Genomic DNA, 72089 nt, shown 5'->3' with positions numbered 1-72089 from the left:
AAACACCAATCGACATATTGACAAGCACATAAAGGAGGGAGAAGTTACAAAGGGGATCAACAAACTCAAGTGAGATGAAAAGAGACTGTAGCATGGTCAAATAAAGACGACAGCAGTATACCGGTGTTAAAAAGTCATAAATAGATTGAGAGAAATCAAATTCTGGTTGATAGCTCAAACCGAGGGAAACTATGAGAAGAAAACAAAGGAACAACATGGAACTCTGACATAATGCTAAAACAAACGCCAACATTCATAGACTCGAAATATTGATAACAACTGCCGTATTCCTGACTTGAAACAGGACAGTTGAAGAATTATGGTAGGTCGTACCTGGTTAAATATTTTAGCCAAACCTCTCACTTCATGTCAAAGTAAAAAAAAACATCGCTAAATTGACAACCCTCCGTGTCAGAAATACAGCACAGACACTAACAAGAACCTGCATCACAGACAAACGCATAAATAAATGATATAACAGTCGACACCACATGCAAACAAAAGAAAGACAACGAACAAGTTCCATCAACGCAACCATACAGAATGTATATCACAAATATTGACGCGCCTACGGATCTAAAAAGTGATTTTTTGAAATTTTTTTGTGAAAGGTTGGGATAAATTCAACTCCTCCTAAAGGGTAAATAGATCATCGTATATTAGAAGTATCCGGGACGTTACTCATTCGAGGAATGTTCAAAACGGAAAGTCCCTAATCAAAGCTGAAACATATCAAACGAATAGTTTATAATTGTCATATTTCAGATTAAACCTGGTTTTATAGCTAGCTACACCTCTCATCAGTCTCAGCAAGTCATATTAAATTCGATTAAATTGACTATGTTTAGATTATTAGATTATAAGTTAAAATTAGTTGTTTAAATGTATGAATAAAACAAACAGGCATAATAGGTATAAATGTCAAAATAGGGGGTACAGCAGTCATAATAGTGTTATAATCATAATAACTTTACGTTACGGCCATCCGCCTAAAACCAGTGAAATGTACAGGACGAATACGACATTAATGCTGAAAGTATTTATGGTGTATTGCAGTTTTCCAAGATATCTCGAAATCTTAATTTTAACGTTTTTAAAGGACTTGTACGTTTTATAAATGAATATATGACTGTTAAAATAATTCTTATTATCAGTCCTTCTTTGACCTGTAAAGGTTTTTATTTTACAAATTGTGACTTGGGTGGAGAGTTGGTTGGTTGGCACTCATAACACATCTTCTTATATATACCTCGAAGACTTCTACATTGTAGATATGAAATGCAAACTCTCGAATACCGTATACACAGGGTTATAAATACTCAGACGCATGAGCTGCTAAAATCTTGTTGCATGAAAATAGTGAGTTCACAATTGGAAAGCTAGATTCATCTGATTTGCGGATAAATTTTGTTTTGGTAACTCGTTTGTAGAAAGTACTGTAAACCAACTAAATTTCGCGAGCGATTTATTTTCGCGACTTTCGCGAGTAGAAAAATAACGCGAAATTAAATCGTCGCGAAAAGGAATAACTTGGATATTTCCCTATCAAACTACATTAAGTAAATAAGAAAATCGCGAAATTAAATTGCCGCGAAGTTGACTCGCTGGGTATAAACGCGAAATAAAGTATCCGCGAAAATAAGTTGGTTTACAGTATACGAATTCCACAAGTGTTTTTTACACTGTGAGTTTCTTTCTTTCATACTCACCATGGTGTTCAATTAATAACCTTTTAAACTAAAAGTTAATTCGGAGGTTAAAGCATGGACTGTACATCCTTTTACGAAATCTAAACACCGTAAAATAAGGATGTAATGTCCTGTTTTGTTTTTAAAAAATCGTTCTTACTTTGGAATAATTGTTCTTCTATTTATATGTTTAAAATTGGTAGAGAAGTTCTTGTTAGTTAAAAATATCTTTTAACTATGTTCGTGAAATCCTTTGACGATTTTAAGGGAGGTGTGTCGTTGTACTAGCAAGTTACTACAATTATATTGAAATAACGTTTTAAAATGAACATATACATGTGTTTATAAAATGGACCGAAATTATTTAAACAGCAATACATTGAACAGAACAGTTATCATCATTCGTATGACAGCAGATATATATATATAAACTGATATGGTGTCGGTTCATCGATAGCTCACAGTAATTACGACAACCAATTCGTCTTTTATTGTCATATATTTATACATAGATTATATAAGTTTGATTTCAGCTAATAGAAATGTATTTCACAATTTGTCAAATGAAAATGGCAATTTGAATATTATTATGAAAATGGTGCTTGAATTGTGATATAAAACTTTGATTGCCAGAAAAAGCTGTTACGAGCGAGCAACAAATCTAAATGTAGATTTGAATCTCAATTTAACAAAGAATTTTAGTAACGAAATGAACTATATTCGGACCAGCATGAGAAAACAAAACAAATTTCCGAAGCAAAACCATTTTACTTATTTTGTTGGTATGACAGCATTAAGGAAGGTTTTACAAATGTGTCGTAATGAAATACAAGGATTTGTATAGTGAGACTATCTAATCCTATACAAATCCGTGCGAAATCCTTGACTTAATAATTTACCAGTTATCTAGATTGGTTCGTTTTATAGTGCTTTAGTTTATTATAACACAATGTTGACTTCTGTACCCAAATGTTTGACATGTTACCTGTCTGTTTGCTTAGATCACACATGGTTGTAAATATGATGGAATTGTATGCGATAGTCATATAAGTGAGCGATAAAACCATGATTTATCTATTATTTTCTTCATATTAATATATTTGAGTTCGAACATATACGCACCGTTAAACTGAGGGGTTAAGGAACATCACAGTTCAAAAAAAAGGAAAAGTGTTACAGTAAAAGAAAAAGAAATGTCTTTCGTAGTTTGTTTTTCATGAAAAGTAACATAACATCCTGTATATCGAAATAAAACACACTTATTAAATTCACCAATCGAAGAAATCAATCAATTTTGTATGAATTCAAGTTTTAAAGATACTGTTTCGGGTAAGAAAACTGCTTATAAAAATCAAGTAATATTGCTTAATTCAGATTAATGAAACGTATATTAATCATTGCTAACGTAGGATATGTATAAAGAATCAGCTTGTATGACGGATGTCTAGTAATATGCTAGATGTACATGCATTTCAAGTGAATCTCAAATCGTATGAGTCACACTGGTACATTGCTTGTGTCCTGTCTTAGTTGTAAGTGTTTCCTTTGTTGTTTGTTTGTCCATACACCTGGCTAGCTGATTTACCTTTTTTATGTGCTTGCAACTGGTTTCGTATATATTTTCCTCATATTCATGATTAACAAAATAACAATTATTTTCTTCCAGTTTCAATTGATATAAATCTTTAAAACGAACTCTCAATATGTAATTATAATAAGATCTACGGCGATTAATTATATTATATGCTGCTTTTTTAATATATATATAAATAAACTCATCAAAGATATCAGGATTGATTTTTTTTATTTACTCCAGACGCTCGTTTCGTCTACAAAAGACTCATCAGTGACGCATAAAAAAAGTTAAAATAACAAATAAAGTAAAATATATATAAATTCCTAGCCTTTATCACGGTCAATCCACTGTAGAAATAACCTATACAAACTATAACAAAAATGGTCACGTCTTAAAAATGTCGTTTGTTGATGTGCTACATATTTTTGTTTTGTTATTTTTTTAATGGCATTTGCGACTTAAAGAAAACAAACAGCAATCAATCAATTAAACACTCAAACTTCTTTTTCTCTGCTTCATACGTTTCCCTTTACTATTTGGAATCTTTAATTTCCAAAACTCGTTTCTTAATTTGGTTCTTTTGATAAAACAATTTGTCCTCAGCGATTTTGACCAGTATACAAATTAGGCCGTTAGTTTTCCCGTGTGAATTGTTTCAACTTGTCATAATCGGAGCCTTTTATAGCTGATTATGCGGTATGGGCTTTGCTCATTGTTGAAGGCCGTACGGTAATCTATAGTTGTTAATGTCTGTGTTATGTTGGTCTCTTGTGGAGAGTTATCTCATTTGCAATCATACCACATCTTCTTTTTTATATCTCCAAAAAGCGTATGAACTTCAAATTAAGAAAATTAAAACAGTTATAGATCTGCTTTATATCTTGATATTTTTCTCGAAATAACTATTGATGGACAAAATCAAAAAAGAAATCAGGAAAAAATTTCAACTTTCCAATTGTCAACGTCCCATTTCTCAGCAGAAATATATCCTCTGCTCCATTGCAAGTTATTATATTGCTCATCAATAGAGTTATGAGAATTAAAAAAAAAAAAAAAGACTGAAAACATTATTACATACAGTATCGTTTACCATCGTCACTTGGTTGACCGATATAATAAGTCTTGGTGTCAATTTGCATGTTTGTTTTGCAGTCATAAATCTTTTGCTAAAAGTATAGTCGTTTGATGTATAATTTTAGAGATTGTGTCCTATTCCAGATGTAACAGTTAGACTTAGTGTGCATTCGCGTGGCGGGATCAACTTATATATAAAAAAAGAAGATGTGGCATGTTTGCCAAATGGACAGCTCTCTACAATAGCCCAAATAACACAGAAATTAACAGTTATAGGTCACCATACGGCATTCAACAATGAACAAAGCCCATTCTGCAGAGTAAATTTTTAATGGCCCCGAAATGACAAATGTAAAACAATGCAAAATAGTAAAAAACTATCGGGTTAATTTATGTACAAAAAAATAGCGAAATACAAATATGTAATACATTGACAAACGACAACCTCTGAATTAAAGCCTCCTACTTCGGACAGACACATACATCCAGAATGTGGCGGAGTTTTTAGTGCGATCGCAATCCTCCTCCTAACATGGGACAGTTGAAAAAAGCTTAACTCATCAGATGGAAACAAATAGAAATACATCTAACAAAAACACAGAGTGGACGTGTCTATGCACGTGTCTTAGTATCCGATCTCGCTACTTCGTCTTAATTCTATGATTCTCCAACTTTTTTGTCACCTTTAGTCTCTGCTAAATCGAATAACGAGATTTGAACATTTTGTTTACTAATGTTGCCTTAATTTACCAATAGTACTTGCCAAAGACCGCCTTTCTCATAGTCATTTAACAAATATATGTTTATATATATCGGACAATATCTTCTTAATAGATTTCTGAAATTTGTATAAACGTAAAGTAAGGATGTGTCATATTTAACAAAGTTCTACAGTATAAATCAAAGTAGCTTTTTTGTGCTGTATTTTTCTAGTTTGTTTTTTGAGAAAGTAGTGCAACAGACAATCCTATATACTGAAATGTTTAGAGAAAAAAAAACACTATATAGTTTTTCTTTTCATATTTTGGCTACAAATAATGAAGTTCGGTCAGAGTATTTAACATTTAAAGAACGCTGTCAGTATCGTACTAACATTGTGCAGACCAATTACCATCGCATTACGCTCCTACAGTGTCAGTGACGAGTAAAAAGCTCATAAGCAATGTAATTAAAAGAATGAATAAATCAGATTTCGAAAAAAGAACTCTTGGGGTACAACTCGTTGAATATTTATAAATACATGTATTTTATTCTACGATTAATTAACCTTTCAATATAACACTATTAACATCTGCAAACCAATCCAGAAAATAGCATTACAAGACTGCTCTTCAACATCTCAAAGATGAAAATATGAATATATACACTTGATACAAAATTAATGGAAAAGAGAATGCAGTCTTAACACTGAACCAGGAAAGATAATCTCAATCTTTTTGAGAAATGTTATCCAGTGACTTCATACAGCATTACATGCGTATAGGAGGCAAGTATTATATTTAGTGTATTGAAAACCTTTTATTAATCTTTAAGTGTAATTTATGCATCAAACATTTTAACAAATCAATGAATATATGATCGCTTTGTATATATAAACTAAAAAAAACATGTCATCATTCATTAAATATATATTTATATCAATAGACATTATAAATGCGCTATCATCTCTGTTGAAAGACTTGCATATCGTATATTAATTAGTTTCCGCCATGATTTTTTTGATTGATTAAAGATTTTACAAACGTTCAAAACAGAGGCTTCGATGAAAATTAACAATGACCCGATTTTAACTTTTATTTTAAATCTTTTTATTAAGAAATGCTAATAATGTATTACATAAATGAAAAGAGAGACAAATACTACTGATTTTACTTAACGTCCACTTGCAAATAGTTTCAAAATGATTAAAAGAAATAAGATACATAAAGGCAAACATATATGTATAAACAATCATTTAAAGACAAAATGTTTGTGATTGTACGCTAACATGCTCAACCCCGCCACATTAGTTATGTATGTGCGTGTCCCAATTCAGGAGCCTGTAATTCGATGGTTGTCGTTTTTTTATGTGTTACATATTTTTTTTCCATTCCAATTTTTATATATATATATATAAGGTCGTTAGATTTCTAGTTTGAATTTTTTACATTGTCATATCAGGGCCTGTTATAGCTGAATATGCGGTATGGGCTTTGCTCATTGTAAAAGGCTGTACGATGACCTGTAGTTGTTAATGTCTGTGTCATTTTGGTCTCTTGTGGATAGTTGTCTCATTGGCAATCATACCACATCTTCTTTTTTATATAGTCAGATGTAGTATGATTGCCCAAAGTGACAGATGACAACCAAAGACATAATGACAAGGCTTTTAAGTAAGAACGTGAAGTCAACGTACGACCTCCAGCGGTGATCAAAACGTGCATGTGTATAGTATGTAATAAAAGGACGTAGATAACAAAATCTATAATATAAATCATAGAACTGACATCTTAGTGTCTAATTAAGGTGAAAACCAATAAGCCAATGAATTTACACAAAGACAAATGGTCACCAATGAAAACAACTAGACGACCGAATCTTGTCTCATAAAAATACACTAAAACTGTGGAGGGGTTATCCGGCTTTATCATGGTTCAAAACAAAAAGTATAGTCAATGGTGTAACGAGACATAATTAGAAAACGCTCTAAAGATTTGTTGGAAAGGACTATTATTCTGAGGTCAGTAAGAAGTACAACAACAACCAGCAAAAAAAAATATCGCAAGGTACAATTACATTATACTACCAATTATTGTAAGCTATTTGAAAGTTAAATTTCTAAACCTAACATTTCAGCTAGTAGACATGCACCAGGTTTGTTGTTAAGACGAAATATGTTGTCCGAAAAGGCATTATATTTTACATAACCAAAGTATACGAATCGACATGACGTAGGACAATAAGTGTTAGAAAACACAAGTACTTTACACATGCCTGGATATCATATGTATTTAATTTTTAGTTTTTTACCAAATTATTAGTTATAGTAAAATCAATGTTAATACATAATTAAAACAACATACCTCTTGCACATTTTCACAGAGCTATCAACTACTTACACTCTGGTATAGATGGTATGTAACTGACGAGAAATAGGAAATTGACACTCGAATGGCTGAAATGGAGGTCCGTCATATATTCTAGTTTTATCTCGTCAGTCTGGTTCAATATTTAGGAAAACATGGTTCTATTGAGCAGACCTTCTTCTTTCGATAGTTTCCTGAGTTTCAAGATCAATGTAAAGCATGATATACAAGCATTCACTGAAATGTGGGTTATTTATAGAGCGACATGATTTCATCCATTTAAAAATACTATATTTAAAGATCTTACTATCATGTTACATTGACATCCTTTTATGATATATATATTTTGATTGCCATTGACTATTGAATACATTGCAGACGAAACACGAGTATGTATCGTATTAAATGAGTGCCCGTTTCGGAGATGCATGCATATTTAGATCCAAGTGCAAAATACTTGCGCTGGTAAATTATGAACGAAATTCATCTGATGAAAAGAAAAGACATACATCGACTAGCACATATAAAAAAAAATTACATTCGTTTTAATTCATTTTTACATTATATTTATGCTACATCAGAAATTTTGACAAAATAATTACACCTGCAATGTTGTGAAAACAACGAATACTTCAATCAGCGAAATGAATTGATGTCCTTTGTTATTTGCATAGCCAGGTTGGCTGAAAGGTTAAAAGCAGTGGAGATGGATATGATTTCTTAAAGTCTTGGTTTAAAACCTCGTTGATGAAACTATAAATGTTCAGAATTGCAACTTTAATATTATTGATAATATGAGGAAGGCGCTACCTTAAATGCCAGCTTTACAATGTCCTAGATATTGATTGGTTGTTGGTTGTTTAACGTTCAGTGGCAAATATTTCATGCATGTTCAGAACGAATGTCCAAGGCTACAGTAACGTTTTGTTTATGTCTAAAATAAAATTATAAGTTCAGATGGAAAATGCTATTTTTCTTGAAAAAAAATTATTCTGATTCCTAAATTGATGAATAAAAAAGCATAGGACAAAAAAATATTTTGAATCCAGATCTTTGCCAAAAATGATTTTATCTTTCAGATATGTAAATTAAATTTAACTTTTATATTATCTAAAAACATAAAAACTTCCCAAACCGCACATGTCAGTCTGTACACGTTATTTTTTAGGTGATAATAAGACTGTATTTGCCAATTTGTTATGATAAACCTTAATACTAGTGTTAAATTTTGACTAAAAAATTTTAAATGATAGTGCTGAATGGCTTCGGTAAAAAAAAATCTGACTCGAATAAAAACATTTGTATTTCTGATCATCTTCAGTTTGTGAGTTCTACATCAATATCTGACATGTACTATTAAATTCAGAGTCAGTTTTATGTCATTTCTTGCATATATTTTTTTTGTTACATGTACATAATGTAGCTTACTTTTCAAGTTCTTATATGATAGCAAAAAAAAATTGAGAATGGAAATGGGAAATACAAGCATGTTAAAAAAAACACATTTGGTTTCAGACAATAACTTGAGTTAAGTAAATGGATTTCCATGAAATTTTACCAGGAGGTTCATACACAAAACTCAAAAGGAAGATAAGAATTGATTTTGGGGTTATAGTACATTATTGGGGGTATTTTTATTTTTTTATTTTGGGTTTTTCTTCCAAAAATTACCTTATTTACATCAATTATACTCATCTAGTAGAGATTTGGCAGGAGATGCACTCAAAATATGGTGTTTTAAACATTTTATCTGTAGTCTGTGCATTTTTCCTATGATGTACATGTACTTCTTGATAATGTTGATGTGAGTATCATGATAAAGAAAATATATTTGGTAACCGTAAGTATATATTCACAATTGACATGCACCAGAGCGAGAAAAGGATCTTCTTTCCCTTTAATTCCAAAAATTGCACATGATTTTTTTTTTCTCACAGAAACACATGAGTTATTTGGTAAATAAAACATTTCTCAATGTTTGAAACTTTCAGTAATAAAAATTCAGTTTAGCTTGTTTGAATGTTTCACTGATTGTGTGAAAATTTTAACAGCAATGTACAAAACACTTGAATGAATTGCATTATCTGCAGAATTATTGATAACTTTCCTCACAATAAATTCACAAGGACATAGAACTAACACATTGTCCATGCATTTCTGATCTGAGTTTTATACATACATATACTGGCATGGCTGTGCTGTTTCAAGTTGTCTTCTTTTTCTGTTTCCTAAGAAGTATTTGTTTAACCTGTTCAGTCACTATAAAGTGTTACAATTCTTATTTAGATGCAACACATAAATGGTGACCAAAAAGGTTCTGCTTTCACACAAGAGGAGCTAGAAAAAAATTAAATGTACACATTTTCAATAGTTAGTAGGACTTACTATCAAATGGAATTAAGGAGATATGTACATGTAGTTTTAGACTTCTGCTGAATAGAAATATGTGGGTCTACCTGTGCCTGTTTTCAAATTAGTCCATATTGAAGTTTAAAGGATCCAAAATTAAAAATATGTTTGATTTCAACTGACATTAAAAAATTTGGTGTTATTTATATGCTCAATATACATCTGCGGTCGTATCAGGCTGTGCATGGCAAAGCATTTTATTGCCTTTAGGTTTGTACTTTTTTTTTTTGGGGTCATGAAAATAAATTTGCTAACATGAAAATACCCTAATTTTACCTAAATTGTCAGTTTTTTTTACCAAACTTTTTTTTATGTACCAGACAAAAGTTTATTCTGTGCTTATTTTGTAGACTTCCCTTGTTTACAATAGAGTAATACCAATTTAATTTTGAGTCCATGTAGAGTCATTGAAAAATTAGTTTGAAATAACATCCAAACAATCCATGATCCTGTAATGAGACCAGTACCCAAATTCCATACATCTTTACATGTATGGTTAATTTCAAATCCTTTAAACTGGGATATAAAAAGAGATTTTGTTTTATTTCATGCTGTAACTATTATTTTTGAAAGAAAAGGATGTTCATGGTAACACATTTAATTTGCTCATTTTATTGGAACCCAATTGAACCTTTCCATAGATTTACCTGATAGTTACCTGTCCATTTAAACTGTTTGCAGTTCTATTGTCCCATTGAACAAATACAACAGGTATTGTTCTCTGTATAGTTTATAGTCACTCAGACCTTTAAATTTCTTCTAAGAGAAATCTATCACTTATTAATTAATGTACCAGAGTAAAAAGATGATAATAAGATAATTTCACATGGTGAAACAAAACTTGTAAGTTTTTTGCAGGTATTTTTTGTTGAATAGGTGCAATTTGGTTACTGAGTACAATTTTTGTACTGTGATGTTATATCATAAGTGTGTATATCATAGGTTGAAATGTGAACCTGATAGTGATATAGTGATAAAATACTTGGTAGAGTGAAAATGTTTTGATCAGGGATAAACTGATGCATAAAATATGCAGGCGACTGCTGCAGCTTGAATTTTAAAGGATGTAGCCCACATGCTTCCAAGTAACATGCCCTATAAACACATCATGGTTTATTCTCATGGGTTATCATAATAACTCCATCTTCCCATAAAATCCAATTTTGGACAATATTGAAGCATACAATATATACAGTAGTCAGTTCTAAATGTACTACTTAGACTCAAGTCTCCTTTTATGATTCAACTTAGAGAGAGAAAACAAAACAGTTTCCATTTCCTGGGACTGTATAAGGTGTGACATAATCAATGAAAAGATGTCTTGAGAGTTTGCCATTTTAATAGAAAGTACAGAATAAGAAGATTGTGAATTATTTGAATGTTTTAACTTTTGTTAAGTTTTGAATTAGTCTGTGGTCTACCAAAGGATCCAGAGGGAGACCCTTTTCTTGTGGGGAAAAATGATGATTATATAGGGAATAACTGAATCATGACTGGAGCGCCCCGTCAGCCCCCCCCCCCCTTTTATGAAAAATGCTGGATTCGCCATTGACTACATGAATAACCGTGATCACATTCAACTGTATAATTATGACTGTTCCTTGGTGTGGGGAATAATGATATGTGGCAGATGAACATAAGGAGTCATGGTCAACCAGTGCACCGGAGTTTACCCCGCATGTCCGACATGGTCAATTTGTAAAAAGAAATGCGAAATATATTGCTTGCAGAGTTTTTTTTCTGTGTTCCCATGGCTGGACGGAACTTTTACGCTAAATATGTTATCGTTAACTATGATTTTGTGACTTTTGAATGAAGTACCTGTGATTATTTAGGACATTTGCTTTGACCTAACTGATAAATAAATGGAATGTTGAAGCAGACGAAACATGGCGTCGGATGTTGTTGTCATAACTTCGGTAATTTCCGTGGTACAATAAAATTTAAATAAGCTACACAAGTAGCCAACATTTCTGAATTCTTGTTTTTGCAAACAAATAAAAATTCATGTCGTATTTAACATCGAATTTGTTCCGTTCTGCCTGTTTTTACAAGATCGCGATTAAACGAGAATTTTGGAGCCATTAATAAAAAATAATCGTACGAGATTTAACGAGAGTGACGAAACTTTTCAGATGGGTCGTCTAGCAAGAGTTATCGTTCTTTGTCCCAAAACGATGCTTCTACCATAAGTGCCAGCATAGCTGGCATATTATTACTTTAAATATTTGTGATATGATTTACCTCTTCCAACAAAAAAAATAGCGCCAAACGAATAACCATTGTTTGTTTTTTCTTATCCTGAACTCTTATTAACTTTTGCCTCTGTATATAGATCATGCCATACAGAGCTTGTTTTCGACATTTTGAATTGCAAATAAATTTACATAAACATGCTGAAAGCACATATAATTGAATTTGTACAGCTAGAAAAGTAAAAAAATCCTTTCATTTCAACTTTGATATTTTGTTTTCTACTTGTTGAAGAGTCAATAACAAATTGTTAAATAAACTTGTTCAATATCTTTGGAGTCAATAAGCATATGATGAGATACTGCACTTTGTATACAATGACTACCAATCATACAAAATACTTTGGTTGATATAGACATTACAATTAATAACCCTTTAGCACACATCCGTAGGGACAGCATTGACAAGATATTAGGACTAACACAAACAACAGTGCTTGACAAGATATTTACTGTCATGTCAATTAATAATCCAATATCAAATTAAAGTTTATTCTTTCAAAAATATATTTTTGATAGACTTATTCAATTATTATATTTTTATGTGGTCGTCCATACCTCATTATCAACTGATATGATATTATGACGAAAAGACTAATTACACATGCAACCAACTGATGTTTGTTATTTGTATTACATGTATGTTTTGATATGTATACTATATATAAAAGGGGAATAACTTTGGTGAAAAAATGTTAAAATCTAATTTGTTGCAATGCCATTATGACTGATATCAGACATGTACGTGTTATGATGAAAATACCAGATGCATTCATGTATAAATTTTTATGGGCAAAAAGAGGAAGTGACACGAAAATAACAAGAAATTGTTTATTATTATAATACAAAAATATGCTGAAATTTTCAGAATGATAAACTTATCTAAGAGTTAAAGATTTTAACATTATTTGTAAGGAAATATTGTCAGTTTTATCCTATATCCACGAAGTTGACTGTCACTTTTTTTTATCTCACACCACCGGTCGTAATTACCAATCATAACGTGGTGCTCTTGCCATTGGTTTTGGTCTATTTCTCTCTTTCAGTGGCTTCACTTTTCTCTTCTTGCCTTTTTTACATCTTCAATATAGAAATAATAACAACATGATTTTGGCATTTACCCAAGGGTTTAACAAGCCTCTAATTTAACACACTTTCATTTCAATCTATAAACTCGGCAATTGATCAAAATTACTAGATTTGGTGACTAGGTTGAATACAGCTACCCATCGAACTTCCGATAAGGATAGATACAAAAGATACACTTAAACATCTTCGGATTTCAAATGTTTGGCTTTGTGCGTTCCTGATGAAGGTAAATCCAGAAAAGCGCTTCGGACGCATGAAATTATTAAACGTGTTGTTTTCAATTTTTTAAATCTGCTTCATCACTTAACTAAAATCTATAAATTCACAATGACGGTTAGCTGGAAAAAAACGACTTTACTAAAAAAGAAATGATTTCTGGTGGCCAATTGTGCACTTTGCATTTGTATGTACAAAATGTAGCAACATTTAAGCAGTACCTACATACGAAATATATATTTCAAGTAATTACAATAATCCAGAGCTTGTATTCCCTGTCATGATTTCATTGGTAGCGGGTTGGGGCTAACAAGGAAGCTTATAACCAAGAGTTTCAAGTAATGAAGTTGATCTCACCCCTTCGTAAGTTTTAAGGACACCATCACGAGTTTGTTGATCGTTATGAATATCTGTTTCACAGATGATAGTTAATATGTTCCAAATGTCGTGATTACAATACTGTGCTCTTTTCCCTGAATGAAACCTACCGAATTAATTTTTATGCATTTTTTTTTATATTTAGAGCATAACACATTCGACACATCGTTCTAAATCTGTATTTATTACCTGTTTAGGCCAAAGATGGAGTATGTAAACAATAATTGATTAAATACTTACACTTTTACAATTTTCCAGTAAGAACAACAAACAATCAGTAGTAACCCTAAAGCTGCAATCGATACGAAAGCTATGGCCAAAGGAGTCACTACAAAAGCATTCATGTTCAAGTTAATCAATTACACATAATAACAATAAAGAGGTACATGTATTGCGTTTCTTTGATATACACATGTATATATGGTTTTGAATTTTGAATATGTCAACAAAAGAAATAAAAATAACATTATGTGTTTAGCCATGTCTGTCCAGTTTCATCGGTTTGTGTTCATATCGGTGATTAAATATTTTTGATATGTTCACAAAACATATAGTTTCTGATGCTAAAAGAAATCAATGTATATATGCAAGAATTTCTTACTTCGTGCAGACGTTTTAGATTTATGGTCCCTTTGGCAAGTTAAATTTTAAATGTCATAGGACTTTTTTCATAATTTAAGTACATATTATATTGTGCTTTGTGTGGTAGCTATATCATTCAAAGGCTTTACTCCTAAATTAAAACAATTGTTACTTTCATATTCAGACAGCACATAAAACAGCACATTGCTTTGGGTTCCACAATATACCAATTTATAATCAATGTTTATTCATATAACCGTTTTGATACTAAAAGTGTTGTAAAAGAAACCCATAAATAAATTATAACACCACCCTTTCTTATTTGCAATAATCAAAAACAGTTGAATAAAGACAACAGTAATATACTGCTGCTCAAAAGTCATATATCGATTGAGAGAGGAAAAATCCAGGTTAAAAACTTTAAAAGAGGGAAACACTTCAACTACAAGAGCAGAAAACAACGGAAGAACAGAAACTGAAGTGCGATTTGACAACAATTGCCTGTTCCTGACTTGGTAAAGCATATCATAAGAAATAATGGTGTGTTGAACCGGGTTTTACGGCTAGACAAACCTCTCGCTTATAGGACAATGTAACAAAATATTGCTAAAATTTAATGACCACGTGTCAGAAGTATAGCACAATCAAACGCAAAAAAGCTCATCTCAGAGAAATGCACAAATAGGAAAAGTCGTTATATCATTTAAACTGCAGAATAAAAAGAAACATAATCCATTAACGACAACACAGAACATCACACACAATGAAGTATTTTTGTAACGAATATATCATCTTGAATTCATACAATTATTTACAAAATACTAGTCCAAACGATTATCATGATTATTATGATAATAAAAGGCTAATTTAAATAAATGATGTGACGACGTTATAATCATTTAGAATTGCACAATACATGGAAATTAATTCGACTTAGCTAACAAAAAAGACATTTGTGAAATGTACAGAATTCAAACCACATACGATAAGACATTTAAACATTTCCAACCGAAACCACAACAGAGAAATCATAAATAAACGCATGGACGTTGGATGCACAAATACCGAGACACAACATAAAACAACTCAAATTTACACTGGACAAAACAGTCATATTCGAAAATAGGTCACGTTCGGTACTTAGTAGACAGACGACAAAGTTGCTTAACTACAATCTAAGACGTGATAAACATGTCATTGGTAAGTTAAAAAACAATCATATCGTGTAGATGAACCAATTCGTGATGGTGTTCATAAAATTTACGGAGTGTCATTTTTAATTTGTCCTCCTCATAACTCTGATGAAGCAGTTTCTGCGTAATTTTCACAGCCCTGTATGTGTATACGTAGTTCGCATAGTGTGAATATGCACGAGCATAACGTATTAATTGAGATATGTAAACACCATACGACGGATCACAGGGTATGTTACTGCTGATAAATGGAAAATTGATAGAATGAAATTCAAAACAGTGTGACTGTGGCCATTGATTGACACATTAAATTCATCCATTGACTGGGACAATTTACGTTAACGTTTGTCTGTAACTACCACTGTTCACGACGTACCTACGATAGACATTTATACTGTGGGGTCACCAAAGGTTTCTTAACGCCTTTAATTATAAAATAATTCGAAAAATGAATCAGGAATAACCTTTATGTTTTGATTTATATAATTGATATAAATCAAAACATCGTGTTATTTCTGATTAATTTTTCTAATTACTTTATTAAGGTGTTGAGAACCTTTGATGACCCCATAGTTTAAGTGTCTTTATGAAGTACATAGTGAGCAGTTGTCGTTTCATACAAACGTTCACCTAAATTGTCCCAGTCAAAGGATGAATTTAATGTGCCAATCAATGGCCACAGCCACACTGTTTTGAATTTTATTCTAATTTGGAAGTTGAAATCATCCTGTTTGTCATATATTGTAGTGTGCAGCATCTGTGTCAATATCGGGGGAAAGATCAAGATATGAAGTAGTTAATCAGTAGTATCGTTATGTTCCAGTTCAGTTGGTTATATGAGATGCAAGTACTGAATGAAATATGATTTATTCAAAGAAAGGACATCATCAGTAAACTAGTATTTGAAAGTTGCTTTTTTCTTTTTTTCTTAAAGATGGTTCTGAATGAATTCATTCGAGTACAAATACAAAATGACCAGAAGATAATGCTAACTGTCTTGTCTGTTGAAATATCAATCCTCAAAACTAAAAAAATATATAATTTTGATAAAAAAAACTCCAAAATTTTGATAAAATCATCTTCAATGTATTTTCTGGTAGAATCTATGTTGTTCTTCACAAAATAAAAACTATTATCTTACATCCTATAGATGTATGGGAATATGATTGTTCAAAGAACTACACGTGGTGACTATATGTTTGATATAGGGTGTCCAAAACATATGGTATGAAGTTACTTCCCTTTCAAAATAAAAAATATATACGCCCCTTTATAAAAACAGCACGGTGGAGAGGAAAAATGCTAAAGGTTTTAACAGACGAAGAAATTGATGATGAAAGATTGAAATAAATTCATAAAACACATTTAAATTGATGGTATTTGTTTTTGTATAGAAAAATGGAAGTAGGTTCCTAATATTAAGTATTGGATAAAATTGAGAATGGAAATGGGGAATGTGTTAGAGAGACAACGACCCGACCATAGAGAAGACAACAGCAGAAGGTCATCAACAGGTATTCAATGCAGCGAGAAATTCCCGCACCCGGAGGCGTCCTTCAGCTGGCCCCTACACAAATAAATATACTAGCTCAGTGATATTGAACGCCATACTAAACTCCAAATTGTACACAAGAAACTAAAATTAAAAATAATACAAGACTAACAAAGGCCAGAGGCTCCTAACTTGGGACAGCCGCAAAACTGCGGCGGGGTTGAACGTGTTTATGAGATCTCAACCCTCCCCTATACCTCTAGCCAATGCAGAAAAGTAAACGCATAACAATACGCACATTAAATTCAATTGAAGAAAAGTCCGAGTCACTTAGATAGGCCACTAGTCTAAATACCACATGTTGAGGCAGTTGGTAAGATAAATTCGCTAACAGTGTGCTAGTGACATAATACGATATATATGGAATCAGTAAATTCCATATGAGGATTTGAGCTTCGCTCTCACCAATATGGAATTCACTGACCCCATATATATCGTATTAGGTCACTAACACACAATATAAATAATATTATAACTGAACACAAACGTTATTCAAATTAAAATAAATATATCGTTAATCTCGCCTGTGATTTGTTATGGATCTCATTGACATCATATTACGATTGATCAATCGCTATGTCAATATTAGATTAACGTTTGATATGTCAACTGCGTTTATTTTTATATTTTTTTTATAATCATCATGGTACATAGTTTTTTAAAATAGAACCCTGTCATTTGCAATTGAAAACTATAAGTTATTTAGAGACTGATAACAGCAGATAATGCAAGCAGCAGCAAACAACCAATTTACAGTACACTAAAGATTGAGCAAAAAAGAACAACACAAGCTTAAAACTACTAGTAGCATCAATATTTGACTCAGTATTCAACCAAGATACAACTCGGGTGCTCCAGCAGTATCACGAATTCCTGCTCGACCAATGAAAACTGCATGTTTGTTATTATTATGTCGTGTTGTATTTTAATGACGCTTGCACATGTTCAATGCTATTAATCACATTACCAGGAATAATAGAATGAAAATAGTTTTATTTTAGTTTGACAGCTGGCATGGTATGGTATTACTAACTAGTATAAAAATATAATGCATTATTAAATTATTAAAATAACAAACTTTTTCTCGTACATTTGTTACACGTCTTGCCGTTGAAAAATATCATACAATCGCAAAAGAAGTCATCTATTTCGTCCATACATTTTCCATACTGACATGGTTGGTCTGTACACTCATCTTTGTCTGTAAGTACAAAACTAATCTGCTCAATTGTATCAATCATTTGCAATCTTGTACTTCAGTTGCCTTGTAATTAATATTTCACCTTGTTACCAAATACATTTATCAATAAAACATGCAGTTGTCTCTGATTTTGTTTTCTACCTATACATCTTTATATATTAGAGAATACAAATAATGCAAATAATCTAAACCAATCACATATGACCACAGATCATGTGTGAATACCATTACAAACACATAAAACATTATTGTTCATATACAATGTGTTTGCTTTGAAACTGCTTAAATTGTATGCTTTTGTTTCATACATTTTTTAACAATTTTCTCGAACTTTAGAAACGCTTTCCAATATTAGTTATGATAAAAGAAAAGGTAATTGGATATGTACCCTTATGTATGTGAAAAAGCAGGTAGCTAACATTTTACAACTTAAACGCGAAATGAAAGATGAAAAGGATAGTGAAAACTCAAGGAGAGAATACAAAAGAAGTTACGAAAACATAGATATAACACATTATGTCGATACTTAAATTGTAGAATTGCGGAAAGCCATGCTTTCCATTCACTGTGTATGATGTCCTTACAATGAAATCCATCTTATGTGCATTGACAAAAACATGAAAACATGGATTTTCTTTTATTACAATTCTGCATAAAAAGGGGGTTAAGCTTTGTCAAAAATGTTTAACATTCTTTATGTGCCTGTTCTAAGTAAGGAGTTTGTTATTAAAAGTATGATTGATGTCTTCCTAATCTATGTTTTGTTTGTATTGTTTGAGCATAAATCTCCTCTTTTTTGAATATTGTCACATTTTGTAATGTTGGTGCCTCTTTGTTTTCTAAATGATTTTCTTTTATCCTTTTTGACGACTGTAGATTTTTACTCATCCAAACATATTTATTTTCTTTTTTTTCTTTTTTAGTGGTTACATAATATTTTCAAGTATTAGAATGCGAGATTCCATTTTATATGAACCAACTATTCAGTATGGTTTTTTCTCATTGTAGAGGAAGTACTGTTGCCTTTCATTACTTACATCCACTTCATTTAAATTTTGGTGAATAGTCGTCTCATTGGAAATCATACTACATTTTCTTATTCCTATATAACAAACTCTTAAGAAACCCTCAAATGCAAGTCAACAAGTCATTGAATAGTAATCATACAGTAATAAGAAATGGCCGTTATACTATAGTAACACATCAAATGATTACCATCTATGGTTGTTGTTTGCGTTGTTGCGATAGACTTTGGAGTCGTTGAGGCGGATATTGTCATAGAAGTTGCAGTTGTAGTTGAAGTTGTAGAAGTGGTCGTTGCTTTTGTTGTTTTAACTATGAGAAACAAACAAAAATATTTATCATTTCTAACTTGAAAAACTTATTAAAACATCTTCGTTTGTTCTTTTATTTGAAATAATGCATTATGTTTTCTTTTCAAATCAAACACATAATAGTGATATAATATTATGGTTGGTTGAGTTCTAGACAATCACATTTATTGAATTACGTTTCACTGTATATAAAAAACGGATTTATGTTTTTTAAAGTATGTAAGAAGTTAAATCACAAAAATACTGAAATCCGAGGAAAATGCAAAACGGAAAGTCCATAATAAAATGTCAAAATCAAAAGCTCAAACACATCAAACAAATTGATAACAACTGTCACATTCCTGATTTGGTACAGGCATTTTCGTATATAGAAAGTGGTGGATTAAACCTGGTTTTAGAGTACTAAATTATCTCAAAAACATCTGAAAAGGGTTAACTTACCGTCACAGCATGCACCACCATATCCATTTGGACAGATGCAACGATTATGTGAAGAATTGAATTGTCCTCCTTGCTGACATTTCCGACACGACTGAAATTCTGTAGCATTTGCCTGCCACCAACTGAATGTTATGTTACAGCCGTTCAAGCATGCGATCAGGGAATTATATTTTGTTGTATCACAACCAATATACTTTTGCCTTTGTTGAACTCCTGGTGGTGACAGTCCTCCTTGTCCTCCACAAGTATCATTACATGCCTCCCATGGAGCCCATCTGTCCTCCACGATACAATAACTACCCGTTACAGCTTTACAAAGAAGGAATAAATATACTAAAATAATGGGACAACAAATCTTTTTTGAATATATCATTTTTCTATAAATGTTTTGATATCACTTAAAACTTTAATCACGTACTTTTCATCAACAATCTTCAGTAAAATAGTCCTACTCGTGAACCTTTACCCTGATCGACTACCAATACTTTTGAATTCACCTATACTATTTGAATAACTTAAATCGTGTAGTTCAATGGTATCTTGGACGATTGTCTTATAACAAATTAATACAAAAGCAAATATGATTACTCTGAGTCATAGAAATGTCTAAAACATAAACATAAAATCAAGTTTTTAATAAAAATACACAACAACAAAAAACCGACGATTTTTTTTTGTCGATTACAAATACATATATCAAAAATATTTATTCCTTAAAAGAGGGACGAAAGATACCAGAGGGACAGTCAAACTCATAAATCGAAAATAAACTGACAATGCCATGGCTAAACAGACAAACAACGGTACACATGACACAACATAGAAAACTAAAGAATAAGCAACACGAACCCCACCAAAAACTAGGGGTGATCTCAGGTGCTCCAGGATGTTATAACAAATCCGGTAAATAGTCTAATTCGGTAGGTCACATTCATGAAACAGAAGGGGATTGTAGTTACAACGTAAGGAACATATCCGATATCATTTGTGAATAGCAAGATTTCATTCATTTGAAGTTGACGAAAATATTTTTACATTACTAGTAGTATAAAATCACTGAGATAAAAAAATATCATACCGTATAGTTAACTATAAAATGCCACGGTAAGTAAAATATGAACCATACAAAAGACGAACAACGACTTCATTTAAAGCCAAATGATTTGGTTCTCAAGATTTTCATTTATATAACTGCTTCTTTGGATTAGACTTTAAAACCTAAGTCGGACATGTTCAATAAGAAGTACCTCAAATCTAACCTCCTTTGACAAATTATCAATACCACACATAAGGAGAAATGTATGCGATACAATTGGCAATAAGACAAGCACAAATCACCAAAACTGTCTAATAATCTGTCTGAGGCTTTTAGTTAAGGTAGACAGAAACAAACTCAATCCACTGTACTATAACCTCCCTGTCTTTTGACAGCCATATACAGCACGATGCCGGGGTTAAATATGTTTGTAAGAGCTTAGTCGTCACTTAACAATGACAGGAAACAATGGTGTAAGTTTTCAACAGAAGAACAGCATGTAAAAACCCACTAGAAAAGGTTGAACTGTATGATAAACTGTTAAAAACAAAAATGAGCTCCCAAAACCAAATGAATACGGAAAGTCCTTAATCAAATTGCAAAATCAAAATCTCAAAATCTCAAACACATCGAACGAATAGACAACCACTGTCATATTCTTGACTTGGTACATAATTGTATGCATTTTCTAATGAATAAAATGTTGAATTAACTTGACTTTATAGCTAACTAAATCTTTCACTTGTATAACAGTCGTGAAAAATCCATTATATTGACAACGGTGTGTGAACAAAAAAAACCAGACACAATAGGTAACATTGTAAAAAAATAGGGGAACAGCAGCCAATGTTGTGTTATTATCTTAATGAAAAACAAACCGATATATAAACAAACAATAAACAAAGCAGACAAAGCACATTGACAAAAACGAAAGACAAGAATACAGAAAATATCATAGAACAATGACAGGATGTATAGGTACAGATCCACGTAATATGTAAACATGAAACACAAAAAGGCATACTGAAAAAGCATATAAGCAAAATAAAAGATAAGAATACAGAAACTATCATAGAACCATTACACAATGACGGGATGTATAAGTACAGAGCCAAGTCAAATGGATACCACCAGAAGAATAGACTTAACAGTAAAAGTCGTATTCATAAAGACAAATACAAAACAATATAACACGTTATTGAGTTAATAAACAACGTCAGTGCCCATACTCTTTACTTCAAAACCATCGTGTAATATGTGTGAGTCTGATACGAATTATTTATCAACCAGGCAGTAGTACCTTCCAATGTTATTGTTTTTAGAAACTTGGCGAAATGTTCTTTGACATATCCCTGTTTCACCAACTTTCTGCGCAGACAATGGTAACGTTTAAAACTAAGGATTTTCTTATCCCAGGAATAGATTACCTTAGCCATATTTGGCAAAACATTTTTGAATTTTGGGTCCTCAATGCTCTTTAACTTTGTACTTGTTTGGCCTTATAACTCTTTTGATCGGAGCGTCACTGATGAATAAATAAAGGCAACAGTAGTATACCGCTGTTCAAAACTCGTAAATCGATGGACAAAAAACAAAATCGGGGTAACAAATTCCATGATGAGTCTTACGTAGACGAAATGCGCGCCTGGTGTTTGAATTTTAATCCTGGTACCTTTGATAACTATTCACACCACTTGGTCGATGAAACTGCTGGAGGACGTTTCGTCCCCGAGGGTATCACCAGCCAAGTAGTCAGAACCTCGGTGTTGACATGGATATCAATGTTATGGTCATTTTAATAAGTTTCCTGTTACAAAACTTTGAGTTTTTCGAAAAACTAAGGATTTTGTTATCCCAGGAATAGATTACCTTAGCCGTATTTAGCGGCACAACTTTTTGGAATTTTGGGTCCTCAGTGCTCTTCAATTTTGTACTTGTTTGGCTTTATAACTTATTTGATCTGAGCGTCACTGAGGAGTCTTGTGTAGCCGAAACGCGCGTCTGGCGTATAAAGGTGGTACCTAACACTTTCACTAAAATAAATTTGGCTCGTTTAATATTCATAAACTTTTGACAAACTACTTACTTTGACCCTTTGACAAATATATAAAAATTTCGAGAAATTTGAACCAACCATTTTATCAGAAAAATTACACTGGTTATATAGCAGTTTGACAAACACAAATTTTGATCATTGAGAAGCTTAATATTCCCCTAACATCACAACGTAATTAAAACGTTAAACTGATTTTACAGAGTTATCTCCCTGTAGTGTTAGGTACCACCTTAAATATAATCCTGGTATCTTTGATAACTTTTTACAAGGTATGAATATATAGTGCATGCTCTTGAAAACCGAACATGTTGGGAAATGTATATCCCATATGCAGGTGAAGTTGGTATATTGCTTCTAAGGTGGGGGAAATCGATAATTTCAAAATTAAAATCGTCTCGTTTGTCATGGAATGAAGTACTGAGATGACCGTGCATGACAAATCGAGGTTTAAGTCTAAATGGGTTTTAATCTTTGAATGCTGTTTGGTTCGTCTACTTCATCTGCACTTTATGGATGAGTGTCTAATTTGTAATCATACCACATATCCGTACCAATATCTGAAAAACATTATTTTCAAAAGGTTTGATATATTATACTAGAGCGGACATTAAAATAAAATGTCTGCTACAGCTCGAAGGCGTGAATGAACGAAGTTTCCACAAAAAAACCCCGAATGTTATCGAGAATATTCTATTGTAATCTCTCAGTATAAACTAAATGCAATTTCATCTAATAGCACAACTAGTGTAAATTTCAAGTTTCCTATTGTCTCTGTACAAATATAGAATGAAGGACGGTCCAACTTAAATATTTGAGTGCAATTTGGAGTTTAGTATGGCGTCCATTATCACTGAACTAGTATATATATTGTTTAGGGGCCAACTGAACGACGCCTCCGGGTGCGGGAATTTTTCGCTGCTTTGAAGACCTGTTGGTGACCTTCTGCTGTTGTCTGTTCTTCTATGTTTGGGTTGTTGTCTCTTTGACACATTCCCCATTTCCATTCTCCATTTTATTCATATTCATATGCATACAATCCGTACTTCTATTGGAAATATTTGATGGAGCTATCATAAATCATGTAAACAATTTTTTATCTGAAAAGGTTATTTAGAGTTGAACAGCATGTCAAAGACTGAAGAACATATTATTTATTGGTTTTCAGACTTCAGCGGAATTCAGAATGGTCTACGCAATTCGTTTTCAGTCAAATAATATCAGATCAGTCTATATTCGATAATGAGCATTTTCCTGTTAAGATCAATATCGTCCTGACTTGTCTGAATAGTACCTAACTAACTGCACACGAATAGTTAAACTACATGAACATCAATGGATTCTGAACGTTGATTAAAAGAATAATCATACCAAAACAATTATTTTTTGGTCAAATTTTCAGGGTTTACTTATCAACAGAGGTAGGAGACACCACTTTATTAATCTGGGATATGACCGGAGGCTTTTTTTCAACTATTCAATTTCATCTGTTACTATTAATTGTTATCCCCCATTCCTGGTCGTCCCCTAATTGTTCTTTTTTTTTTAAAGTTGTCCATTATTGCAATGTGAAAGTTACTTATTTCCTCATGATATATCATATCACTTTTAAATAACCTTGTTCAATTTTAAGTGCATATATTTTTTACGGATAATGATAAATATTGATATAACATCACAAGGAAATGGAAATAAATACATGGCTTATACCCTTGTCAAGAATGCCGATTGTGAAGAACATATCTAAGTGAAAATTTATCGAATAGTTGCCAAAACTAAACTGATAAATATGCAATGGTATCAATTTCTATCAAAATATTTAAATTGAAAGGCATATAATATAAATAAAGTGATTGATAATCAATTTAGAATTTAATATGTATTGCTTCTTTAATCAATTGATCCAAAAGCTAACCAACTTGAAACCTCTTAAACTTATGTATTGAACTTTCCTTTTTTAATCAAGGTACTTTAAATAGTTTGCTTCGTAACATACATGCTGAAAGTGTATATATGTTTCACCTACTATCATATGCGAATTTAGCTGTTTAATGCATACTCAAAACTATGACTTGCAAAAGATTTTTTTTTCATTTTTCTTGGGTTTTTTTTCTAAAATTATAGTTTGATCACGCGCGATTGTTTAGTGAATTTTTTTAATTTGGATTTATTGTAGGGGTTCACTCTACCCTTTTGTATTTCTTTTCAGTACTTCAGTGACGACCCGCACTTAAACCGGGGTATTTTGTATAAATAAGCAGTAAGTGTACCACCTCGACTGGTGGCTCCTGTTTTGATGCTCCCAGGTTTATTTCGATAATATAAGCGGGGAAGGCGAGAACAGGACTATATGAAACATATCCATGGTATACATGGATTAACCACGTCATACTTGATCTATTATTTTAATGAACTACATCCTACCTGAATATTTATATTAAAACCCCTTATTCATTTGCCTCTTTGTAAGCAGCAATCCGCTTTTGAAATATCCTTCTGGAAAACGATGGCTCTGTGACGACATAGTATCGACAGGAAGATATACACTACTTAAAAGTTACCGATCAAGTATTATATTGTCATATTGTGTGTTTTCTTTTATCTTTGATAATTAGGGATTAGAGAGTCTTAGCTACTATTTTGATTCTTATTATCATTAATGAATATGAAATGGTGAAATACGTATTTGCTATAGCAGCAAGTTTGGTTCAATTTTGTAAAAATAAGCAAAGCCCCATCTCTGATGAATAATGCACTTGCAACTAAAAATTCGACATCATTTAGTTCGTATTCATGTGACTTTGCGAATTCAATTATTAAAATGAAAATTTAACAAGGGTTAACCATATACATTAGGTTGACCTATTTGATCATAGAAAGCTAATTTTAGACAGGTAAAAAGAAGGGTTTACTCATTTTTAAACTTTATATATAATATTATATCAACCAGACTAAAAAAAATTAAATAGCGAATGTTCGTTATCTATTTATATCTATTTATGATTATATCGTATTATAAGACCGTCAATAGTGTCTTTTGAAGTCGCCTAAATTGTTAATTGGAAGGCGTCTAAACTTGAATACACACAAATTCCTGATGCATATTTAATATCGAATCTATGAATCGTACAAGATAAGTCCAGTGTGCGTTAGACGCAAAATGTCAAGAACAGTTAAACAAGTGCTTGACTTAGGAAAAGTTATTTATTATTTAGACGACACTAGCTTCTTTAAAGAGAGGGGCAAGGGGTTTAAATGTTATGCTGTTATGGGGTAATTTAATTTTTTGTTATCTGTTATTCTGAAAATGTATTTACTGTTAGCTGTTATTATCCTATTCCTTGTTAGCTGTTATAGGACTATTATTGTTTTTGTTATCTGTTATTGTGAGAATGTATTTCCTGTTAACTGTTATTGAAAAGTGGAATGTTAGCAATTTTTGACAGCAAAATAGTAGAAATTGAAGATAATTGAACATTATGACTTGGATAGAGAGTTGTCTCCTTTTCACTCATACCACATCTTCTTATATCTTTTTGGGTCTTTCCACTGGTAATATGGTGTTTATGTATTTGCAGAAGGAATTCCAGTCAGATACATCACATCAACATATTAAAATCAATCAGGTCCAGGACTATTCCATTATATGTTATTTTACATGTATTGTTTGTAATCCATTCCATTGTCTATGAACATGTGTTTAGATGTATCATTTTGTACAAATTATAAATTGTACCATTAAGTGTGCAAATTATAATTTTTATTTTGGCTGTACATTCACATTTTTTGTTCAAATTATAATTTGTATTTTGACTTTGTACACATTTTTTGTACAAATAACAAAATTTGACCAAGATTCACTTCTCACTATTATAATAACTTATAGTACGGAATTATATAAAAAAAAAATTGGTACACCCTATAAAATTTTCATTCAATGACCATATAATAAAACATATGCTGTACTGTTACACCACTGTCTCGTGTTAGGTTAGGGCGCCAACTAACATGTTTAACCCTGCCACATTTTGTATGTGCCTGTCCTAAGTCAGGAGCCTTGTTATCAGTGGTTGTTGTTTGTGGCTGTGTACTACGTTTGTTGCTCATTATTTTTTTGTGTTGTGTCACATATTTATTTTTCGTTCATTTTTGTACATACATTAGGCCGTTAGTTTTCTCGTTTGATTCTTCTTTAAATTGTCATTTCGAGGCCTTTTATAGTTGATTTGGGTTGAAGGCCGTAGGATGAGCTATAGTTGTTAATTTCTGTGTCACTCGGTCTCTTTATTTTAGATATGTCTGATTTGCAATCATACCACATATCTTTAAAATACTTATTTGCAAAATACAAAAATAGTTGTATGTCATTTGTTTAAGCATGAGAGTGAATAATGGCTTTGGGAATTACATTATATTTTGCTTTCAGCATTCACATTTAGAAATGCTACTCCTCCTCTTTGCATTTCCATGTCAGAGATTGTGACCACCATTTTTTAAAGCTTTGTAACATAGCGACAAAAGAAGTGCAGCAACTGTTGCTGCAAGACAATTTAATTTCTCGACACAATCATTTAAATACTCCTACAGCTGTTCCAGTGCGGTACCCAAATTCTCCATATTCAATAATTTCATATAAGATGCATGATTTATGTTTCACTTGGTGTCATTCAAATTGTCACTCGGGCCAACTTCTATAATATTATCAGAATAGTCACTTGAGCTAATTTCTATTATATTATCAGAATTATTCGTACATGTAATTGACATGCCTGTATCAATTACATTTTCTGTCTTCATCTGAGTCTTTTTGTATCTTATAACTAAGGTTTATTATGTGATCATTGAAAAAATTTCTATAATGTGCTTTCAGAAAAAAATGATTCTGAAAATCAAATTATTATAAGGTGTCACTGGCTTCATTTTGAAAAAAAAAATACCAAACCACAAAAATTGATCTATCAAATGCCAAAATTTGTACTAATTGTAATTTGTATACTTTTTTGTACAAATCATAATTTGTACAAAATTATAACTTGTACACAACATATATAAAAGGTGTTTCTGGCAAAGCTGTATGGATATAGGCCTATCCTCATCAGGTATCCATGTTTTCCATAATTGCTTTGCTTGATATTAAGAATTGTTCGAATTTCAAATTTACGTATATATAAATGGTGAAAATGTTCCCTATATCCCCATGCGTACATATAAAATTCAAATCAATTATTAATCTTACAAAAAGGGAAACATATGGTAAGGGATTCCTGGTGAGGAGCATAATTAAAATGTATATGACTCTGTTGAGGCCTAGCTAGATCCATAAAACCAGTTATATAATAAGATCTACTTGATTGGTCCCGGACCGTATTGATTTTAAAATTTCATTTACTGTTATCTGTTTTTATCCTTTTTCAATTCCTTGTTATCTGTTTTAAGCCAAATCAATTCACTGTTTTGCTGTTATTGGAACCCCCTTGCCCCCTCTTTAAATGCACAAATCAATCGTTTTTAAAATATAGAGTGACCTTGGCCATAGATAAAAATGTAGTCTAGTTTAAACAAATTCCATCATATTGCCAAAGTACATTGTATATTCAAAGAGAAACAACTCTCCTTGTTTTCAAATGTTTTAAATCACATAGTGCCTCTTAGTTTCAGAAATTGTAGTTTACAAAGACGTCACAATCAAGAGTGCATAGATTTATACAAACACATTTTAGAAATAACAAATATAATGCAATCCACTGTTAAAACAGACAGTTTATTGAATCGTGTTATTTTTTTGGCGTTGACACATGCCTAATACAATAATGTGTTACAGCATTTTCAATCTATTAAATTAGCTGAGTTCAATCAGATCAGCTTCCAATTCTATCAGAAATGGGACATTTTGGAACTCATATGGTCAGTTTGCATGGAGCTGCAGTCCCAAGTTTAAAGAAATACGAAAAATAAATAAAAACTACAGTTAATGGTGTGTATGTAATTTGAATTTTTATGAAATAATTTGACAATTTGAATTTCAATTGTTCACTTGTTCACAATCTATCAGATGAAGTGTGTAACTATGTAGTCATAATTGTAAACTACTGTTCAAAATGATGTTTTTTGTGTTTGTCGAGATTAGACACTGGACATTACAAAGATGTCTTCTTAAAAAAAAAGAAACCTCATATCTGAACAGGTTTGTTTTTTAATTTTACTAAAACTAAACGTGTTCATTATAAAGCTGAGCATCATCTTAGCATTTAATGAATCAGTCTAAAACATAAATGAAAACCGCGTCTTTCAACTTTTGGATTCTATTAAATCATCTGTACATATGTATTGCCTTTGCTTTGTATTCACACATTCTGTACACTATATATATATAATAAAAAGTATCTACAGACTTATTTATTGGTGATAATTGGCTTGTGTTTTTCTTAAAGCGTTTAGAAGAGCATTTCGGCACAAATTTTTACGAAAATCAGTCTTGATAAAACATATAAAAAATATAAAATAGTCCTTCTAAATAAGATTCGATCGTTGAATATCTCCGACGTCTCGAAGTCATTGAGCAACATCTTCATCCAAAAGAAATTCTCAACAGATATGATTAATTCAAAACAAGTTTAACACAAATACCGAACTCCGAAACAGATTCGTAAAGGAGAGAATTCCATAAAACTGACAAAATCAAGCGCTTCCAAGCAACACAACAGGTGAAAAACCTGTGCAACATTCCTGACTTCGTATATGCATTTTCCAACAAAACTCGATATAACTTAAAAATAAAAGGTGTATATCTAAAAGCAGTTATTTATATCCATCCCTGTACATACAGTCCTTGGATAGTGTAAACTTCCATTTAACACCATACACCATACCCCATTACACCATACACCTTGTACCATTATACCATACACGTTACACCTTTTCACCATACACCTTACACTTTACACCATACACCATTCCCCATTCTATCTACACGATCCGAAATTACCCATAATGCAATTAAATTTTAAATATTAAGATTTTTATTATGTTTATGCTTACAATCCGATAAAATGAAATAAAAAAAAACTTCGTTTGCAACCAATGAAAGGTCGTACACTATCATTCACACCATTCCCGATCGCACGTTACACAATCACTTCATTCCTCATACACCATTACACCATTCCCCTTACACCATACACCATAGCACCTTACACCATTGCACCATATGCCATACACCATTACACCATACACGTTGTTTTTGGAAGTTTACAACATCCAAGGGCTGTATGTTAAAAACAATTACAAATATCTAGACAAAAGTTATATAAGTTATAAAAACTATACAAATCCACAAAATAAAATTTAAACATGATTTCCAGCTCTAATTACAGTCAATCTGATGGCGCTAAATAAAATTAAAAAACAGCCGATACTAAGTAGCACAGACAGTCACGCTGTAGAACCTTGTGTTAACTAAAATATACAGATATCTGCAGAATTTACTTTTATAGATTGTAAAAAAATAAAACTACAGACTGATATAAACAATCTTTACCGAACAGTAAGTTTAAAATGGCCCCACAAAAGACTAGTATAAAACCATTCAAACAGGAAAACAAACGGTCTAATCTATTCAGCAAACGAGAAACGAGAAACACTCATGATCCACTTCAACAAACGACAACTACCGAACATCAAATACGTGATATGCACAAATTGGCAATAACTGTCGTCAAGAAATCAAAATCTTAGAAAAATAATGGTTATCTCTCTTTGAATGATGTTTCATGTCAGGACAACAGAGCCGATTTTGTATTATTATACGATATAAACCCAGTGGTTGTTAAACTAATCAATTATTCCAAACTAATAATTCTCAAACATCATTTTCTTGTTTCGTACATATTACACAACTCAATGGCGCCAGACTTTACTGAGGTTTGAGTGTCAAATTAATTACATAATTGGAAAATATCTTCAGCTGTTTTATGTATCTACCTAGTTAGAATGAAATTCAAAACAGTGTGGCTGTGGCCATTGATTGACACATTAAATTCATCTATTGACTGGGACAATTTAGGTGAACGTTTGTATGTAACGACCATTGCTCACTGTGTACTTTTTAAAGACACTTCAACTATGGGGTCACCAAAGGTTCTCAACACCTTAATAAAGTAATTCGAAAAAATTAATCAGAAATAACACGATGTTTTGATTTATATCAATTATATAAATCAAAACATAAAGTTTATTCCTGATTAATTTTTCGGATTATTTTATAATTAAAGGCGTTTAGAAACCTTTGGTGACCCCACAGTTTAAATGTCTATCGTAGGTACTTCATGAACAGTGGTCGTTACAGACAAACGTTCACGTAAATTGTCCAAGTCAATGGATGAATTTAATGTGTCAATCAATGGCCACAGCCACACTGTTTTCAATTATATTCATTTGTCACTTAACCATAAGCTCGTATGTTTTCAGTACGGTGGTTTTTTTTTAAGTGTTTTACTATTTGGCAAGCACCAAATCGCACCTAGTCTACAAGATGTAAAAAAATTAAGACTATCAATATCAACTATCTGCACGACCAAATTCCACAAATTCCAATATCAAAAATGACTACAACTGACGAGAATCTTAATTTCCTCGCTTCAACTAATTAGATATTGAAGCAAATTTTATTGTTTTTAAAATGAAAAACAACACTAGACACATATAAGAACAGATTAATAGTTTCAGTGGAATAATGTATTTCTTAAAATGTCCTATACCAAGTCAGGAAAATGGCAGTTGTTATCTTATAGTTCGTTTCTGTGTTGCATTGTCGTTTGTTTTTTGTTCACTTCAGTGTTTCTGTTGTTTCGTTGTTTTCCTCTAATAGTTGATGTGTTTCCCTCGGTTTTAGTTTATAACCAGGATTTGTTTTTGTCTTAATCGATTTATGACTTTCGAAACGCTTTATACTACTGTTCAGTTGTCTTTACTTATGTCCCATCAGTATAGTTAAATATTAAACGTATGTGAAAACAGTCTTAATAAAAAAAAATCGAAGAAGTCAAATACAATTCTTTTGTTGAAAGGTTTTAGCGTGAAAGAAACTAAACATTTTGTACAGCATTCACTTTCTTTAAATGATGATAAATGAGCCAATAACACCATAATTGTGCTATCTCGAAATTGAAAAAGGGATTTATATTTCCAAAGTTTGAGAATATCAGTATGTGTAAATAAATTATAACCGTGTTTGTTTAGGGTTTTATTTTATTCTATAACAGTTTATGTATTAACCACACATATATATAATAACATTAATGATACCAATGTGTCTGTGTCAGTTGCGCATTTCGAAAATACATGTCTATTAATAAAAGTAAAGCCGTTTGTCAAAATATGTAAAAGTCAAAAACTATCAAAAATCAAAGCCGCACAAGGAATCAGACCATTTATTGTACATTTTTTATCACTCGCCTCTCTTTTACAGTACATTTTTATGTAATTCTTCCATAGAAATCTTTTGTTCAATTCTTGAAAGAGGTAAACAATTTTGGGCCACTTTAAGCATTTTTACATCTTGACGACATATTCAGAAATGTGAAACAAGTACTGTTGTTTTAACCTCTTAGAACACTCATTGAACCGTCATGCTGCTTTATGTGGTTAATACTAAACAACCATTTTTGAAAATGATGCTAGTGAGAACCTAAATCAGGACAAATAGTCAAATTTGCACAATGTTGTTTTTGTTGTTGATCATTAGATATATTTGTTACCAATATTATTTAACTATGTTTCATTGTTTCATTAAACGAATGCATTCCACATTTTATTATGCGGATATGCTTTAATTTCAGTATATGTGTTGAGTTACCATTATGTACTTATCTCTTATGGAATAATCATTTGGTGATAAAGTATATTTATTTTGGTATTATATATAATATCATCAAGCTTACTGAAAATTCGTATTTAAATAAAGAACGATGAACATATTACAGAAATAACTGGATAGCTAAGTAATAAATGATATGGAAAACTTTCGCTTTCTTAACAAGAACTTAAATTTAAACAAAATTAATGTGTTGGCTCCATAAGTATCAAATAAGAGAACAATATTGATTCTTTTGTATAAAAAGGAAATCCTGGAACAACAAAAACAATGAAGTTTTTCGGAAACAGTGGATTATTATAGTTTTGTTATATGTAGTTTTTATGCAATTTTATAATATTTTGGTAAAACTCATCACAGATACCGGTATTTTAATCTTGGGCGTAAATATAGTCCTCATTACAATTTGTCGTCTCTGTTCCAGGAAGTACCAAAAAAAAAGAAACTTTAAGAGGCAATGAGAATACATAATTATGCTGTGAAATAACTTTATTGATTGTTTTCCAAAGTTAAACATGTTCCTGGTAGGAAAAATATACATACATTGTACATGTGCGTTATTTCTTTAAAGTTTACATCAAGAAATATTTCTGTTAAGTCAATTTAATTATGTTAAAAAGGTCATTTGACTTAGAGACATTCTCGTTGTGTTTTTTTTTTTAAAGTAAATAGTGTATGTTTACTTTTGATCGCACGATGCTGCGCAGACTTAGTATGGATAATAGAGAATTAACAAAATGTTGTCAAATAAGCCTAACTCAGTTTGCCATTCGAAGATAATTCTAGACTTGATATATATTTGTAACAGAATTTCCTTTTCACTAATTTGCTGTGGGTTTTTTTTTTTTCGAGGAGATAGGAGCTGGTATGGGAAATTTTAAATCAAGTTGTCTGAATTATTTTACTAAAACAGATGAAGCGGCGTAAAATATTCATAATCAATTTTATTTTTGGCGCGATTTTTAAAAAGAGATTAAATTCTTCTGCATTAGGATATAGTCGGTAGTATGTATTAATCTTAAAAGAAGAAAGGAGCTGGTTTTTTAACTCACCATTAAAGCCGTAAAAAATAAAACTGTGATAATGTAGTGATCACTTGATTAAAACATATATCAAACGTTCCAGATGTTTTAGTCAAATCATCTTTTTACTAAAGTGACGTACCTATGACGAAATAATGAAGGGGAATATCACGAAAACATGATTGTTTTAACAGTGGCGCCATCCTTCACCCTCACATATTTTTGATGAATATACAATATTCTTATCTTTTCAATAAAAGTTCGTATGGCCTAGGCGTGGCATCATATACAAATCCATAAAAAAAGGTTAAATTGGCGAATTTCTTTAAAAAAAAAGGACGGGAAGAAAAAACTACTCATATTTCCCGCTTCTGTATTTAAGAAGCAGATTTACAATTATCGTTTTATACTTTTAAATAACCACACATTTAGCAATGTATACCCATATGATTTACCTGAATAATTGAAATAAAATAACAACACATTTACCGGGACTTTTACTGGGGTTCCTTGTTGAACTCCTTGACCGTGGTGTATCTAGTGAAAATAAGAATCATTAAGATACCGGACCCCGTGGAAAATATTAAGAGAGGGGAAGTCCCTTAACAATTGAACTATCAAAATATAAAACTCAACAAACAAATGGACAACAACTTTCATATTCCTGTTTTGGTACAGGCATTTTCATATATGTATAGTCCATCAGCTAGTTTTCAAAAGCGCTTTAGTTATGGAGTTTGTGTTATCATCATAATATCTCTTTATTCTCTATAAATTTATAATATACTCAGTCTGGTTCTGAGATTAAAGTCAAATATATCCCGACCGTTGATTCAATCAACTTGTGGGGAATATGTCAAAGAGGAAGCCAATTGTTTGAAAAACTAACTCATTTTATTATTTCTTCAAATTCCTGAAGGTGAAAAAAGAAGAATTGCACTTTAATTTTTAAATGACTTAAAGTATATATGCATTATCTAGTTAATCAAGACAAACTTATGTTGTGTTTATCAACATAATATTTGTACCATATGTTTTATACTATATTAATTAATGACAAAATCGGAATTACATTCAACATGGGATATCAGGGGAAATAATCCATGGTTTCTCGATTTTTATCTATAGATTAGACCGTTGGTTATCCCGTTTAAATGGTTTTACACCATACTAGTTATTTTTGGGGCCATTTCACAATTACTTGTTTCTATTCATAGGAAGGTCGGCTATCCATTTAAATAGAAAAAGTTTGGTAACTAAATTTGTTTAAGTCACGACAGTCTCCGCTTCGGACGCTTTTTCTATCCTTATAAATCAATGGCAAATACTCCTACCTTATATGAATCGATTCAGTGATTATTTTCCTTTAAAACTAAACTAATTTCATAGCCCTACAGTGTTCTTCTTCACGGTAATCTAATCATATTTCACTAAAACATGGCGAAAATTTGAACTAGTAACTTTTTCAATATATCTACTTCGGGTTGACATCGCAGTAAATTAAAAAAAAATCATAGGCTGAGTTTTTTATCCCTAATTATTAAGAATCTCAATATTTTGTTTTCTCCTCCAAAATAAAAGATCGGTGAAATTCTTTAGAGTTACCATATACATTTGAACTTCTCTAGTATTATCGAATTCATTCAAATTGGTTTCTGACTTTCTGATTTTCAAAATAACAAGTAAATGTACTTATTCGGTGATATTCCATTTTTTTTTAAATATAATGATAAAGCATATGTGTAAGTTTCCAAATCAAAACGATGAATTTTACCCTAAAATTGAAACTATGTATTAAACCTTTTTAACATATCGATTATGGGAGACTGGTATATCATTACAATCTATACAAATCTATTTAAAGCAGTTTTCAAGTTTTATTTGCAGTACAATTTAGAAGTTGTAAGTGATTTACAATGCTAAAATTGAGAATGGAAATGGGGAATTTGTCAAAGAGACAACAACACGACCATAGAACAGACAAACAGGAAAAGGTCACCAATAATCTATTATTAAGATATATTAGTGTTACTATTTTTCATAACTCTTAATAACGTAAATAAAGGCAACAGTAGTATACCGCTGTTCAAACTCATAAATCCGTGGACAAAAAACAAAATCGGGGTAACAATGCAAACTAAAACTGACGGAAACGCATAAATATAAGAGGAGAACAACGACACAACACTATAATGTAACTAACACACACAGAAACGGACCAAGCATCAGACAAAATCCCACGAGAATAACAAATATAACATCAAAACCAAATACATGAATTTTGGATAGACAAGTACCGTGACACGTCTTATCTCAATGTCAATTTACACTCAAAAATAAGAGAAAACAAACGACGCAACGTTAAATTGTAACACACACAGAAACGAACTATAATATAACAATGGCCATATTCCTGACTTGGTACAGCACATTTTTAAAGGAAAAAATGGTGGGTTGAACCTGGTTTTGTGGCATGCCAAACCTCGCCCTTTAATGGCAATGTTAAATATAACATAGAAATGACAACATAATATTACAGGACTACAATACAAATAAATAGGAAAACGTATTAGACAAAGAAACACATGATTAATGAATAACAAAAAGCATCAGGCTTAGAATTTAATACGCCAAAAACGCTCCTCGTCCACACAAGACTCACCAGTGACGCCCAGATATAAAAGATCGAAAGCGAAAAAAAGTACAAAGTTGTACAGCACTGAAGATCAAAAGTTGAAAAGGTTGTGTCAAATACGGCTAAGTTTGTATGTTTGGGATAAGAACATCCTAATTATTTAGAACAATTAATGCTATTGCAAACAGTAAATTTTATCAAATGAATATAACAGATATACATAATGAAACTGAAGTATTATATAACAGATATACATAATGAAACTGAAGTATTAACTCATTACATAAAACAAACACGAATACATAATGAATGACCAACACAGAAAAGACACACCCGACTCAGTCCAGGCCTCAACGCAGTAAATTATGAAAATGACGTCACATACGACGGTGAAAAGGCATTAAAAATTACGTCACATACGATGGTGAAAAGGCATTAAAAATTTGAACATATGAAATTTCTGAAACAGCAGAAAAATTACGTCACATATGAAAAACTATATCTCAAAAGTAAGATAGAATTAGGATTGATTGAAGATTAAAATAGAACTAAATACTGATATTGCATCAGAATAAACAAATATGTATGTGATGTTGTGGAGCGAAACGGTGTCCTTCTGTAATATTTTATCTTATTCATGTGTCATGATACAGTTTATCAAAAGTGATTCCAATTCGTCAAAAGTTATTGACTTAACCATTAGACAAACAGGTGTAGATCTGTTTATTTTTTTTTATAATGACCCATGTGTATATACGTGTTTTATGGTTATGTTATAAAGAGAAACCATTTCATTTACATTAATCATATTTTTTTTAAGACATTATGCTCTTGTCTTATTTTTGTATGAACCGGCACCATTAAACGTTTAAAGTGATAAAAATCAAAACATCAAGTCATTTCAACTTATTTGGTATACAGGCTTAGAAAGATGACCACATTTTACATTAGCATAATTTGAATATCGTTATTGTTAACATTTTATGCATTGTATTCACACATACTGAATAACGTAATAGATCTGAATGGTTTCCCTAGCCACTGTGTTATGTGTTTGCTTTCATAGTTAGCAGTAAATTACTAAATTAAACCCGTTTGAAATCATCTTTGGTTTAAGAAAAAATAGGTTTTGAGAGTTTCTACTGAAAATAAAACCAGAAAAGGTTTTTTGGGCGAGCGATATGTTCATTAATTTACATAAGTTGATTTAGAGATAAGCTTCTTCATAATTTAGAATCAATGAAAGTACAGTACATGATAAAGTGACTTTCAAAAGTCTCATAACGTCCAGTGGTTCATCTGTTTTGTTATATTTATTTGGATTTTGTTTGTTTTTATTAAGTTTAGTTACATAAAAAATTAAGAGATATAGTATTTTTTATTTAGTTTGTACTGTTTCAATACAATACTTGATTCAGTATTTTTTTACGTAAGGCAAACCTAAAATATTAAACGATAAAGCCAAATATTTGCCAAAGCACACTTTTTATTGTTGATAATCATACGACAACAACAGCAACAAAGTTTTTTATTGTCAATTATGACGCCCAATAATTTGAGCAGTATAATTAAGTTCAATTTCATACAAGTGATCACATATTGATTACATTGATTATTTAAGAATTAAACAAAGTCAAGTCTTTTTCAACAAAATAATTTCTGCAGAAATAATATATATAGTTTTACAATATAATATAGATGGACAAACTACCGGTGACTAAACTGTATCTAGAATTGATTTTCTCTCTTTGAATAAAATACACGATAATACACTTACTTTTTTAATTATTTTATTATCCTTAGATGACATTAATTATAACCATATTAATTTTGATTTATTTGGGAGGCTTTTAAAGTTATTGATAACCTTATTTAAGTAATTTATATGTTCAGATCTTTTATTTTCTAAAACAGGACACTGAAGAAGAAATGAATTTCATCTTCAACTTCAGTGTTACATAATTTACATATACTTGAAGCCTCACATATCTGTTTCTTTCATTTTCTAATTTATGTGTTCTGACTCTGATCTTAGTGAGCAGTCGCCTTTCATCCTCATTCAAAATTAAAAAGTATTTTTCTACATAAATATTTTCTTTAAATAGTCTGTAAGTTCTTTGTTCATTTCCATGCTGTTTTTTTTTTTTTTTTTTTGTCTATCATTGTAAAGTTCAGATTTCCAAATACAAGAATATTTCTGTTTTAATTTCCGGTAAATGGTTATTTAAAATCTATCTTTGAATTTTTAACGAATTTAAGATCTATATCAAGATATTTCATAAGAATAGTAATACAACTATACCAACTATTTTTGTTTAAACTATTTAGTGATTCAGAGACATTCAGGGCTTCAGAGAGAAGGATATCATCAGACTTTAATATATATTTATAAAATTGAAGTATAAGGAAGAAAACAATTAACACTAGTATAATGAAAATTTAAAAAAAAATAAAGCAAATTTATTTGACATTATATATAATATGTATATGTACAAGCCATTACATCTACATCCACACATATAGAAATATATATATAATATGCATTATTTGTCGGCAACTGTACAGATATGATTTAAATCAACCTTTTTTCAACCAATTCAAAAAGAATAATAAAATATAGGATTTTTTTCCCAATGTTATTTTTTTTATAGAGAATCACCCGTTAATCAAATAAGTGTTCAAATTAATTGCATTAAATTCATTTCTTTAATTTCAAATGTTTGCAACAAGCCCAATTATGTTAACTTAACCAAGCATTTGGTTTTCCAATCGGTGAGGGTCTAGGTTTTTGTGGTAAAGGTTCTTCTTCTGGCTCAATTTTCCTTTTTACTCCCTCTTTTTTCGTACATCTGAAAGTAATTTGACTTGATTGATAAATCTGATTTTAATATTCTAAAAAATTGTACTGCCATCTAAGTATAAACATGCTAAACATTCACACATCTGCGAACTTTCAGTGCCAATTCACATGATAAGGGTTAATGTGAACAAAACTGTACTAGACCACAAGATCCTGTTTGGAATGGATTTTTGAAAAAGAGGGACGAAAGATACCAAAGGGACAGTCAAATTCATAAATCTAAAACAAACTGACAACGCCATGGCTAAAAATTAAAAAGACAAACAAACAACAGCTCACATGACACAACATAGAAAACTAAAGAATAAACAACACGAACCCAACCTAAAAACTAGGGTGATCTCAGGTGCTCCGGAAGGGTAAGCAGATCCTGCTCCACATGTGGCACCCTTCCTGTTGCTTATGTGATAACAAATCCGGTAAATAGTCTAATTCGGTAGGTAAATTCATGAAAGGGAAGGGGATTGTAGTTACGACGTCAGGAACATGAAAATGTTTATCTATCATGAATTGGAATAATATGTATTATGATTATCTGCCATGACAGTACTCGGGAAGAACAGTTTTCATTATAATGGATATAAGAATATATTATATGGTGTGAATGCTAATGATACAATTCTCCATCCATTCTACGATGTGTAAAAGATAACCATTATAGGTCAAAGTACGGTCTTCAACACGGAGTCTTGGCTCAGATAAAACAGCAAGCTATAAAGGTCCACAAAATAAGTGAATCGTAATGTGTGCAAGAAATAATTTCAACTACAATCCATTTTATGTTGTCTACCAACCGAAGAATAGTCACTTTTTTACATTATTGTTAATCTCTATCACGACTGAACATTTATAATTATTTCAAATATGACTAGATCACCTGAAAAAGGTTTTTGTTATATAATCTATTACAAAGTGTAAAACTACTTTTATTTGAAGTGTCAAACAGAATATGACATAAAATCTATAAACAAGTGTTTTTTGCATTGTATAATACTTAATCTTACATTGAAATGCACCAGAAAAAGCAACAACCTGTCAGACATAAAGCCAAAGCTGATAAGGATATTAAAATGACAGCCCATGTCTTCACTACAAAAAAAAACATGTTTATTATTTGTTACAGCAATATTTTTATTATGTTTTCAATTTCAAATGAAAAATAAAACGTTCAAAATGCATGTCCTTAAACGAATCAAATCTACTATTGACGACATATGCCTAGTATTTTATCATATATGAAAAAAGTAAAATCACAAAACTTCGCGGAAACTTCCTTCATCAAATGGCAAAATAAAAGCTCATTTAACACCTCAAACGAATAGAGGTAAAGGCATTTTCTTATGTAGAAAATGGTGGATTAAACCTGGTTTTAAAGCTAGCTAAACCTTTCACTTCTATGACAGTCGCAGACAATTAAAGTTTTATTGAAAACGTTGTGTGAAAATAGACCTTCCCGAGAAATAAATGTAATATAACATTTAATGTCTTACAAATAAGTATGCTCGATTATAGTGTGTCATGACACTTTTTTCAGAGAGATCCACTTTACTTACATTTTGTACACTTTTTCTCTTTAAATAAAATGTTACAGTCACAATGGAAATCATTTACTTTGTCGATACACTGTCCATACTGACATGGATCATTTTCACATTCATCTGTATCTGTCAATAGAAATCCTCAATTCAGACCCGTGTTTTTAAAGATAATTGTTCTGAAATTTCTCATTTTTACACGAACAAGTGAAACACGTATTAACTGACAAATGTTACCGTCTTTGCAGTATAAATACATATATAAATAATATGACATTGCCTACTTTTATAAGTTGTTATATATATTGTGTGCAAGTTGTAATTTCGTACAACTTATAATTGTTAAGGGTTTTTGTACAAGTTATCAGTATTTTGACACACACCTACTTTCATCAGGTGATACACTTCGGTGTTGACATGAATATCAATAATGTGGTCATTTATGTAAATGACTAAGGATTTTCTTATCCCAGGCATAGATTACCTTAGCCGTATTTGGCACATTTTTTTTTAAATTTTGGATCCTCAATGCTGCTCTTTAATTTTGTACTTGTTTGGTTTTATTAATATTTTGATATGAGCGTCACTGATGAGTCTTATGTAGACGAAACGCGCGTCTGGCGTACTAAATTTTAATCCTGGTACCTTTGATAACTGTTTACACCACTGGGTCGATGCCACTGCTGGTGTACGTTTTGTCCCCGAGGGTATCACCAGCCTAGTAGTCAACACTTCGGTGTTGACATGAATATCAATAATGTGGTCATTTTTATAAATTTCCTGTTTACAAAACTTTCAATTTTTTCGAAAAACTAAGGATTGTCTTATCCCAGGCATAGATTACCCTACCCGTATTTGGCACAATTTTTAGGAATTTTGGATCCTCAATGCTCCTCAACTGTGTACTTGTTTGGCTTTATTAATATTTTAATATGAGCGTCATTGATGAGTCTTATGTAGACGAAACGCGTGTCTTGCGTACTAAATTATAATCCTGGTACCTTTGATCACTATTATCTTCAATAATGATATTATTCAATGATTTACTCAAAAATTATTAAACTTCAACTTAACATTAAGCAAAGTGTGTCCTGTATACCATTAAACTACAAATAAGTACATCTAATTGATTTAGACTATATTCTGATTTTTTCACTTATACAATATTCTATGTCCACAAAATATGTTTTGGTGTTTTTTTAATAAATTTTGTGTAGCACTATGTGCAAGACTGTAGCCTGTTGTGGAAATAAAACAGGGATATGCTAAAACTAAGACAATGTTCTTACTTTTATCTTATTTTGTAAAAAGATTCACAAAATACTAATAATTATTACAAAAAATCTAATTTGTACAACATTTCAATTTGTACACAACACATAAATATATATAATAAATATAACACCTAACAGAAGTACGCAATGTTATACTTTGTATATTTTTGACTTTTGACACCCAACTCAGTATAAAACATTGATACAGAGGTACGAATGCAAATCTTTACGGGGTATGCTATAAATTATTGTTTATCTAAGACAAACTACTTAGAACAAATTAATCTATTGGTTGATTGATAAGTATACGTATTATTTGAAAATTATATGGACTGAAACAATTTCATTAGATTTCACTTTTTTGAAATCATGGTTGCATGTTAACAAGTATCTTGTCTTAGGGAGGGATAAATCCTACTTTGTAAAGGATCACTCGGATTCAAACAAAAAATTCTCTGAAACTGACATTATCAAGATGCTTGATTTCTTGATTGACAACCTATTTGTTACGTTTGGAGAACGTGTTTTTTAACAGACTGTCGGCCTTCCAATGGGATAGTAATAACAAGTTGTGCCCCTTTTCTTGCCGACTTGTTTCTTTATTATTATGAGGCGGCTGACTTCATACAGGCACTTCTTAGGAAGAAAGATAAGAAGTAAGCAATATCCTTTAACTCTACTTTTCGCTATATAGATGATATTCTTTCACTAAATAATCCAAAATGTGGTGACTATGTTGAACGCATCTATCCCATCGAACTGATTTAACCAACTGTTTAGATTGGGTGCGTATTGATAAGTCTTGAATTAATCCATGTTGTGTTTTGATTTCTATTGTTTTCTTTTTCTCCTTTTTCACCCATTACGTTGTCAGATGTTTTCGACTTGTGGGTTTGAAGGTCTCTTAAGTATATTTCTCCTCTCTTTCATGTTTCAAGACCGAAGTGATTGTTTGTTGAAATGTACAAAAATGTTCTTATTCATAGTGCATATCTGTAATACTTACTAATTTGACAATTCTTTCCCTCATATCCAGGATCACAAAAACACAAATACCGGTTACTCATAGGCAAGCAAGTTCCGTGTTGACATGGATCACCAAGACAACTAGACATCATATTCATATTACCATTTCCATTTGGCGAATTGTAGGAAATGTTGCTTGTGCCTATTAAATAAATTTAAAAGGACGATAATACAGTTTGGAGAAAATTGATCATTCAAACCTCTAAAAAAAAAATTGAAACAATGATTTTATAATTTAAAAGGACAAATCAGTTGTTATCAAAAAGTTCGTTTTTATGTATGTTGGCGTATGTTTTTCTTGCACTTCAGTTTTCCTTTGTTTTCCTCTTATAGTTATTGTGTTTCCCTTTGGTTTATTTTGTTTCCCAGATCTTTTTTTTCACTCCATCGATGTTTGACCTTTGAACACTGGTATACTACCCTTGCCTTTATATACGGCATTCAATGTTAAAATTTACTTCGTCATTTGAATTTGACTATCGAAGGAGCTGATCGAGTGAACAACTCGTTGATTATTACGGAGCTGAGAGCTATATAAAAAGATATATCAAACTTAATGAAGATTGTTCTATATTTACAAATTACGAGCTAGTTACAACTGATTTTTTTCGAATTGAATTTGAAAAACTTGCTTTAATTGTTTTATTTTTCTTTGTTTCTTTTATTTTCGGAGTTTTACTATTTACATACTTAATTTTGTATGAAGTCGATCTAAATGCGTTTTTTTTTATTAAAACAAACAAACAAAAAATGCACATACCATGATTTCCTCTATTGTTATGAGGGTTGTAAGTTAGAATGTTTGTTTTTAAAAGACCTCCATTAACAATAGTTTGATGACCCTCAAATATACTCGTTTGCTTTGAAAATGTTGTCCTTTGACCATGATTTGCTAGATGCGCCGATGGAATGGTCGTTTTCACTAGACTTACATCGCTGACCTCCGCTGTCCTTCCATGTGATCTTTGTGTTTTTGTACCGAGATTTATTCCTAGTTGTGCTTTCGTACTTATAAACATATTTACATCTGATGAAAGACTTTGAATCGGTTTTGCAGTTGTTGCCCTTATTAATAATCTGCTTTTAGAAGTCGAAAAGCCATGCTTCTTCACTGATGTTTTAAGAGCTTTGGGCCTATTGGAAGTTGATTTTAATTGTAGATTAACGACGGTTTTGAATTTTACAAATTTCGATATTGTATGAGAAGGAAGTAAATTTGTAATAGATGCTGTCTTTTTTTTAACAGCATTCTTTGGATTACTTGTTGATGTGGTTCTTGGTGGAATGGACTTAATTGTTGATAATATAAATCTGTTTTTCGGAGAAGCAACTAAGTGTCTAACCGTTGTTAATGCCGATGTCGATTTTGTTGAAAGTGGTGTAAACAATGTTTTCGATTTTGTTGTTGGTATTTTTAGTCTCGTTGTTGGTTGTGTGGGTGGTGTTGTCGTCAGTTTAGTTGTAGAAGCAGTTGTCGGTCTTGTTGTTACTTTTGTTGTAGTCATTGTGGCTGTTACTGTTGTCGTTTGTTTCAAAGTTGCTGTAGCACTCAGTTTAGTTCTCGGTACTAATGTTGTAGTCATAGTTTTTGTTCGTTGTATAAATTTGGTAGATGGTGAAGCTGAAATATAAAATCATTGATCGATTTGAATACAATATGTGATCATCATCAATATAGAATTGTTTTTCATTAATTCTAGTGGTATTGTTCACATTCATATTATCACATTGCGATAAGACGTGTCACGGTACTTGTCTATCCCAAATTCATGTATTTGGTTTTGATGTTATATATATATGTTATATTTGTTATTCTCGTGGGATTTTGTCTATGTGTGTTACATTTTAGTGTTATGTCGTTGTTCTCATCTTATATTTAATGCGTTTCCCTCGGTTTTAGTTTGTTACCCCGATTTTGTTTTTTGTCCATGGATTTATGAGTTTTGAACAGCGGTATACTACTGTTGCCTTTATTCATAGTAATTCTGATGAATAAAATTTAGAATGGAAATGGAAATGTGTCAAAGGGACAACAACCCGGCAAAAGAGCAGAGAACAGCCGAAGGTATACAACGGGTATTCAACACAGCTATAAAATATCCCATACCCGAAGGCTTACTTAAAAAAGAAGATATCTAGAAAAAAACCGCAACATTAAAAACAGCAATTTTTGTCGATGCGTTTTTTCATTGGTAGCAAGTAAAATATTTTTTAATTTATTTTGTTCAGCACCTTGTGAACCAGGACAAACTAACCTCGTCAGTGACTTATTAGTATTGGTGCGATTAGAAACAACTTAAGACACGACAGAAAATGTGCAAATAATTGTTTTATTCAAAATAGTAATGGCAATTAAAATATGGTGTATCCATGTTGAAGTGTGAAGTCCAAATCAATGATTGACAATTATATTCTACTGATTTGTTTTCGAATAATTATATTGTAAAACTATATAAAACCAACAATGACTTAACATTTATCAAAATATGATCATCAAAATGGCAGATAACACTCAAGTTTATTCAACTTGAACGGGCGTAGAACAACAGTTATTGGACGCAACGTCACTGTGACCATCAATAACGCCACCGAATAAAATACAAATTTCTCTGATGAAATCCGTATTTTTCACAGGATAAACCTTGGAAGCTAACACGGTTGCTAAGGACTTTCGTTGCCCCAATAGATTCGTCATTTATATCAATACAGTGTGGACCAATGTTATGTAAATAGAACATATTTATATCATAATTCAAAATGTGCCGATTTTTATGATTTTCCCTACAACAAAAATTTCGGACTGTCAAAGTATTTAAAACAACTCATTGCAAAGGTAAAAGTATCCCCATTTTGTTTAAATTTCCCTGTGCAATTCGTAAGCACTATTCGTATTTTAAAAAATATGTGAAGCAGTTCATTAAATAAACACGCTTTTCTTTCAGTATTTCATTCAACTCTCCACTAATTAATACAATATCTTGTCTATTAAAGATAAATTTAAAATTACTACTCGTTGTTATAGGCATGGTAGATGTAATACCACCAAATCAGGGTACGTCACATCTGGTTGTATACGAAAATATGTCGAAAAAAATATTCCCTTGAATTTGACAGTTGTGGGTAATGAATCCTACATTTTATTGCAGTAAAACATTTCTGTATCAAAAATAAATATCTTGGGTATTTCAAAGCACTATTATTTTTTTATTTGGGATTTCTATAGAATATTTTTAAAAAAAACTTGAGGTTACATGGTACTAAACCTTGCACACAGATTAAATAAGGGGAGAAATTTGATTGGTTAACTTCCAGTAATAATTATTTTCTTATATGCAATGAAATGTTATGTGTTATGCTATAGTACTGGACAGGATAAAAATTTACTCATGCCAAGTATTTCTTTATTTGAAACAAAGATAAATTCTGCACATTTTAAAAAAAATGCAAATTTAACAAAGACTAATAGGAGAAAATCAATGGTGGTATTACACCTGATAAGATGCTTTAAAATACAACGTTGTTTTGAGTAAAATATCTTAAAATTGTAAAACAAAATATTCAATTAGCAAGATTCTATAAGGTAATGGAGCAAAAAACTAGCTACCATTCGTTGAAATTAATAAAATTCTAATTTGTCCATACCTTTTTCACAACATACGCCGCTGTACTCAGATTCGCATTTACATTGATGCTCCTTGAGATTGTACTTTCCATGCATACAGTGAAATCCACAATGTCGTTTTTCTTCAGCATTTGACTCATACCAACTAATTGTTAGGTTGCAATGATCTAAACAATTCTGGAGAGTTTTTGGTTTCACTGTTTCATCACAGCACATATATTTCTTTCTTATTTGTTCTCCGCCTCCGCACGTAGCGCTACAAAAAGACCACGGAGCCCATTCTTCTATGTCGCATACTTTGTATCCATGGCGACATTTACTGTTAACAACATATATATGACATAAAATAAGACCTATGGTACGTAAATAAATTAAATAATGCATGAACGTTATGTTAAACAGCTAAATCAACGTTTATCATCAAAATACGTACGCGATCATTATAAATTAACAATCGATGATGGTCTTTAAATATACACCTCTCAATCAATGGCAAAAGGGTCGTTTGATATTGATTTTTTATATAATGATATGTTTCAAAAAAGATGCGAAAGATACAAGAGGGACATTCAAACTCATAGGTCGAAGGTGAATAACCAAATAAGTGTTCTAAGGCAGCTTTTACAGCGAAACTGTTATGAAAATCTTTATTAAAATATATAACCACAAATCATTATTTTATATGCAGTAGAAATTATTAAAGTATTGATATAATAAAAGTGAATTATAGCCAGTGTAAGGTTTAAAGTGAGGCTGTGACTCACATAGGGAACGACCTCTTGATATCAATAATTAAATCACAAAAGTACTGATCTGAAAATTCAAAAAGGAAATTTCCTAATCAAATGTCAAAACAAAAAGCTCAAAAACACCAAACAAATGGACAACAGCCTGATTTGCTACAGGCATTATAAAGCAGCCGTGTAGAAAAAAAAAATTCGGATTGAATCTTGCTTTTCATTTCTTGCTATGTTTGTGTCAGACATCTGTTTGATACGCCATCGTTCAGAATTTTTGTTCAGACGACAAACTGTTCAAAGAAAATGTAACAAAAGCAAAACATAAGGCCGGTATTGACAAAAATATATACAAATCTATTTTTAAGAAACATATGTAATTTTTATGAAATTACCCAGACAAAAGTATGAAGATATAATATTTTCACTTAATTCTACACTGTTTGTCATTACTTTGAACATATTAATGTCTGAGTCAACAAATATGTATGTGGTGTTGTTGGGAGCAACAAAAAAAGACCTTTAACATTTTACCTAGTAATACATTTGTCATGATATTGTATATCAAAATTGATTTATTTCGATCAAAAGCCATTGTAATAGTTGACAAACCGGTATTTTCGGTAACTTAGTATTCTTAACTTCTGTACAAGGCAAACAATCTCATTTTTGAGAAATATTTTGAACAATATTTTATTTCTGTAATATTCACAGATATTAAAAAAAATGTGTTAAATATCATGGTCGGATACGATTTCTTTTAATTATATGAAGCTAAACACGTGTAATTAAAGAAAACACATTTTTCATGCGAATAGTTCGACGTTTAAAAGCTTTCGGTATTTGTTATTTTGCTCTGTTTTTAAGTAAGGAAGTCAATTAAGGAATGACTGTAATATTTTTTGTCTATGAAGAAATAACATAAAAAATTTGGTGCACACTGAATAACGCACGTAGCGGGTTATTTAACAGTGTGTACGACATTTTTTATGTTATTTCGAATAGACAGAAAAAATATTACAGTCATTTCTTATAATTTAATTCTAAATTCCATTTTAAACCGTAGAAAACCATGAAAAAACGTTGATGACGTCACGGTCACATGCCTTAATTATGTCTATGGTCTGATAACAAAATAACGTCAGCCCATCAGAAGACGCGTTACATCCAAAATTAAATTATTGATGTATGATTTTAACTTATTGAAAATGTATAAATAACAATTTCCAGACTAAAATTTGTAATAGAGACCAATCAGACATTTAAATGAAACTCATACGTCAGAGCATTCTCGGACTTAATATAGAACAGATGAGACCAGGGAAAGATTTGCAATCACTTTATTGGGTATACTTAAAACAAACTGGCCAATGCCGAGCTTTAATTACAAGGATTTTAGATGTAGTTTTAGGCTTAGTTCTTTAATATTTGTAAGATGGCATGTTCATGTGTCGTATTTGTACCACGCGTTTGAAGTACAAAAAACAAAAATACTGAACTCCGAGGAAAATTCAAGAAGAATAGTCCCTTATAAAATGGCAAAATCAAAAGCTCAAACACATCTAACGAATGGATAACAACTGCCATATTCCTGACAAACAATTTCTTACAAAATTATAAACCTGACATCTTTGATGTTTTTTTTTAATTGCTGATTTTGGAAACACATCTTCTAAATCATGTCAGTGCAATAACTAATGAGTTGACGATTACCTCAAAGAATAACACTCAACTAGCAATAGAGTTAAAAAATCACTTATTTTTGCATGGGCCTGCAAGTACTTCGATCGGTACTGGCATGAAAATACGGAATTTTTTTTGTGTTATTAAAATTTGCTGTTACAAAATGATAGAAATTATTATAAATTAAGGAATGTATCTCCCTAATGCAATGCTCTGATTCCTTTCACGTATTTGGCTATACTTTTTGGACCTTTTGAATTACAGCTCTTCATCTTTTATATAAGCTTTGGATTTCAAATATTTTTGCCACGAGCATCACTGAAGAGACATGTATTGTCGAAATGCACATCTTGTGCAAGAAAATTGGTATCGTTAATTTTATTACTACCACTGGGTCGATGCCTCTGCTGGTGGACTATCATTAGTCCCCGGGAGTATCACCAGCCCAGTAGCCGATACTTCGGTACTGGCATGAAAATACGGATTTTTTTTTTGTGTTATTAAAATTTGCTGTTACAAAACGATAGAAATTATTATAAATTAAGAAAATGTATCTCCCTCATGCAATGCTCTGATTCCTTTCACGGATTTGGCTATACTTTTTGGACCTTTTGAATTATAGCTCTTGATCTTTCATATAAGCTTTGGATTTCAAATATTTTGGCCACGAGCATCACTGAAGAGACATGTATTGTCGAAATGCACATCTGGTGCAAGAAAATTGGTACCGTTAATTTTATTACTACCATTGGGTCGATGCCTCTGCTGGTGGACTATTAGTCCCCGAGTGAATCATCAACCCAGTAGCTAGTACTTCGGTACTGGCATGAAAATACGGATTTTTTTTGTGTTATTAAAATTTGCTGTTACAAAATGATTGAACTTATTAAAAATTAAGGAATGTATCTCCCTCATGCAAAACTGTGATTCCTTTCACGGATTTGGCTATACTCTTTGGATTTTTTGGATTATAGCTCTTCATCTTTCATATAAGCTTTGAATTTCAAATATTTTGGCCACGAGCATCACTAAAGAGACATGTATTGTCGAAATGCGCATCTGGTGCAAGAAAATTGGTACCGTTAATTTTATTTTATCACTTCTTATGTTAACATCAACTAGAACGCTGCAAACAACACATTTGAAAGTTCTGGTGTATTTGAGTTTTTGATGTTTCCTATTTGATATGAGACTTTCCGTTTTGAATTTTTTGCCATAAGAATAAATCTTGATAATTTAAAGCAACATAATTGTTTGGGGTGTTTCTATTCTCTTGGTGTAATAGCTTTCTTATGAGTAGCATCACTGTATCAAGAAAATCATAAGAAATGGAAGCCCGAGAATATTGTATCAATTGGAAAATATATACTCCGTATGCAGGCGCTCCTGGAATGTGGCTACATAGAAATGGAAAGTTCACTGTTACAGTTAAGAAGCTAAAATCATCACGGAAAGTAAAGTTAAATGATACTGCTTACTTCTTTTCGTTCTTATTAAGAAATGCTTGTATGAATTCAGCCTCATAAGAATAAAGGAACAAGTCGGCAAGAAGAGGGACTCAGTTGGTTCCCGTAGATATGCCGATAGTTTGTTGAAAACCACGTCTTTCAAATGTAACAATATGTTGTCAATCAAGAAATCAAGCATCTTGATAATGCCAGTTTCAGATAATTTTTTGTTTGAATCAGAGTGGTTTGTTTACAAAGTAGTATGTATTCCTCCCTTAAGCTGGGGTCACACATTCACGATTTTTACTGCCGTCCTTAACAGGACCAATCCCGATTAAAATTTATTAAAAGTCTGATCAAGATCCTATGAATCGTGGATGGAAATTCAAACTTTAATTAAAATTTGTAAAAAAAAAAATTTAATCACGACAACAATCAGATATTGTTCAGGAAACATCGATATTCAACCGTTTCCAAGCGAAGATATCCCGATAATCCCCTCTCTTAATCCGCTTTTAATCCGATTTGTATCTTTCACCAGGTAAAATTCGACCGAGTCTGTCACGACTGCGTCCCGATTCTACCGAATGTAATCAGACAGAGATCAGATAGTGACAAGACAGGGAACCGACGCTGAAAGAAGTTATCCGTTCGAAAACTGTCGTCATACTCGGGATGATCAGGTACTGTCGGAACGTAATCCTATCACGGTCCGCTCTATCGCATTGCAAACGACTTGGTCTGGTCTCAGTCGTATTGTATTCTGTAATTGTCGGGACTCTGACGTGGGTATCATTGACGAATTTAGAATTAATAACGGGACTGTTTCGGAACGGTTTCGGCAAAAACGGTTCACAATCGACAAGATCTGGATGTAATCTGGACTCAATCGGCAGAAAAAACAGCAATGAAAAATTTCTCCAGATCATTCCCGTTCCACAGGACACCGTCCCGAATACACAGAACATTGTTAGGAATTCGATCCGATACAGCAGAATCTGTCACGACATAGGCACGATTGTGATCCGACTAGACAAAATCAGCTGAGTTTTCCCCAATGTTACGGGACGCACCTAACTGTCGGGGTGCTTTACCGAACTATTCGGACCCTTCCCGACCAGTAGGAATCTGTTACGAACTAAAACGACTGCGTTCAGACAATAATAGGACATTCCAGGTAATTGAGGATTCTAATCCGACTTTTTCACTTTTCGTGTCGTATCGCTGTATGATCTCAAACGGGAGCAATAATCGGCAATGTGTGAACCCCGCATTAGACAAGATACCTTTTTAAAGTTTTTTTTAATGAAACAAAGTAATATCATCTCTGTCAACTTGTCTTTTGGTTTAGAATTGGAAATACTTGCGTAAATTGTAGAAAAGTCAAATGTTTTAATACTATTGCAAAATGAAAGAGTCTTAAAGGTTGTACACATGACATAATGGGGTGAAAAATTGCTAGGTGAACTTTCCGTGATGGTTATTTTCTGATATGCAATGAAATGCTATGTGCAATTTTGTCTATAATTATTACTGGGGACACATTCTTGTTTTTTTTATACTGTTTCAAATATATTAAACCTGCAATTGAACATGAGGCGAACAAAAATACAGAATGATAATGCACAATTATACATAGGGCACTCTTTTTATTATTTTAAAATCACATATAAATTAAACAGTAATCAAGAACCAATTCTTTACCTCACACAAAAGTATATGTTTTGATTTGATTGCAAAAAAGAATAAATTTTGAAGACTAAAACTAAAATATTTTGAAAAAATAAGCCTGTCATCGTAACCATGCGTTTGGTTTTCCGATTGGCGATGGTCTTGGCATAGGTTTTTCTGGTAATGGTTCTACTACTGGCCCAATTTTGCCTTTTTCGGCATCTTTCTTCATACATCTAAAAATAATTTGAAATGAGTGATCCATCTTATTCTATACGTTCAAAACAATTGTATTGAAGTACATGTATGTTTACATGTACATTTAAAACGTTTAAACCCGCTGCAATAGTTTGCACCTCCAGTAATCTGATTCCCATTGGTTGTCGTTTGTTGACGTAATTCTTAAGACTTAGTCTTTCTTGTTTCTTGTTTTTATATAGTTGCTTTTTCCCATTTAAATGGTTTAACACTAGTAATTTTAGGTTCCTTTATAGCTTGCTGTGCTGTGAACAAGAAAACTTTCCACAAGAGAACAAATCACAAAGATGTTAACAAGTAAAGGCCCCCGTTCGGCCTTCAACAATAAGCAAAGTTTATAACATAAGTCGATTTAAAAACTGTAAATACTTATACCTCTATCATTGTATACTATCAGCAGAGTTAAAATTTCTGTATTCGAAAAACAAGGCATATTAAATGTTTTTTTTTTAATTATTTCATTTTAGATTTCGACCCTGTCGCTGAAACAATTACATCATAAATGTGTTTTTGAACCTTTTTCTTACATTTTTTGTTTCAATAAAAACGTGTAAAATAAGTTAATAAAACGATTTGATCATAGGTCTAATATTTTATTCATTAGACTTACAGCACACCTATAACCTCTTATTATTTTTCTTCTCATATTTTTTTAGAATGTTTTTGTTATTTATACGGTTTTTACTCTTTGGTCGGGTTGTTGTCACTTTGACACATCCTCATTTCCTTTCTCTATTTTGGTTATACTAATCTTAATATCATCATAGGAAAAAAAACTGTACTGCGATAGTTTTGTTTCTCACCCTAAGACATGTGTCATCAAAGTCAAAAGATCTTCCTAAATTAGTCTTCAGATTATATCACCGTCATGTCTTTGGCTACTTTCATTGGCATGGCATTGGTATGTTTTATTATGGGAATATTTATTTTTTTAATTCACAAGATTAATTACATGTGACATTACTTGTTTTGTCTATCGACCGAAAATTCATTAAGTTTTGACATTAATGATAACATAATCTGTATCACAACTGTAAAATTCATATGTTTTATGAAAATGAATTAATACATGTACACGTGTAAAATACTTTTTAATTAAATTGAAAATTGCTTTCATTTGAAATGATAAAATGCATATGACACAAAATCTATAAACTTTTGTAGGTTTACAGTGTACTTACGTTGAAACGCACCAGAAACAACAACAACATGTCAGACACAAAGCCAAAGCTGACAAGGCCATGAAAACAATAGCCCATGTCTTCACTACAACACAAATATGTATAATATTAACAGTATCAATATGTGTAAAATCTTTTCTACTTCTAATCCAAGATTAATGTTCCAAATTCAAGTAATTGGGTACATTTTGTAAACTACTTGTATACTTCACAAATTCTTAGTTTTCATTTTAACAGGAAAAATGCGTGTACCAAGTCAGGCATTTGACAGTTGTTTCCCATTCGTTCCGATGTTTGATATATCGTGAAGTTAGGTATTTTTGTAATATTTTTGTTTCTTCTCTGAAATATCTATACAATATCGTATCAATTCAAAACTATAAATTCCATTCATTAATTATTCCAGACACGCGCTAAGGATCTCTTTTAAGATTCACAGCACAGATTGTTTACGCATTGTGTAAATCTAACAAGCATAAAAAGCCATTATTCAGACAGTCAACTCATTTCGTACAAGTGCATTTTAAATATGTAAAATTATCATGTTTCTTGATACTTTGTGGATTTTTTGTTCATTTGAATACACTTACACTTGGTGCATTTTTTCCCTTGAAAGAAGACATTACATTCACAATGGAAGTCTTTTACTTTGTCGATACACTGTCCATACTGACATGGATCATTTTCACAATCATCTGTATCTGTCAATAGAAATCATGATTTCAGATAATGTTCTTTGAGTTTTTCATTAACACGAAAAGCTGATTGAAATTTTCGCATCGTTTTAAAGAACTATATTAAAAAAAACATGTATTACCTGGATAAAATTGAATTTTAAGGGAATTTCAAAGTTTAAGCGTCCTCAGCCTTGTCGTATATTTTGAACTTCTTACAAAAGTATTCATTGAAATACAGGGTTATTTATATAGGTTAACTTATAAATAAATTGGTTTTATACACACAAAACTTTTTTTCCACGTGCACCTTAATTAAGTTGCCTCATGCATGAAGAGTGAAGAGCACGTGACCTATGCCATTGATAATTTCCAATGGAGTAGATTTGTCGATTCTATATAGACTAAATTTAATATCATTTCATATTCATTTATGATTAACTTTATACGCAATATTCATAATAACTGGATTATTAATATCGTTTCATAATGACTGAGTAACCGAAAACGACCAGCGCGGCATGATCCAAATGATCAGATGCATTTGAAGTATTTGGAACAAAGAATCATTATAATTTGTTACAATGTACCCATTTGATAAGTATGGGAATTACAATAGGGTTTACCCTAAATTTTGTTATTTTTATTTCTCAAGTATAAAACATTCTATCACTATATAAGGCAACGCTTAACATTAAAGAGTATTGATACATATGATTATTCTTAATTTAAGACAAACAATTTTAAAAGCAACATTAATCAATAATTTTAAAAGTAATAGGTTCTTATGAACATCTTAATCTTCCTGTGAAGGAAAGCCTCCATTGGGAAGATTTGTCATAAAATGTGATAGCTTTTCAAAATTAATAGTTGTATGAAGATTACCTTCTTAATGTAAGACAAAAAAAATAAGCAACATTAACCAATGATTTTAAATAATGGGGTCTTAGTTTGTAAAAAAGCTGGACTTCAAACAACCTTAATAGATTTTAAAGTTTTGGAAAATAAACTTGCACGATGGATAAGAAAATTTTCCCTTATTAAAAGCTGTGATATCTTTGTTGGATGTACGTATAGATTTGGTTATATCATTTCAAAGTCTGTTTCAAATAGCATTAAATTTAATATTTTGATTTCAGAAATCTATAAGACGTTTGATGAAATGAACAAAATATATTATCTGTTATAAACTTACCAATTTGACAGTTCCTCCCTTCGTAACCAGGATCACAAAAACATAAATGCTGGTTACTCATGGGAAGACAAGTTCCGTGTTGACATGGATCACCAAGACAACTAGACATCATATTCATATTCCCATTTCCGTTGGGTGAATTGTAGGAAATGTTGCCTGAGCCTATTTTCAAAATTTAATAATAAAAGGTAAATTTATATTAGTCAAAAACATCAATAGAATGAGAAAAAATCATTGAGAACAAAATACATCGCGTTCTATTCGTGTTATTTCCTACGCGTCCTTTTATATGGCATTTGGGTTTGGGTTTATATGGGTTTGGTATGCCACAAAACCAGGTTCAACCCACTATTTTTTCATAAAATGCCCTGTACCAAGTCAGGAAAATGGCCATTGTTACATTATAGTTCGTTTCTGTGTGTGTTACATTTTGTTGTTGTGTTTCTGTTGTGTTGTAGTTCTCTTATATTTGATACGTTTCCCTCAGTTTTAGTTTGCAACCCGGTTTGTTTTTTCTCTATCGATTTATGAATTTCGAACAGCGGTATACTACTGTTGCCTTTATCTATACATTTGTATGCTGCATAACATGACATTCCTCCTCGCGATTTCAAAATAAGTAAACTGCATAGAATAAAGAAATGTAGTGTTGCACGGGAGTCCCCACTTGGTCTGCTTCTGTAATGATTTTTTTAACGATAAGAAGAATACTTTTCTTTCAATGATGAGTAAAACCATTGTGATCTTTCTTTGTGACGTCATTATACATTGTCGCGCCTTTTGTTCTTGACCTGACAATTAAGCCAAAGCAAAGTAAAGAAATGTTATGCTGAAAATGATTTTAATGCTAAGGGACTGAGATCGCGTGAATCACACGTTGATAAACAAAAAAAATGAAAAAGCAGATAGAGAAAAAGGTATAAAATCTTCATAAATAATTCATAGTCTTTAAGTTGTACATAGGTTGAGTGTTAGCTTCAAATAATGTTTCATATAAGCAAAAGTTGCTGCTATTTTGCTATGTGTTGATATTGCTATTATTATTATTATTAATTGTATTTATCGATCATTATTTAATTTATTAAGTATAAACACCAAAAAAAGCACATACATACCATGATTTCCATTACCACCTTGGGGAAAATACGTTGGACTATTATTTTTTGTCTTTGAATTTGCACCATTAATAGTTTGATGGCCCCCATTTTGTGCTTGATGTATCGACAGAACGTTTGTTTTCAATGGTCTTAAACTGTTTCCTTGCATAGTATTCCCACCAGATCTTTGTATTGTTGTACCACGATTTATTCCCTGGTGTGCTCCTATAAACATATTACCATTGTTTAATATCTGACTGTTTTTTGTTCCTCCATTACCTCCAAGATTTGACTTCACAGTTGGTTTTCCGTTTATTGTAATCCTAACTGGTGCTCTTGATTTACTTGACGAACGACCTTGAATCGGTTTTACAATGGTCGGTTTATTTATCAATTTTGTGATCGTATTACCAGGAAGTAATTTTGAAATCGAAGCTGTCGACGCTTTATGAACATTCCTTTGGGTACTTGCTGCTTTGGTTCTTGGTGGATTCGAAGTAGTTGTTGATATCATTAGGTTGGTTTTTGGAGTAGCAATTTTGGTGATAGGTTTTACAGTTTTAGTTGTCGATTTAACCGTTGGTGTAGTCGGCTTGGTTGTAGTTATAGGTTTATGTGAAGTCGTTGGTTTGTGTGTAATCGTCGGTTTAGGCGTAGTCGTCGGTTTGTGTGTAGTCGTCGGTTTAGGTGTAGTCGTCGGTTTGTGTGTAGTCGTCGGTTTAGGTGTAGTCGTCGGTGTGTGTGTAGTTGTCGGTTTGTGTGTAGTCGTCGGTTTAGGTGTAGTCGTCGGTTGGTGTGTAGTCGTCGGTTTAGGTGTAGTCGTCGGTTTCGGTGTAGTCGGTTTAGGCGTAGTCGTCGGTTTGTGTGTAGTCGTCGGTTTAGGTGTAGTCGTCGGTTTGTGTGTAGTTGTCGGTTTGTGTGTAGTCGTCGGTTTAGGTGTAGTCGTCGGTTGGTGTGTAGTCGTCGGTTTAGGCGTAGTCGTCGGTTTCGGTGTAGTCGGTTTAGGAGTTGTAGTCGGTTTAGCTGTTGGCGCAATTGTTCTAGCTTTTGTTCTTGGTACAAATTTAGTTGTTGGAGCAACTAAAATATAAAATACATAAGCACAGTTAATAACATTTAATTATTATCAACATCAATATCAATATTGTTTGGTTTGACAATAAATACTGATAATAATAATGATAATGCTGGAGATATGGCACGTGTTTAAATATATAAATAATTACCCGTAAAATAAGAAAAATGTGCCAGGGAAAAGTTATGAAACATACCTTATATTGCACGTTTAACATCTAAATAAGCTTGTCGTTCTAGTACTAAGTATGTTTAAATATTAATCATACATAATTAACAATAAACAACCCAAAATATGCATGCAATATGTATTTACAACTGGACAAAAAAGAATGGCAAAGTTGAAATTCAAAGCGCAAATTTTTAATGGCGTTTTTAATAGATTCTTCTAATTATTGATTGATAATTATTTTGACTACTATATACTAGTCAACAAAAGAAACGATACAAGACTTTTTTTCAAATTAAAGATAAAGTTTTCCGTTCATTGGACCAATATTGAAGGAAGTAATACTTAATCATTATGGAAATATAAATCCGTTTTTTCGCGATTTTTTTTTTTTACAAAATTTACATAAAACGACAATTTAAAAAACCCAGAAGTTCCAACTAATGATGCCAACCTCTCAATTAAAGGTAAAGACAGTGTTTGCCATCAATTTGTTTTTAAAAATAATACAGTTTCTTCGTTTATTAGTTAAGCAAAGTTCGGCCCCACGAGAAATCGTTAAAATGTATACATTATCAACTGATTTACCATAGACAGTATGTGTAAAGTGATATTCAAAAAGCGGTAACAATCTTAAAACTAATCCGAAAGGTTCCAAATTTACTGTGTGTTGTTTTCATATCTAAAGCATTGATTTGAGACGAAAATAAAATAAAAAATTTTGCAATTTTTGAGATTTCAAAAAACACTTTGTTTCCCAAAAAATTTAAAAAAACAATATTTCAACCCATTAGTTACAACATGAACATAACGTGCTTAGCATATTGAATATTTTTATCAAATTTGAAATTTTATTTAGTACTTAGAAAATTATGTGTCGATTTTTTATTCAACTTTCCGCAAAACTAATTTACACCCTATGATCGTTTAAACGGAATTTAGATACTTTCTGAAAAGTTTTGATTTTCATTATCACATGTGCTTACATTGCAAATGAAAGGTTTCTAAAATAGTGTATATCATTTTGTTTTATATGTAACACTTTTTGATAAATTTTATTTCAAAGTCGTGTATCAACTCTTATGTTGACTAGTATAGTTTAAGGAGGCTCGAGGAAAAATTTCAGCAAAAAACATTTTTTGTTTCATTACAAAATTTTATGATCGCACTATTAGTTGTTACTTTATGATATGGTACAAAAATCAACCAAAAAAATCAATTCGTTTTGGCGCCAGATGACTTTAAAATTGTTTTTATCATTGAAAAACTCCAAATTATCTCCCTTCGATGCAAAAATGCTATTTTTGTTGGCATTAAAACTGTAATACTTTTTTCCACTCATCGGTGACATATTTTTTATTATTTTTTTCATGTTAAAGCCCCAGTCCCACTAGACCACGATCGCACCACGCTCACCGCGATCTAAAATAAATTCAGATCGTGGTGAGGTCGCGGTATGAGCGGCATGAAAATGTAAATTTTCGTTGCTTTCACGATGCTACTACATGTACGTCCTCATTACGCTTCTACAACGATCCCGCTACGATTATACCACGTTCTCATCGGACTTATTCTGCGACCTCACTACGCTTATTAAGATCTTTCTACACTCATCACGTTATCACTACGACCATACCACCAGTTATCCGATTGCAACACGATCGTACCACGCTTCTATTGCGATTATAGCAATTATAGTTCTTACTACGATTATACTATGTTCATATCGCGATATTACTACGCTCTCAGCAATACCGTCAACATCGTGTTCCATATCAATACAGTTCCATTCCTTCTATTGCTGATTAATACGTATATTTCTCGGAAACAATACAGTCATGCCACCAAAATCTACTAGACCACGTGGGCGTGGTGGTAAGAGTTGATGTAGAGGCAGAGGGAGCAAAGTAACGAATCCTGATCAAGCAGAGATGTCGGACCGACCAATCCGACCGAAATTACAACCTATTGCTGGTCTATAAAGTTCAAATGACGATATTTTAGTGAACGATAGCAGAGATGACACAGATGTGTCAATAGATATAGGAAGATGTGGTATGAGTGCCAATGAGACAACTCTCCATCAAAGTAACAATTTATAAAAGTAAACTATTATAGGCCAAGGTACGGCCTTCAACACGGAGCCTTGGCTCACATCGAACAGCAAGCTATAAGGGCCCCAAAAAATACCAGTGTAAAACCATTCAAACGGGAAAACCAACGATCTAATCTATATAAAAACGAGAATCATGGTTAAGTCGTTAGAGTAAATGGACAAGAAGTCCTAATCGCATACAGACAAACAAAACCTGGCGAGATTTAATCATTGACAATGAGAATGATGGTCGTAGTATGAACGTAGTCAGGTCGTAAGAGGAGCGAGATGAGGACGGCAAGGGCGTGCTAAGATCGTACTATGGTCGTTAACAGCGTGGTATAGTCGTAATGAAAATGTTGTTGGGTCGCGGCGAGAACGTGATGGTGGTAGAGAGGTCGTAATAACGTCGCTGTGAGATCGTAGAGCAGTCTCTCCGAATAAAATAACGCTACGATGGTACGGCGACCTTTGCGATCTTACTACGATCTATGTGCGCTCTCACTACGCTTCTACTACGACCTGATTTCGCCACGACCGCACCACGATTGTTTTGAACATGTTCAAAGTTGGTCACGCTCATCACGATCTTGAAGATCTCACCACGACCTTGATACGACCTTACTGCGATCTACACGATCGTACTACGATCATCAAAATTTGCGTTTTTTTCACAGATCGTAGTGCGATCGTGGCCTAGTGGGACTGCGGTATAAGCTTTACTAAAACTAAACTAAATTGTAAAATTTAAGCGATTTCTCTAAAAAAAAAATTTTTTTATTTATTTCGATATTACCTCTATTTCTTCCATTAGATCAACAGACAAAAAAGACCTTAACAAAAATGCGTGCTTCTATGGTACGCTGATTGTCAGCTTTAATGAGACTCCATGTTTTAATTTTATTTTACTATTAGTATATGATTAAGTTTATTTATAGAAAAATATAGCGAAATCCTATAAATAAAAAAAATGGATTTATCTCCTCTAGCTTATACCTTAAACATTTTAAATGAAATAATTCGGGCAAAGACTTTTATGGACTGGTGGTGAATCAAAACATCTGTTCTGCATAGTATGAGTTAGACCTGTTAATCAAATATGTGTTTACGTCATTCGGCGGAGATTAGCAAAGGTCTGAATCGTAATGTTCAGCGCATTGCGCAAATAATAATTGAGGTACTTATTAAAGCAGAAATGTAAACACTGTAGTCTTTTTGTAAGAAGCCCTGATTTCAAGAACTTGTCTTAGGTTTAAAGCTATAATAGTTTTTGAATATTAAATATGCTGATTGGTTGACGATTGCATGAGAAGAGTTCTGCGAGGAAGGTGAGTCGAATTAGAATAATGTCACTTCGGACATAGAAATGTTTTCGCATGCGTTGTGACGTTATATATTAGTATTAGTGTGCTTACGGTATGGCTATTTTTCATTTCTTAGATTTTAAATGAAATCACAACGACGCGAATGACATGTGTAAAAACATTTATCCTTTACAGTTAGGGGTTTTTTGCTTGTGAGATAGCTGTCTACTTATTCTATTGGTCTCTTGTGGACAGTTGTCTCATTGGCAATCATACCACATCTTCTTTTTTTATAATTTCTGCAGGGTTTGTTACTCGTGCTGTGTGGATTCAGTGTCCCCGTGCCTGTCGTGTATGTCCTTATATTTTTACAGTTAGGGGTTTTTTGCTTGTGAGATAGCTGTCTATTTATTCTATTGGTCTCTTGTGGACAGTTGTCTCTTTGGCAATCATACTACATCTTCTTTTTTATATCCTGTACGCAGAAGTTTACTAATTAAAATATTCACTATCAACTTTACTTTCATAACTGGTTGAATATTGATTGCAATATTCACTAGCAAGCAGACAACTAATAGACCTGACAATGTTACTCTTCCCAGCTTCACATATACATCGCCTCTTAAACAATGTCCGCCATGTTTTTTCATTAAGCACATGTCAAAGCAAGAACCATCATGATTCTATCAACAATAGTTGATATGTGGTATCAATTACAGAACTGAAATTATCTAGCAAATACACTGTCACTACATGATATAAGCAGTGGTGTTTAAGAAATATCACGGAATCGGAAACCTACGCAGAGTAGTGGATTTGAAATTAATATCAATGTTTTCCTTAACAGTATCATAACTAAAATTATCAATTCATTACTCATGTTCATTTGATCCTACCTTGATCACAACAGAAACCAGAATATTTAGGTAAACAATCGCATTTATTTTGAATATAGTTGTATGTTCCGTTATTACATACGCCACATTTTCTGACTTCTTGTATTTGATTTGTATCTATTTTACAATGATGTATGCATCGTCCTAAATCGAATGGTACAATAACATTAGGATCACAACACACGGGTTTATTTCTCCATTGGGTTCCATTTCCACATTTTGTGCTACATCGTGTCCATGATTGCCAAGGCTGGATGTCACAAAAACGATATTTTCCATAGCACAGATATTCAGAAGTCGCAAGATGCAATATAAAAAGTAATACTAGTAGATAAAGAATAGTATATTGTGACATAACTGTTGGTAATGTCTTTACTAAACTTTATAGTCACTTGATAGTATTAAATATAAGGTCATTCTCAAGCTCACTAGAACAGTTGTTCGTACTTTTCCTTTCACGAACAATTATTATATTAAAGGTCCTTTTATCTGTCAACACATAGTTGTGTAACTTTACTTAAATGAAATAAAATCTAATAGATCAATTGCGTAAGTCAATGTGATTGTGTTGTTTATGTTTAATATGCCAGCATACAAATAAGGTGTCATGCGTTTATTTGACATTGACACGTCGTGTGTTGTAATCAATACGCCTGCTGAACAAAGGTCATCTGTCACTTCATGATTTTTATGAGTATCTCTTTCATATATTTTGTTTGACTTTTTTCAGTAGAAAAATTCCTCATTGGTACTACTCAAACTTTTAAAACCTACTTGCAGCATCACATTATATTACAAATACATTTACAATTGCTTTATTATACACCGTCACATTGAGTTATAAAAAAAGATTTTATTTGTAAAGGGCTGGTTCACATGACAACTTGTACTCTACTTTGGCATAATGTTATTTCGAACACCCATCGTTCCTTGTACCTTCTTTCGTTAATATCGCGTGCTTAATCATGAAGCAAACACAGTTTAACAGAAGTAGCCCATCCTCTGCCTATGTAGAACATTATATGTTAACGACGGGAAAAGCAAGCTATGTAACATAAACCAATTTTCGTATTGATTTATTGTAAGTATTGGTCATCGCTTGAATAGAACTATAAGTATTAAGTAAATGTTTCTAGTGTAGATATAAAACTCAATAAATCATTGCGTATTTTGATTAAAAATATATCAACAGTTCATTCAAGGTTGTATGGATGTCTTTCGCCATCTTGGATTGTAAAAAACATAGAATCTAAGGTTCAGATTTTCAATCAAGTTAGCAAAATTTGATGCAGGGATGCAAAAATCTAATATCAATTTGCATTTGAAAGAACACATTTATAAGATTATAACTTATAAATATTAATATTTTTACAAGTGTAGATTATGTTTTGCTTGATTTTTAATGTTTTAAAATTGACATTTTAAGGGGAGGTAGCTCTGAAATAGTGCATTTTCTGAAGAAATCTACATGGAATTTTGCTATGTTGTATTTTAGCCGATTTTTTTATTATATTTGTTAGATCTTCATCCTGTCAATAGGTTCTGAAAAAGTAGGGGACATCTTAAATCTTCGTAATCTAAAATGTTTTGATTTGAGATACTAGTAACTACATCATAGATACAGATGGGCGTAACATCTTTTTTTTTTAGATTTGCGTATCAAATACATATATACTTGTGTAAAAACGAATGAAAAAGCGACAACCATCCCCTCCTAAGTTCAAAACTAATTTATCAAAACGCATTCGCAAATGCGATTACTGAATCATGGCAAGCTAAAGAATAAGTGTTATTTCATTTGCCCATCCCTCCTTTCAATTTCAGTCAACAGAATAACAAACTAATAAACAGTAACTTGCTAACCCCCAGTATGTTGTGGAGTTCGTGTTGTTGTTGTACCCCTATGTGTGACACTTTGTTCACGCATCGATGTCAATATAATGGAAGTCGATGTCGTACAAATGAGAGGTTGGGCGCTATAAAACCAGGTTCAATCCACCACATTTGAAAATACCCGTACCAAGTCGTAAATATGACAGTTGTTGTCCATTCGTTTGATGTGTTCATTTGATATTGCCGTTTGATTAGGGACTTTCCGTTTTGAATTTTCCTCGGAGTTCAGTATTTTTGTGATTTTAATTTGTGCTATGAAACTTTGTGAAATGAAATCAAGATCAAATAGTACAAGGTACTCAACATTAAATGATACCGAAAAAAAGAGAAAACCTAAAAGTACTAAATGACAAAAGTAAAAAAAAATATGCAATCTTGCATTATTGAAATGGTAATTGTATCTCCAAGTAGATTCCACATAGCAACGGTAAGATAACAAAGTTTGAAATTATTTTTTGAAAGGAACTTGTACAAAATAAAAGACATGGCGGGCTCATGGTTTTTTTTTTTTTTTTAATCTACGCATACATGTATCTATTGATTCTAAATGCAATAATATATAATATATACATTTGTTGTTCGCTTTTTAAGACAATTTCACAGAAAATCTAGGTGTAAATACTTTGTTTTTATTTCTGTATGTTGCATCGATCATACTTTAACAACAAATCTCTAAATTTTGATATAATATATGATATAGGTATCATGTGTCGCTATAAAATGGTAATTCATTACTGTCGAAACACGTGGTTAGATTCACGGGCATGTTACTTGTACTCTTGGTTTATTTGCATTACAATGGAAGTACAACATATTTAAAACTCTACAGCAGATTATTGCATAACCTGCAGAAAAGGTCAAAATAGGGTCATACAATTGTTCCGATATTGGAATATAATGCTTATACTTTACATAATATGCAATTCATATATTAATATATATCTTGTTCAAATCAAAATTTAGAATGCTCGTGAAATAATTTCGTAATAAATATCTTGTTATCTAGAAGTAATACCACTGACAATTCCCAATTCATATCCAGATATGTCACGTTCAACATGCCTTTTGAAACAACTTTAGACAATAAGAAATTATAATGAATAAATGTTATTGAAAATATAATAAGCTTCTAAACCTTTTAGTTATGTAACTCATCAATGCCACTTGATAAAATGACAATAAATACAATCATGTGGTGTTACATTAGAGGACAAGTGAGAATATTTTGCGGGAAGTTAACTTGTACTGAGTGCGCAAGACTTGTGCTGCAATTAGGATTTTTCATTAACAAAACTTTAAAAGCAGCATATAGGAAAAGTATTTATTTTGAGGGTTTTTTTCGTTATTATTTTTTTTTTCCATATTTTTGTTAGTTATTTTTATTTTTATTTTCTTTCAGTCTATCATGTTATCAAAAATAAAATAATAATAAATCTTAAAATAATTCATAGCCTTGAAATATGTGTTTATTGGCACACTGGAACCTATACCAATCTTCTTATTTATGTATACAATTAATGTATTCATGAACATGATCCATATGTGATCTTAGTTTCTTAATCTTGACAAATACAATGTAAGGGCGAAAATACTAATGGTAAAATCAAAACTCAAAATTCAAAGTTCGAAGAGGAAATTGCTACGCCGTGGCCAAAAAAACTACGAAAAGTCAAACAAGACAGCAAAGTACTATAGGGCTTTATCATGTGCTCAAAAGGGTAAGCAACCTCATGGAAATGATAATCTGTCACAAATGAAATATGGAATGTAATCACTGCAATCCATTCAAGGGGAATGTGTTTATTTTGAAATTGAGTGTGATTTTAACAATTCACAAAAAAATATTCTGACATCATCAAATCCAACACTACGACAAACCGGACATGTGATCGAGGAAATTCATATATCTATTTAAAATTCCAAAGTTATTGTATCAATCAAATAAGAAATTAACAATGCAAATCAAACAAGAATCATATCGTATTTATTTATCTAAGTTGATAAACTCCTGATATATTCTTCACTGATTATTCTAATACTTTAGAGATGATCGGTGCGGGATATATCACGAACGAAAATAAGAATGAGTCCTAATGAATATATCCACAACAATGCATATGAAAACAATAAATATATTTATTCATATTAACACATTTATATTACATGTTTACACAAATAAAAAATTGTATTGCGATAAATTTAGAAGAAAAAATCAAAGGTAAAAAAATAATTATACTCCTGTCACGGCTGGTAATCTACACACGCAGAACATTTGGTTCTGCAATGAAAACCGTGAGAGGATTTTCCGGTTGTGCTTGAGTGGAACAATTGTCACCGCTTCGAAAGGTATATACATTTCTAAATCGCAATTTTCTTATTCGACTAGTCAAAATATTGAAAATCGGAGAATGCTATGCTGTGGTGAATACTTGAACGAAGAGATACATGTATCATTTACTGATGTACGTGGAGTTAAACTCCTACAAAATCAGTTGCCGCACGACAATTTGCCTAAAAAAGTTACATTTGAATTCTAAAATGGTTCTAATTACACACCCTCAAGTTCAAATTTACTTTTTTTTCGGTCAATGGGTATGAATGTCGTTTTGGGCGGTGTGTACGCTGTTCGGTGTTGATCGACATCTTAATAAATATAAAAACCTCATATTTTCATTCTGACATGCGTGAGGGGATCGGTTCTGATTGAGGACATCGTGAATGCGTGAGGGGACGTGAAATCATAATATAATATCCAAACTATGAGTCTTTGAAAGGTGCCTTAATGTGGTCAGATTGTTCATGAGAAAACACATTTGTGTGCATGAACAAAATTAATGAGATAGAATTTTGAAATACATTTTGGGAAGATAGGTTTTACGAACAGTAAAAGGAAAACAATTGTCAACGATTTGTTTCTAGCTACAAATAAAAGTGACGCTCAGATGAAAAACGTTCGAAAGCCAAGACAAGTACATTGAGGACCAAAAGTTCCAAAAAGTTGTGCCTAATACGGCTAGGGTTTCTGCCTGGAATAAGAACATCCTGGTTATTTCGAATAATACATAATTTTGCAACCAGTGATGTTTTATAAAATGACTATATAATAGATATACATGATAAAATCGAAGTGGTGACTAACTACACAATAAAAACGGTTACATAAAACTATCTAAACCAGCACATAAAAATTCACAGCCGAGTTAGCCAAAACCATAAACGCACAAAGTGACGTAATATATGAATTTCTTAAACAATATCCCAAAAATACGATAGACAGAATTCAGGATTAGATTTGCAATACTGATATAACATTTATCAATAACAATGAAAATTACAATATTAATTAATATCACATTGTGGACTGGTAGTAAACTATACCGATTATTTGCCCAAATCCACGAATTTGGACACATATTTGAAATTTATTGGGTAGACTTTTATTCATAAAAAGAAATGGTCATTTATGGTTATTTCAAAATTATATTTCATAATTTTTATTTATGCACACAAATGTTTTTTTCATAAAAAATCTAACCATATTAAGGCAACTTTCAACGACTGATAGCTTGTATATAAAGATATGATTGCAAGTCCCCTCACGCATTCACGATGTCCTCAATCAGAACCAATCCCCTAACGAATGACAAATTGAAAATATGAGGTTTTTAGATTTATTAAGATGTCTATCAACACCGAACAGCCACCACGACGCCCAAAACGACATTCATACCCATTGACCAAAAAAAAAGTAAATTTGAACTTGTAGGTCTGTTGATAGAACCATTTCAAAATCAAAATGTCACTTTTTTAGGCAAATTATCGTGGGACAACTGATTTTGTAGGAGTTCAACTCCACGTACAACAGTAAATGATACATGTATCTCTTCGTTCAAGTATTCACCACAGCATAGCATTCTCCGATTTTCAATATTTTGATCAGTCGAATAAGAAAATTGCGATTTAGAAATGTATATACCTTTCGAAGCGGTGACAATTGCTCCACTCAAGCACAACCGGAAAATCCTCTCACGGTTTTCATTGCAGAACCAAATGTTCTGCGTGTGTAGATTACCAGCCGTGCTGTAACAAATTGTGTTAATCTTACTTGTAAGACTTTTTTAAAAGCAGATATGAATTACCAATTACATTGTTCATCTCTCTAACAACCATCTGTGGTATAACATAAATACATTATGTGTGACCGTTTGCATGTACATTTTTAACCATTGTAAAGACAATGTTTTCTTGCTTGGGACACTCATTAACTGCGTTTTTTGTTTCTCGTTTTTTTTCATTTTAAGTGTCATTTTCTCGTAGTAGTTATTTTGTGTATTGTACCTGATGTTTTAACTCATATAGCTAAATAGTTACCTTGGTATGATCTAATACTCCTTAAGAGGAGGATACACCATTCTTTTTGTTTTAGGCTATGCATTACACATAAATATATTGAAATATATTGGAATTCAAAAAAATTTCAAATCGGCTTCATTAAATATTATTCTGCAAATCAAAAATCCACCAAACATTACTACCAAGCGTCGATCATTTTTTTAATTAAACAATAAGCTACAGAAGGAATAACTCACTAAGAGCTAATTATGTTTGAAGTGTTTGTCAATATGCCGAATCAAAATAAGTTTTACTTTTAAAAATAACTTATGTGTAGGAATGGTAGATATATAAACTGCTGAACGGGGTTCTGTTTTCATTTCTTAAAGCTCAACTATAGTGATTTATAAAAAAAAAAAATTCCCGTTTTGAATTCAAATATAACGTATGCCATTCATCCATTGTCAGAACAATGGAGAGTACAGCTGTGGGTCTGGTAATAACATTAACAACTGGAATATTTATATTAGCATCGATTTAGCTATTGTTCAATATGCGGAAATCTGTCAATCAAATACGCAATTAACAATACAAATGTTATATATGTTTATCCCATACTTATCTCAAATCATAAACTTTAATAATGAACATCGTCTAATTTATGCAAATACTTAGTAGGTTAGAAGTAGCTAGCATTAAATGTAATTCTTTGTGGGGTAGATCACGATCATGTATTGACTTTTAAAAACGTCAACCATTACATATTTCAAAAACAATAAATGTTAATCTGAAAGAAAAAATGGAAGTTCCACTGAATATTGGTAAATCTAAAGTTAGATTCATTTTATATCTTTTGATTAGAAGAAAAGCTGTGTTTATAGGCCCTCGTAATTTTAAGATATGCATATATAACAAGATTTATTTTACTTGCATCGGAAATAAACGCATTTGTTGACATGATAAGGGTTATTTTCTTTTCGTATAATTTATAATGGCATGGTAATAAATTCGGGCTAAAGGGAGGGAATGTGGTTGATTTTAATATGATGAAGACATATTGTTTTAATAATTACAATTGTCTGGAGCTGGCATGTCAGTTACTGCTAACAGTGCTTTGTTAATTTATGAATTCATTATCATTTTACTTAGTTTCTTCTGTTCTCTATTCTAACATCGGATTCGGACTTCTTTTAATCTGAGTTTCACTGTGCACTTTATTGTGTTCGTGTGTTTATTCAACATTGATTAGAGGTAAAGGGAGGTGGTTGAGATCGCACATACTATTTTTAACCGCGCTGCACTTTTGCGCATGGGCAAAGTTTGGAACCTGTTTGTTAGTCTTATAAAAAAGAAGATGTGGTATGATTGGCAATGAGACAACTCTCCACAAAACACCAAACATGACACAACTGTAGGTCACCGTAAGGCATTCGACAATGAGCAAAGCCAATACCGCACAGTCAGCTATAATAGGCCCCGAACTGAAAATGTAAAACAATTCAAACGAGAAAGCTAACGAGCTAATTTATGTAAAACATAATGAACGAAAAACAAATATGTAACAAATAAACAAACGACAACCACTGAATTACAGAATCCTGACTTTGGACTCGCAGTTACTGGTAATTAGTTCAAAGCCACTAGCAACTAATAAAAAATATCTTGCATCTAAGACTAAATCAATTGCAATTTTGTTTGTTTTTGTTTTCATTTTGGTTCATTTGTATGCTACGGAGTTTAGAGTTGCATCCGTTTTGCTGGAATAGTATGCACTATTGTTATTAGGCCAATTGAAGTCCGCATAGTGGTGCGGGATTTTGTCGTTGCATTGAAGACCTATTAATTGCTACTCAATACAAATAAGTGAAAAAGGGCAAACAAGTGTAAACATCATACACATAATTCTAAACGGGAGTTCATGAAAGAAAAATCGAGATCTGTTCTCGTATTAAATATGCCACACACCCTTAATAAACAGGTACTATTTAAAAACAAACATATTGTTGAAGATAAAACAGCGTGCCATTGTTAGCACCATTCGATGTATGTTTTTCTCAGTTATATAACGTGACGGTACCCAAATTGCACCTATTTTGACAGTTTTTTCTTCTACGTTTTTTTATGATGAAAACAAAAATGTCCATTCTGTGTTTATTTTGTAGCCCTATCCTTCTTTATTATAAAGGTACACCAATTTGATTTTTATTCCATATGGAATCATAGAAAAATTGGTCTAAACTGACCTCCAAACCATCAATGATTCTGAAATGAGGAGTACCCAAATTGCTTCCATGTTTAAATTCACATAGTCAAAAGTCTAATAACAGAGCTTTTGTTTAATTTCTTTAAATATTTTGAACAATTGGATATTAGTCCATGCTTACTCTTCATTATTTTTTAAATGGATACTTGTAACATATTGTATTTGCTCATTTTAAAAAGATGACGTTTTGATGACGTCGCATGTCGACGTTTCAGTACATTTTGCTTTTTCAGTAAATACTTCATCTGTTGATAGATACGGTGAACGTTTTGTGCATATCTAAATAGTTTTACCTATGTTGAAAGATGTGCTTAGTATCAAATCATAACAAAAACAAATTGTTTAGTCTCTAGAAAATCTTGTAAGATTTTCGCTGCTAGTTTTGCTAAATAGGTGCAATTTGGGTACTCGGTGCAATTTGGGTATCGTTACGTTATATATAGGAAAATCTACTTCGAATAATTCATACTTTTGCAAACAGTTAATTTATTTAAATGACAATACAGTTGATATTCATTTCAACACATATGTGCTGACTACTGGAATGGTGAAATCCTATGGGACGAAACGACCACCAGCAGTGGCATCGACCCAGTGATTTAAACAGTAATCAAAGGTACCTAAATCAGGAATTTGATATTCTGTAATTGTCGCTTGTTTATGTGGTTCATAAGTGTTTCTCGTTTCTCGTTTTTTATATAGATTAGACCGTTATTTTTCCCATTAGTAATATTTGGGGCCCTTTACAGTTCGCTATTGGGTATGAGCCAAGGTTCAGTGTTTAAGACCGTACTTTGACCTATTAACGGGTAACTTTTACAAATTGTGACTTGGCAAATGTGTTGTCTCATTGGCACTCTTACCACCTCTTCTTAGATCTATAAATTTACAATCTTTCATTTAAGGTATAACGTCAATAATACCATTACAAACATTTTAATGTGAGTGTCCTGTTTCGTGGAATACGGAAAAGAAGTGTTTCTCTTGCCATTACAACTGTTGCAATAAATCTTATTATCTTACCTCCTATACATTTCTAGGAATATGATTGGTTAAAAGCGTCCTCGTGGACAGTAAATCCATCATAGTAGGATGTCTCTATAGACTACCCAGCAGTGATATTACCTACATGGAT

The 72089-nt window shown here is 31.9% G+C and overlaps 2 protein-coding genes across 4 annotated transcripts in view; both read right to left on the bottom strand.

Moving 5' to 3' along the window:
* Positions 1 to 19422: 19422 nt before the first annotated feature.
* Positions 19423 to 47371, bottom strand: LOC139491105 (uncharacterized). The gene is made up of 6 exons (XM_071278514.1): positions 47005 to 47371; positions 44123 to 44983; positions 43343 to 43504; positions 41081 to 41191; positions 20051 to 20383; positions 19423 to 19610 (listed from the first exon to the last, which is right to left on the bottom strand). The coding sequence occupies exons 1-6, from the start codon at positions 47366 to 47368 to the stop codon at positions 19423 to 19425; spliced, it is 2019 nt and encodes a 672-aa protein (XP_071134615.1). The 5' UTR covers positions 47369 to 47371.
* Positions 47372 to 52476: 5105 nt separating this feature from the next.
* LOC139495476 (uncharacterized protein DDB_G0290587-like) overlaps positions 52477 to 72089 on the bottom strand; it is a 49588-nt gene continuing 29975 nt past the window's right edge. For 2 of the 3 annotated variants that reach the window (XM_071283765.1, XM_071283762.1), the window contains exons 2-6: positions 56947 to 58008; positions 55832 to 55993; positions 54553 to 54663; positions 53963 to 54047; positions 52477 to 52759 (exon numbers count right to left, since the gene is read on the bottom strand). In XM_071283765.1, coding sequence (XP_071139866.1) covers positions 52645 to 52759; positions 53963 to 54047; positions 54553 to 54663; positions 55832 to 55993; positions 56947 to 58008 — 1535 coding nt within the window. In that variant the 3' untranslated portion in view covers positions 52477 to 52644. Of the gene's footprint in view, positions 52760 to 53962; positions 54048 to 54552; positions 54664 to 55831; positions 55994 to 56946; positions 58009 to 62466; positions 62961 to 72089 lie in introns of those variants that run through there. The other variant, XM_071283756.1, reaches the window with a different exon arrangement.

The sequence above is a fragment of the Mytilus edulis genome, chromosome 1, assembly GCF_963676685.1.
Source record: "Mytilus edulis chromosome 1, xbMytEdul2.2, whole genome shotgun sequence".
Classification (NCBI taxonomy): Eukaryota; Metazoa; Mollusca; class Bivalvia; order Mytilida; family Mytilidae; genus Mytilus; species Mytilus edulis.
This window is presented reverse-complemented; position numbering and strand designations above follow the sequence as displayed.

Bases quoted from the DNA above. Each gene is read 5' to 3' on its own strand.
- LOC139491105 (XM_071278514.1), bottom strand. From the start codon at position 47,368: ATGCATTATTTAATTTATTTACGTACCATAGGTCTTATTTTATGTCAT. The intron at 44,984-47,004 runs GTATGGACAAAT...TTTATATTTCAG, and splicing joins CGGCGTATGTTGTGAAAAAG to CTTCACCATCTACCAAATTT. The intron at 41,192-43,342 runs GTAAGTATTACA...TTCTATTGACAG, and splicing joins GGGAAAGAATTGTCAAATTA to ATACAGATGAATGTGAAAAT.